This window comes from Triticum urartu, chromosome 1 (genome assembly GCF_003073215.2).
Source record: "Triticum urartu cultivar G1812 chromosome 1, Tu2.1, whole genome shotgun sequence".
In the NCBI taxonomy this organism is placed as follows: domain Eukaryota; kingdom Viridiplantae; phylum Streptophyta; class Magnoliopsida; order Poales; family Poaceae; genus Triticum; species Triticum urartu.
In genome coordinates this window covers 264,791,207-264,863,295 of record NC_053022.1, presented here as the reverse complement: position 1 = coordinate 264,863,295, position 72,089 = coordinate 264,791,207, and the positions used below count along the sequence as shown (strand labels likewise).

The window sequence follows — 72,089 nt, the reverse complement described above, 5'->3', positions numbered from 1 at the left end:
ACAATTCTAGCTTTGTAGATAGTAACACTACTATCAGCGTCCGTCTTCCTCTTGAAGATCCATTTAATCTCAATGGCTCGCCGATCATTGGGCAAGTCAATCAAAGTCCATACTTTGTTCTCATACATGGATCTCATCTCAGATTTCATGGCCTCAAGCCATTTGCGGAATCTGGGCTCACATCGCTTCCTCATAGTTCGTAGGTTCGTCATGGTCAAGTACATGACCTCCAGAACAGGATTACCGTACCACTCGGTGCGGATCTCACTCTGGTTTATCCTACGAGATTCATAGTAACTATCGGAAGTTACATGATCATCATCCATTAGCTTCTCACTAATTGTTGTAAGGTAGTCACAGGACAAGATTTCTGTGATGAACTACTTTTCAATAAGGGAGAAGGTACAATTACCTTATCAAGTTCTACTTTCCTCCCACTCACTTCTTTCAAGAGAAACTCCTTCTCTAGAAAGGATCCATTCTTAGCAACGAATGTCTTGCCTTTGGATCTGTGATAGAAGGTGTACCCAATAGTCTCCTTTGGGTATCCTATGAAGACATATTTCTCCGATTTGGGTTTGAGCTTATCAGGATGAAACTTTTTCATATAAGCATCACAATCCCAAACTTTAAGAAATGACAACTTTGGTTTCTTGCCAAACCACAGTTCAGATTGTGTCGTCTCAACGGACTTTAGATGGTGCCCTTTTAAACGTGAATGCAGCTGTCTTTAATGCATAACCCCAAAACGATAGTGGTAGATCGGTAAGAGACATCATAGATCGCACCATATCTAATAAAGTACGGTTATGATGTTCGGACACACCATTATGCTGTGGTGTTCCAGGTGGCGTGAGTAGTGAAACTATTTCACATTGTTTTAACTGAAGGCCAGACTCGTAACTCAAATATTTTACCTCTGTGATCATATCGTAGAAACTTTTATTTTCTTGTTACGATGATTCTCCACTTCACTCTGAAATTCTTTGAACTTTTCAAATATTTCAGACTTGTGTTTCATTAAGTAGATATACCCATATCTGCTCAAATCATCTGTGAAGGTCAGAAAATAATGATACCCGCCACGAGCCTTAACACTCATCGGATCTCATACATCAGTATATATTATTTCCAATAAGTCAGTTGCTCGCTCCATAGTTCCGGAGAACGACGTTTTAGTCATCTTGCCCATGAGGCATGGTTCGCAAGCATCAACTGATTCATAATCAAGTGATTCCAAAAACCCATTAGCATGGAGTTTCTTCATGCGCTTTAGACCAATATGACCTAAACGGCAGTGCCACAAATAAGTTGCACTATCATTATTAACTTTGCATCTTTTGGTTTCAATATTATGATTATGTGTATCACTACGATCGAGATCCAAGGAACTATTTTCATTGGGTGTGTAACCATATAAGGTTTTATTCATGTAAACAGAACAACAATTTATTCTCTTACTTAAATGAATAACCGTATTACAATAAACATGATCAAATCATATTCATGCTCAGTGCCAACACCAAATAACACTTATTCAGGTTCAACACAAATCCCGAAAGTATAGGGAGTGTGCGATGATGATCATATCAATCTTGGAACCACTTCCAACACACATCGTCACTTCACCCTTAACTAGTGTCTGTTTATTCTGCAACTCCCGTTTCAAGTTACTAATCTTAGCAACTGAACTAGTATCAAATACTGAGGGGTTGCTATAAACACTAGTAAAGTACACATCAATAACATGTATATCAAATATACTTATGTTCACTTTGCCATCCTTCTTATCTGCCAATCACTTGGGGTAGTTCCGCTTCCAGTGACTAGTCCCTTTGCAGTAGAAACACTTAGTCTCAGGTGTAGGACCGGACTTGGGCTTCTTCACTTGAGCAGCAACTTGCTTGCTGTTCTTCTTGAAGTTCCCCTTCTTCCCTCTGCCCTTTTCTTGAAACTAGTGGTCTTGTCTACCATCAACACTTGATGTTTTTCTCGATTTCTACCTTCGTCAATTTCCGCATTACGAAGAGCTTGGGAATCGTTTCCGTTATCCCTTGCATATCATAGTTCATCAAGAAGTTCTACTAACTTGGTGATGGTGACTAGAGAATTCTGTCAATCACTATCTTATCTGGAAGATTAACTCCCACTTGATTCAAGCGATTGTAGTACTCAGACAATCTGAGCACATGCTCACTAGTTGAGCGATTCTCCTCCATCTTTTAGCTATAGAACTTGTTGGAGACTTCATATCTCTCAACTCGGGTATTTGCTTGAAATATTAACTTCAACTCCTGGAACATCTCATATGCTCCATGACGTTCAAAACGTCTTTGAAGTCCCGATTCTAAGCCATTAAGCATGGTGCACTAAACTATCAAGTAGTACTCATCATATTGAGCTAGCCAAACGTTCATAATGTCTGCATCTGCTCCTGCAATAGGTCCGTCACCTAGCGGTGCATCAAGGACATAATTCTTCTGTGCAGCAATGAGGATAAACCTCAGATCACGATCCAATCCGCATCATTGCTACTTGTAAGTGCATCTAGTGCCACCCCTAGTTGGTTTTGGAGTATTGACGACAAACCTAGTTGAGGGACTAATGTGTTTGTGAGAATTGCAGGATAACACAGGTAGAAGTCCCTCATTGATTCGGTTTTACTACCAGAGATGACCCCTAAAAATGTATGAAGACATTGAAGTCAAAGGTGGTATATGAAGATATTCACATTGAAGAAGGCCACGGGGACCCGAAAGGGTCTCCGGCGCAAGGTTATATCGGACTCATCGTCCGATGACTCTGACACGCACTCCTCCCACAGAAACGAGGAGGAGGAGGAGAAAAGTTCTCCCCCCCAGCTGGGGGAGACAAGAAAAGGAAGGCCGACCCATTCGGGGAGGCTGAAGGGTCCAAGAAGGGAAGGACCCTCCCTCCGGACAGTGCCACGACGGCCGCCGACAGCGGCGACGAGTGGCTACCCAGGGACAAGCCCCTGGCGAAGTCGTAAGTGTCCGGACACCATAGTACTTCATGGTATGTTTTTTGTACTACCTTTCTGCTACGTCTTGAGCTTGCGTTGGTTTTCCCCGAAGAGGAAGGGATGATGCAGCAGAGTAGCGTAAGTAGTTCCCTCAGTTTTTGAGAACCAAGGTATCAATCCAGTAGGAGCCCACGCTCGAGTCCCTCGTACCTGCACAAAGCAATAACTACTCGCAACCAACGCGATTAGGGGTTGTCAAGCCCTTCACGGTCACTTACGAGAGTGAGATCTGATAGATAGAATATTTTTGGTATTTTTGATATAAAGATGCAAAGTAAAAAGTAAAAGCAAAGTAAATAGCAAAGCAATATAAAAGTGATGGAGATTGATATGATGAGAATAGACCCGGGGGGCATAGGTTTCACTAGTGGCTTCTCTCAAGAGCATAAGTATTCTAACGTGGGTGAACAAATTACTGTTGAGCAATTGATAGAATTGTGCATAATTATGAGAATATCTAGGCATGATCATGTATATAGGCATCACGTCCGTGACAAGTAGATCGAAACGATTCTGCATCTACTACTATTACTCCACTCATCGACCGCTATCCAGCATGCATCTAGAGTATTAAGTTAAAAACAGAGTAACGCCTTAAGCAAGATGACATGATGTAGAGAGATAAATTCATGCAATATGAAATAAACCCCATCTTGTTATCCTCGATGGCAACGATACAATACGTGCCTTGCTGCCCCTTCTGTCACTGCGTAAGACCGCAAGATCGAACCCAAAGCTAAGCACTTCTCCCATGGCAAGAACCTACCAATCTAGTTGGCCAAACCAAACGGATAATTCGAAGAGACTTGCAAAGATAACCAATCATGCATAAAAGAATTCAGAGAAGATTCAAATATTATTCATAGATAGACTTGATCATAAACCCACAATTCATCGATCTCAACAAACACACCGCAAAAAGAAGATTACATCGAATAGATCTCCACGAGAGAGGGGGAGAACTTTGTATTGAGATTCAAAGAGAGAGAAGAAGCCATCTAGCTACTAACTATGGACCCGAAGGTCTGAGGTAAACTACTCACACTTCATCGGAGGGGCTAGGATGATGTAGAAGCCCTCCGTGATGACGGCCCTCTTCCGGTGGAGCTCCGGAACAGGCCCCAAGATGGGATCTCGTGGATACAGAAAGTTGCGGCGGTGGAATTAGGGTTTTGGCTCCTGTTCTGATCGTTTGGGGGTACGTGTGTATATATAGGAGGAAGGAGTACGTCGGTGGAGCACCGAGGGGCCCACGAGGTAGGGGGGCACGCCCCCACCCTCGTGACCACCTCTTTGATCCCTTGCAGTAGGGTCCAAGTCTCTTGGATCACGTTCGGCGAGAAAATCACGTTTTCAAAGATTTTATTCCGTTTGGACTTCGTTTGATATTCTGTTTATCTGAAACACTGAAATAGGCAAAAAAACAGCAATTCTGGGCTGGGCCTCCGGTTAATAGGTTAGTCCCCAAAATAATATAAAAGTGGAAAATTAAGCCCAATATAGTCCAAAACAGTAGATAATATAGCATGGAGCAATCAAAAATTATAGATACGTTGGAGACATATCACTTTCCTCATGCCGAACATGATCATGCAGTCCGTCCCGAGCTCATCTCGACGTACCCTCGTCGAGCGGCTCTTTGGACTCGTCGGATATGAATAGCGGTTCTCCTCCGACCGCTTCCACCCGTCGCCCTACTGACAACGCCGAGGTGTTGTCTCAAAAGGCACCGAGCCAAGGGGAGGTGGTCCTGGGGGCGCCTCGCGGTGACTTCCCGGACCTTGGGTACCAAGGGAGCGAGGCTCCTACGACCTTCGAGTTCGGGCCCCAGCCGGACACTGCGCCGGAACCTTCGATGGTTCCAGACTCCGGCAGGTGCCCCCCATTAAGGGGGGCCAACCATTCGTGCCGGTGTACTCTGTCCAACCAGAGGCACCGGACAACCTGCTGGAAGCGCTTCGCAGCGCTTCCATCAAAGAAGAGCACCGCACTATCATGAGTGCGGTGGTCGAGAAGGTTTAGTCCGCCAAAAATGGACTGACCGAAGCTTGCGCCAGCCTCCTAACAGGCTTTTAGGTAAGCATTCAAAATATAAGAAAATATTACCGCATAGATAGTAGCCCCTGATGCTCTGTTCGGCGTTCGCGAAGAAAAGCCGAATAGAGTATCAAATGATAACTCAAGAGTCTAAATAGAGTATGTCTATGTGTATGTGCAGGCTTCACTGCTGGCCGCTGCCGCACGTACTGCAGAGGTCTCTGCGCTGAAGCAGGACCTGAAGCGGTCCAAGGATGAGCTCGGCCTTATCAAGAGGCAGCTCGAAGAGAGCAAAGGTAAGATATACCCCTGTCTATATAGTTAAAAAGAAGTTTGGGTGTAAAGTAATAGGATCATCATGAATTTGTCTGGGGCCACGACCGAGGTGGAGACCCTGAGGAAGGCGTTGTCCGAGGCCGAAGACAACATGGCCAAAGAACGCATTGAACGGGAGAAGCAAGAAGCTCGAGTAGGTGAGGTGCAGCAAGAGCTCGAGGCTCTCGCCAAAAAGCACGAGTCCTTGGAGCTTGACTCTTAGACGCGAGAGTCCGAGCTCGCACAGGCGCTTGAGAGCGTCCGGAGCGCCAAGGCCGAAGCCCACAAGGCCCTCCAGGAGATTGACGCGGTGAAGAAAATAGCAGCGGGTAAGGCATTTGTTATGCATAGCAAGCACGTGAAGGAGACTTTCCTTTTTCTTACCCGAGTTCGGAGCTCTCCAGGAGCGTTTGAAGATCTTCCCCACAGTGTACTGGATGTCATGGAGTTTTACCAGGCTGAGGAGGGAAGCTCAATGGAGAAGTTGTTCTAGTCTCAATATACTGGGACCGAACACCCCGTGCCCTTGAGCGACCAGCTGAAGCAGTTGGTCGAGCTTCACAAGGCGGCCGAACAGGCCATGAGGGGCCTTATAGTCTGGATGTGTCCTGGCGAGCCCCTGTCCGGCAGCTACTTCGGTCTGGTGAGGCGGCTCTTGAAGTCATCAGGCGGTCCGTCTGCATCGAGGGTGCACGCAGGGCTTTTGCCCAGGCGAAGGTGCACTGGGCGAAGCTGGACGCCATGAAGCTGGTGAAGGAAGGGCCGCCGGAGGGCAAGGAGCATCGCTGCCCCGAGAATTACTATGAGAGTGTCCTGAAGGGTTCCCGCTTAGTGGCAGATGAGTGTGCCAAGGATGTAATTTTTGAATGAATATGCTCATGTGATCATGTAATATGAAACAATTTCGTTTGCGCCATGCGACGCTTTCTTAATTTAAAATATTACCTTCTGTGTGGCCGTTTATAAAATCTGAGAGTTGGCCAGTCGTCGGCTTCTACCCCATGTAACTAGTACTGGGGTGTTCAGGGTAAATCTGAACACTCTTTACCCTAATTTTGGGTCCTTCAAGGGAGGTGTTCAGCGCAACGAACCAGGCAATCGGACTATAATGCTTTATCACTCTCACTTAGCCATAGAAGTCTATGATTTTAAATTTTTGGCGAAGCCCCTGGTATTCGGAGGGCCAAATTTGGGGCGCTATACACGCCTAAGCCGGACAAGGCCGACTCCTCGCCCGAAGCGGAAAAAGTCTTTAAGGACTTGAGACCTCTCAAACAACGACCGGTCTCTCGCCTTATCATGACAGTCAATTTTTGGCTTTCTCTACTGAGGTGCTCATCCGGAAGAACCGGGACACAATCGCAGTAGTTCTCCCACCGCTACCTTAGCCGACGTAGAGGAACGTAAGGTACCAAAGCATGGGAGCCGGGCAACCCAACAGTTGACCAAAGACATGATTCGGAGCTGATGCATATAATGATATAAGTTCGGGGTGCCGCACTGTCGAATGTGTTCGGACTTCTTGCGCCGTATTATGGGGTAAACGAGAGCCCCCGGCGTACTGACCGTACCCGAACGTGCGGGTGCGGATTGTCGTAAATGGACATATAAGAGAAAGAGAAAAACTTAAATAATGCAATGACAGATTAATGATATGCATTGTTATTTGAATAATACGTCGAAGCGTACTGGTACAAGTAGTGCAATAAGCATAAAGTAGGACAATTCGAAATGTCCTATCCCAGGGCAAGCTACACATAGATAGTGAAAAGCGGGTATATCAAGTATTACTAGAGACCACCTGGCGGTTCCCGTGTTCATCTTAGCCTCTTGCCGCCTTGGTTGTTGCTTCCGGAATGTGTCCGGCAATCATACTGCCGGAAAGGGCTTCCAAAGAGTTAGGCCCTGAAAGAGAAAAGGAATGTCAAAGGTATACAACCCCTGGTGTGGTTAAGCCACAATGCGGGGTGTGTCCTGATTGTGCCCCCGCCTATGTCCATGGTATTTTCAATGCGTAGTTATGTACGCGCGGCACGGATTTCGTCGCTTCACTGGGACTGGGACGGGGGCCGGATTGCTAGGCGAGCTCTGATCGTGTCAGGCGATCCTATTGCAGCTTGTTCCGGACTCGCTTGAAGGTGTCTGGGGGTTGTGACGCCGAATGAGTGGTCTGCCTGAACAGGCTGCTTTGTGCCTCTGCTGCAAGGGCCGCAGTGTGCTCTTCCGTACGGAGCGAGCGTTCTCTGTTTCCATTTACTGTTATGACCCCGCGAGGTCCTGGCATCTTGAGCTTGAGGTAGGCGTAATGCGACACTGCATTGAATTTTGCAAATGTTGTCCGTCCGAGCAGTGCATGATAGCCACTGCGAAACGGGACGATGTCGAAGATTAACTCTTCGCTTCGGAAGTTACCCGGTGATCCAAAGACCACTTCCAGTGTGATTGAGCCTGTGCAATGGGCCTCTACACCTGGGATGACGCCTTTAAAGGTGGTTTTGCTGGGTTTGATCCTCGAGGGATCGATACCCATTTTTCACACTGTATCCTGATAAAGCAGGTTCAGGCTGCTGCCGCCGTCCATAAAGACTCGGGTGAGGTGAAATCCGTCAATGATGGGGTCTAGGACCAGTGTGGCGGATCTTCCATGACGGATGCTAGTGGGGTGGTCCCTGCGATCGAAGGTAATTAGACAAGCAGACCATGGGTTGAACTTTGGGGCGACGGGCTCCATCGCATAGACGTCCCTTAGTGCACGCTTCCGCTCCCTCTTGGGAATGTGGGTTGCGTATATCATGTTCACCGTCTTCACTTGAGGGGGAAACCCCTTCTGTCCTCCTGTGTTCGGCGGCCGGGGCTCCTCCTCGTCATCGCTATGCAGCCCCTTGTCCTTGTTCTCGGCATTTAACTTGCCGGCCTGCTTGAACACCCAGCATTCTCTATTGGTGTGATTGGCTGGCTTGTCGGGGGTGCCGTGGATTTGACACGAGCGATCCAGTATGCGATCCAGACTGGACGGAGCCGGAGTATTTCTTTTAAATGGCTTTTTCCGTTGACCGGATCTAGAGCCTCTGAATCCGGCATTGACTGCCGTATCTTCGGTGTTATCGCCGTTATTGCGGTGCTTTGGTTTATTACGACGCTGCCTACCGTTAACATCTTTGGTATCCGAGGTATCCGGATTCCTCGATGTGTTGTTGCTGCGAGCCAGCCAGCTGTCCTCGCCCGCGCAAAAGCAGGTCATGAGTGTTGTGAGGGCTGCCATAGATTTCAGCTTCTCCTGGCCGAGGTGGCAGGCGAGCCACTCATCACGGATGTTATGCTTGAATGCCGCTAGGGCCTCTACATCCGGATAGTCTACAATTTGTTTTTTCTTAGTCAGGAACCGTGTCCAGAATAGTCTGGCCGATTCCCCTGGCTGCTGGGTTATGTGGCTCAATTCATCGGCATCCGGTGGCCGCACATAAGTGCCCTGGAAGTTATCAAGAAATGTGTCTTCCAGATCCTCCCAACTGCCGACGGAATCTGCTGGCAAGCTATTCAGCCAATGCCGAGCTGGTCCTTTGAGTTTTAGTAGGAGGTACTTGATGGCATGTAGATCATCACCGTGAGCCATGTGGATGTGAAGGAGGAAATCCTCAATCCATACAGCGGGATCTGTTGTGCCATCATATGATTCGATATTTACGGGTTTGAAACCCTCCGGGAATTCATGATTCATAACTTCATCAGTGAAGCATAGGGGGTGTGCGGCACCTCTATGCCGGGCTATATCCCGAGGTAGTTCGTATGAGTCTTGTCTGCTGTATTCGGCCCGGCCGGATTTACTCTTGGTGTATCCGACGCGACGATCATCGTCCCGTGTGGGTGCACGTGCCCGTGTCTCGTATATTGACCTTGCGATTTTTGCCTTACTGTCCAAGATGTCTCGCGGGTCCTCTGTATTGCCCCGGGCCTTAGTATTTTTGACTGAGTGGCGACGGGGTGCGGTCTGAACTTTAGGCTGAAACGCCTCTCTGGCTCGGCCGCGTAGTGGCCGGTCAGCCGCATCGTACACTGGTGAATGAGATTTCAATGTTTCCTCCTCCAGGTGAGGTAGCGACATGCGTTTTGGGTAACTCTTGGACGGGCGCTCGAGTTCATGCTCCTCGGCCACAAGGACTTCGGTCCACCTGTCTGCTAGCAAGTCTTGATCAGCTTGAAGTTGTTGCTGTTTTTTCTTCAGGCTATTTGCCATGGCCATAAGCTGGCGCTTGAAGCGCTCTTGCTCGACGGGGTCCTCAGGCACGATAAACTCCTCTGGTTCTCCATCTGCTGCCTGCTCTGGAGGGCTAGCTTGTTCATCCTCTAGCTCTACACCGTGCTAGAGGGGATTGTTGTTGTCTTCGGTGCTATCCGGAGTGTTATTATCTCCTGTGCCGGTATCACTGCTCTTGCTGTGGCGGGACTTAGAGCGGCGCCGCTGACGTCGGCGCTTGGGTTGCTTCTTGGAGGGGTCATCCTCTGCTGTCTCGTCGCCATTGCCTTCTTTGGGGGTGTCCACCATGTATATATCATATGATGAGGTGGCGGTCCAGCGCCCTGAGGGCAGTGGTTTCTGTTCGTCTCCGGCTTCGTCGTCCATACCATCGAAGTCTTCGGAGTCGAAGTCGAGCATGTCGGTTAAGTCGTCGACAGTGGCTACTAAGTGGGTGGTGGGTGGGCAGTGAATTTCTTCGTCGTCCGCATCCCATTCTAGCCGGACATAGTTCGGCCAAGGTTCTCCTGTCCGGGAGAGAGAACTTAATGAATTTAGCACATCTCCGAAAGGTGAGTGCTGAAAGATATCCGCGGAGGTGAACTCCATGATCGGCGCCCAGTCGGACTTGAAGGGCACGGATGTGAGCGGCTCAGAGTCCGTGGCCGGAGATGAATCCAGTGGTTCGGTGACACGGCTCTCATAAGGGGTGAAGTCAGTATCTGGCTCTATCGCCACTGAGAGTGCGGACTCCATGGCGGGGTCTATCCCTCCGCTCTCAGATTGCGCGATTTGCTCCGGATTAAAGGCCGGAGTAGCTGCGGGTGCGATCTCCCGAACACTATCCGACGGCAGAGTTACGTCTTGCTCATCGCGACTGTGCGGTGCGTCCGGCATGGGCTCGAATCCGTCGAAGATCAAGTCTCCGCGGATGTCGGCCGTGTAGTTCAAGTTTCCAAATCTGACCCGATGGCCAGGGGCGTAGCTCTCGATCTGCTCCAGATGGCCAAGCAAATTGGCCCGCAGTGCGAAGCCACCGAATACGAGGATTTGTCCGGGGAGGAAAGCCTCACCCTGGACCGCATCGCTAGTGATGATCGAAGGAGCCATCAAGCCTTATGGTGACGACACAGTGGAACTCTCAATGAAAGCACCAATGTCGGTGTCAAAACCGGCGGATCTCGGGTAGGGGGTCCCAAACTGTGCGTCTAAGGCGGATGGTAACAGGAGGCAGGGGACACGATGTTTACCCAGGTTCGAGCCCTCTTGATGGAGGTAATACCCTACGTCCTGCTTGATTGTCCTTGATGATATGAGTATTACAAGAGTCGATCTACCACGAGATCAAAGAGGCTAAACCCTAGAAGCTTGCCTATGGTATGTCCTACGGACTAAAACCCTCCGGTTTATATAGACACCGGAGGGGGCTAGGGTTACACAAGGTCGGTTACAAAGGAGGAGATATACATATCTGTATTTCCTAGCTTGCCTTCCACGCCAAGTAAAGTCCCATCCGGACACGAGACGAAGTCTTCAATCTTGTATCTTCATAGTTCAACAGTCCGGTCAAAGGATATAGTCCAGCTGTCTGGAGACCCCCTAATCCAGGACTCCCTCAGGGGCAAAACCTACTTGGAGTAGGGTTGCCCCCCCCTTGGGCGCGCCTCCTCCTCTTGGCCGGTCCCCTCCTCCTCGCCCCCTTTATATACGGAGGAGGGGGCACCCCATCAACACAACAATTGATCTTTTAGCCGTGTGCGGTGCCCCCCTCCACCATAATCCACCTCGGTCATATCATAGCGGTGCTTAGGCGAAGCCCTGCGTCGGTAGAACATCATCATCGTCACCATGCCGTCGTGCTGACAGAACTCTCCCTCAAAGCTCGGCTGGATTGGAGTTCAAGGGACGTTATCGAGTTGAACGTGTGCAGAACTCGGAGGTGCCGTGCATTCGGTGCTTGATCGGTCGGATCATGAAGACGTACGACTACATCAATCGCGTTGTGCTAACGCTTCCGCTTTCGGTCTACGAGGGTACGTGGACACACTCTCCCCTCTCGTTGCTATGCATCACCATGATCTTGCGTGTGCGTAGGAATTTTTTTGAAATTACTACGTTCTAACAATGGCTACCTCATCTAATCAGGATATGCCTAGTTCATCGAATCAGGAACCAGTTACAATTACCGAACCTGCCATTTCGATGGAACACTTTGAAGATCCTATGGAGGAGAACAATAAAGTTCCTACTAGGAGCAAGAGACAGAGGACTGCAAAGTCCTTGGTGATGATTTTCTTGTGTATCTCATAGATGACACTCACAATTCTATTTCAGAGGCCTATGCATCTGAAGATGCTGACTACTGGAAGGAAGCGGTTCGTAGCGATATGGATTCCATCTTGGCAAATGAAACTTGGGAGATAACTGATTCTCCTTATGGGTGCAAACCTATAGGGTGCAAATGGGTATTCAAGAAGAAGCTTAGGCCTGATGGTACTATTGAAAAGTACAAGGCTCGGCTCGTGGCTAAGGGTTATACCCAAAAGGAAGGGGGAGGCTTCTTTGATACTTACTCACCTGTGACTCGACTGACCACTATTCAAGTTCTACTTTCACTAGCTGCCTCACATGGTCTTCTCGTTCATCAAATGGATGTTAAGATTGCTTTCCTAAATGGAGAGTTGGACGAGGAAATTTATATGGAACAACCAGATGGGTTTGTACTAGATGGCCAGGAAGAAAAAGTGTGCAAGTTGCTGAAGTCTTTGTATGGACTCAAGCAAGCACCCAAACAGTGGCATGAGAAGTTTGAAAGAACTTTAATAGTTGCAGGCTTTGTTGTAAACGAAGCTGATAAATGTGTGTACTATCGCCATGGTGAGGGTGAGGGAGTTATCCTTTGCTTCTATGTTGATGACATACTGATTTTCAAAACAAATCTGAATGTTATTAAGGAGGTCAAGGATTTCCTATCTCGTTGCTTTGAGATGAAGGATTTAGGAGTGGCTGATGTCATTCTGAACATCAAGTTGTTGAGAGACGATGATGGTGGGATTACATTGCTTCAATCTCACTATGTGGAAAAGATCTTGAGTCGCTTTGGCTATAGTGACTGCAAGCGCTCTCCAACACCATATGATTCGAGTGTGTTACTTCGAAAGAATCGAAGAATTGCTAGAGATCAATTGAAATATTCTCAGATTATTGGCTCGCTTATGTACTTAGTCAGTGCTACAAGACCCGACATCTCTTTTGCTGTTAGCAAACTGAGTCCGTTTGTCTCAAAACCAGGAGATGTGCATTGGAAAGCTCTAGAGAGAGTTTTGCATTATTTGAAAGGCACTACGAATTATGGAATTCACTACACCGGGCACCCAAAGGTGCTTGAAGGGTATAGTGACTCTCAGATGCCGATGAGATAAAGACCACGAGCAGATATGTATTCACTCATGGAGGTGGAGCTGTTTCTTGGAAGTCTTGCAAGGAGACCATCTTAACAAGGTCAACAATGGAAGCAGAACTCACAGCACTAGATACAGCTACGGTCGAAGCAGATTGGCTTCGTCGGCTCTTGAATGACTTGCCGGTTGTTGAGAAACCTGTACCGGGTATCCTTATGAACTGCGACAATCAAACTGTAATCACAAAAGTGAGCAGCTCAAAGGATAACATGAAGTCATCAAGACACGTTCAGAGAAGGTTAAAGTCTGTCAGGAAAATGAGAAACTCCAGAGTTATTGCATTGGATTATATCCAAACGTCTAAAAATCTGGCAGATCCTTTCACTAAGGGTCTATCACGTAATGTGATAGATAATGCATCGAGGGAGATGGGTATGAGACCCACAATATGAGTTGTTCACAATGGTAACCTAGTCTATGTGATTGGAGATCCCGTGAATTAGATGTGGAAGACAAGATGTTGGTCAACTGAGAGGAGAGTATCCTTACTATTACCAATACCACTCCATGAAGATGCAATACTCTCCTAATCTGCATGGCAGGTTGATGTATATCTTAATGTGTTCTAAGTGGCTCATTGAAGCAGAGATGTCGTCCTGCAGAACATCTTTTGAAGAACGCACATATATGAGTCTGATTGTTAAACGTCGCAATCTATGAGAGGGTTCTCTCTAGTAAACTCATGAAAGGTCTCGGAGTATGACGCACAAGCTCCACCCGCGGGGAAGACCCACGGTAGCCACGTATCGGTCAAGGCTTTATGTGAAGCTAGATTCGCAGAAAACTTGCAGTTCAAGGCCCAGTCCACTGTTCAAATTGCTTACTAGTGTAGCATAGAGTTCTAGGTGGAAGTTCAACTTAACAATCTCCACTGCAGTACCGTTATATAAAATAGTGTTTTGGAACCAAAGACAAATTTTGTGTGCCTCTGGGATCTGGTGGGGATTGCTGGAATTTTGTCTATTTTGGGCCTAGCCCAATAGCAGTTTTAGAAATTCCTAATAAATCCTAGAGGCCCACGCAGCCCATTCGTGCAAGGCAAGAGGTGGAACTAAAGTTTAGTCCCACATTGCTAGTTTAGAGGGAGTTGGGCCTCTTTATAAGGGAGGCTCTTTCTCCACATGTATGAGGATGAGAACAAAAGAGACATCCACGCGCGCTCCTCCTCCGCCGCCCGCCTCGCCACGCCTCGTCACGTCGCGCCGCGCAGCGGGAATGAGCCGAGTCGATGTCTAAATTTTTTGCCACGCACGACGGGTATACGAAAGGTCACGCGGAAGATGAAACGTTTTGTTGTAGTGGAGATTGAATACAAATGGCGCACCTCTTCGCCTGCTGCTTGTTCAGCTCCCGGCGCAGCCTCTTGCCTCCTTCTCTTGCGCCTATAAAAGGAAGGTCGCTCCTCTCAGAGATACGCACCAGAAGGTCCTCTTCCTCTCGCCACAAAGTTCCTGAGCACTGCGCTGCTACTACGATCTTCCCCATCCCGGCTTGTGGCGTGCACCGCAGGTCGAGACAGTAGGCCTCCGAAACTCCACCTCTTTGAGTCCTGCATGGGAGAAGGGTGATAAGGTTTTTGGGGAGCGCTCAGCGCGACTACTGACTTCTTCGTCACGGACGCCCCGGACTCCGACGACTATTTCCCTGACGACGACTTCTTCCCCGACGTCGACAACCTCCTCGACGACATGGCTGGCGAGGACACCGACCCCAAATCCAGCGCTTTTGCTGCTGTTGTCCCGTATGTGTTCTTCCTCTTTCTATTAGAGGCCCTGCTACAGTTCCTTGTTCTAGTGTTTGCCCTAGATATGTTAGACTCTGTTTCATATATGCAATTTGCTATACTGTCTGCTCTAGATGTGTTTGGTTATAGTTCATATATGAAGTTATTGTTTACCTTCTCTTTGTCAAATTGCATGACTTGTTTTATCACTGCTATACTGGTCGTCCTTTATCTAGTATTTCTGTTAACAAAATCATTCGGTAAATTGTTCATATTTCCAACACAAGGAAGAAGAAAATTAAGTGAGGAGGAAAAGGTAAAGCTAAAAAGTGATATATTGGTATATCAATTATCTGTCGTTCAATCGTCCTGTCACTTCTAAGACAGCTGGACTTCCCGTATAAAAAAACTCAGATCCCACCAAAATAAATGTTCTATCTCAATTTGTGTAAAGTGGCCCTCTTCCGCCGGTCGTGGAGGTCACATATTATCTTGGATTACAATGACCCCCAAAGCAAAGTTGTTCTTTTGTCAAGGTGAATAAATTTCATGTTCATCACTTTTTTATCCAACATCATCGTCATGGCCTATTTGTGCCCGCAAAATGGTAAAACAATATTACAACTCTTTTCAGACGCACCGCGTGCAAAATTTCTGTTTATCCTAGGTGAAGTTGTGGTTTTGTGCAATTAACTAATACGGATTTGCATAGATAAGAAAAGGCCACTACATTTATCATGGTACTTGTAAGGTGTCTAAGGCCCAGTTGTAGAAGCTAAAAAGAACTGGATTTTGTCCCTCAGCTTTCATAAAACCCAGAATCCACCCCCCCCCCCCCCTGGTGATTCCCACAAAAGAAAACAGACAATACCCCTCAGGCCGCAGAAAAATATCCACAGAAAAGTGAAGTGACAATTTCCGAAATTATAAGAAATACAGACATTCACAACACAACGATGAATTGGAAAAAAAAAGTTTAACTATACAGTTATTCACATCAAATGTGACAAAATATGGATAGACATGGTTAAGTGTTGCTCATTGTTCCATATGCTACAAAGAATGAATAATTCCACTCTTTTTGTGACATGGATTTGGGAGGGTGAAGAAATTATTCCCAACCCAACCCAACCAACAAAAAATTGGGAGAAAAGACCAACCTATCTAGGAAAGAATGATGATTTACATGGCACAACGGGACTGCAGGGCAGAAGGGAAACCCTAGGTTGAATTTACAACATTGATGCGGAAGAATACAGAGATCTGCTGGCGCAGTTCACAGAATATGTCCAAGGGAACGAACAGACCGCATCTTGGAGTGCTCGACCAGCTTTTCAAGAATTGGGAGAGGGCCCTGTCAACTTTTCAAGAATTGGAAGGCAGACATTGCGACGAGTTCTGATGGTGGGGCCACGTTTTGAAATTCCTTAACATCCATGGAATCTGCTATCTCCTCAAGTGATATCGGCATGCTGCAAGCAAACAAACAAAACCCAAAAGCCCAGTGTTTAGCATATCCTTGAAAGTATGCCCGGCATTGTAAAAAAAACACATGTACCTTATTTCATCATCCAGTAAAAAGGCGCCCTCTGAAGCATTATGGCCCGATTCCTCTGTCATCAAAGTTCTCATCTCGTCAAGAACCTACAATCAAGAAGCAAATCAATAAGCCCCAGCCTACCCAATGTCATATAAATGGATGAGAAGTCGATTAAAAGTTTGAAACCAGGATAACAACACGAAAATGTAGAAACGCTTTTGGAGTGATATTGGATAGATTCAAAACTTTGAAGTGGCACTTCATAGCAATACAAACTTTTGAAACGGCACCTCGATAGGCTTGTATGAATGTTGCTTATATAAAGGCATACTGTGTTTTCAATCTTCTTTCAAAAAATAAGGCTTGCACGTAGATTAAGATTGCCTCCCTCTTTTGACCCCAATACTCATTTATGGTTAACATGCATACTAATTATTCTCTCTCGTGTTTCCTAGACAATAACACCATGGCTACCATGAAAAATGGAGGGAGTCCATCCAAGCTGCATATAAGGTAGAATTTTTTGGGCTGACATATTTGACTAATTTTCACAACTTCACAAAATCACAGACTGGTATAAACCCAGGTTGTTAACTACATTTAGGTGGAGTTGGAAGAACTGCCAGAATTATAGATGTAAATTGTGTTTTAGGTATGTGCTGCTCACAGTGAAGTGCAAATTTAACCTGACGATCACACTCTCCGAGCATAGCAAAAAGCATGTGCAGGTTGTGCTCAGTTTGGTTATCTAAATTTGAGTACAGAGTGGAAATTTTAGCTGTTTGGGCTTTGGGGTGCTTTACAATGTAGGGACTGGATATGAAAAGCTGGATGAACAGAGGAACCAATGTGGAAATATTTTGTAATATGGAGTAAATAACTGCATCACATTCAGTAGACAAAGAAGACCAGCTTTCATGATTATCATTACATGACAGGATTGGACTTTCTCCACTTACTTCTTCAGATACACTCTCTGTGTTATATTTGTCATCCCAGTACTGAGTGCATATTTTGTAGAGCTGCTGGACACTTAGCACCTGCATAATAACATAGAAAATGCAATGTCTAATTATATGTTCCTGCATATGTGACATGCGCATGTCACCCACAACACACACAGGGAGGGAAATAACTCACTGGGCAGAGATCATTGACTATCTCATCATATGAAATCCTGAACTTCTTGAATATGACCTGCATAACAACAAGAATATGTGCATTGACTATATAGCATTCATGTCAAACTCCATGCAAGACATAGAACATAAAATACAAGCATCTACTGGCATATCAGGTTTATCAATGAAAGCCAGGAAAAGAAACTAAATTCGCATCATTTTTTGCATCACCTTATCAAGCAGATACGATAACACAATATTGCCAATTTGCTGGCTAGGGTGACATACCAAAAGGGCCTAGGCAGCCCATATGTAGAATTATGAATTCGGTGTATGAACTTAAAACATTGCTCCGATAGCAATATGGATTTGAAAAATGTGTAATTTTGTTAAGTTTTATAAAATGTTACTTTGGTAACTTAACTTTAGATCAGTTTCCAGAAAACACAATATAAATATTCAACCTATAGCCTACTCCCCTGTCTCTATTTACATGGTACCCTCGTTGTTCCTGCATGTGCTAATGGTATACTTTTGTGAGACATACCCACGTTTTGTTGGTCAAATTGATGGTCAAAGTCGAACCTTGAAATACATGTGCGCCATTTAAGTAGAGATAATGGGAGTAGTACATAAGTATGAAACATTGACACCCGCGAAGACCAATACCGGCGATATCTCTATACGCCGACGACGTCATGCTCTTCTGCCATGCCACAGAGAGCGACGTGACCGCTGTCAAGGAAATTCTTGACCTGTTCGGCAGAGCATCGGGGCTCAAGGTGAACTACAACAAGAGCTCCGCCACCGTCTTGCATGGGGACCAGACCGCCCACGAGATGATTGCCAACCTCGGATGTGCTACCGCCGCGCTCCCGGTCACCTACCTCGGCATACCCCTGACGACGCGTCGCCCTTCCGCGGGACAGTTGCAGCCTCTCGTCGACAGGGTCGCTGGGCGCCTACCCACCTGGAAAGCTTGGCTCATGAACCGGGCCGGCAGGCTGGCGCTTGTCAAGTCCGTCCTATGCGCCATCCCGGTGCACCAGCTGCTTGCGTTCGCACCCCCGAAGAAGACGCTACAGCAGCTTGCGAAGATTCAAAGAGGCTTCCTCTGGGCCGGGCGAGCCGCCGCCAACGGCGGGCACTGCCATGTGAACTGGCGTCAAGTCACTCGCCCCCTAGCTCTGGGCGGCCTTGGGGTTCGTGACCTGGAGCGAGCCGGCCTCGCGCTCAGACTGAGGTGGCTCTGGCTCTCACGCACGGACGCCGACCGCGCCTGGCAAGGCCTGGACCTCCAATTTTCCAGCAGCGAGCGCGCCCTGTTTTTTGCCTCCACCTGCATGTCCATCGGAAACGGCACGACTGCTCTGTTCTGGGAAGATCGATGGCTCAATGGGCGCTCGATTGGCGAGCTCATGCCGCTGCTATACAAATGTATTCCCACGCGCCGGCGCAAGGTCAGAACGGTGGCGGAAGGTCTCAACGGCAACTCCTGGGCCCGTGACATCCAAGGCGCCCTTGGCATTCACGAGATTGGTCAGTACCTACAACTCTGGCATCTGGCGCAGCAGGTCACACTCAGCGATGCCCCTGATCGGCTGATCTGGAAGTGGACGGCGAGCGGCACATACACGGCGCAGTCGTGCTACGAGGCCACCTTCCAGGGATCCTTACACTCATACTCCTGGAAGCTGATCTGGAAGGCGTGGGCTCCCCCTCGGGTCAAGTTTTTCCATTGGCTCGCCGACCTGGATCGCTGTTGGACTGCCGACCGGCTGGCACGCCACGGATTGCAACACCATCCGCGCTGCCTGCTATGCGACCAGGCGCCGGAAACGATGCGACACCTTATGCTCGACTGCCCCTTATCCAGGCAGGCTTGGCATGAGACCCTGGCCTGGCTGCGCATACCAGCGCCGACCCCCCACCAACATGCAACTCTCAAGGAGTGGTGGCAGCACGCCAAGGCTGGCACGCCGCACGCACAACGCAAGGCCCTGCATTCCGTAGCACTTCTTGTGCCTTGGTTGGTCTGGAAGCACAGGAACAGCTGCGTTTTCAACAACATGACACCCTCCCTTGGCACGCTGATGGACCGGATCAAGGAGGAGGCCGGCTGCTGGGCTAGCGCCGGAGCGACGGGTCTTAGAGTAGTCCTGCCCCCTTCATGGGATGTGCACTGAGCACTGTATTTGCCCGCTGCTTGTTCGTCCTAGGACGACTGTAACCGACTCCCTATCTTTTCAATGAAATGAAACGCAAAGGTCTTTTGCGTTTTCTCGAAGAAAAAAAAAGTATGAAACATTGATATATTTCCTTGTCTCCCACTCAAGAAAGCAGTGTTACACCCTAGAAAACTAACTATACTGATCACACTCGTACATTTGTACGGCAACATTTGTACGGCATGGATCAACATCTTGGACTCTAAGACCACCTATGAACTGGATTCAATCCGTAATATGTTTTACACTGACCATAATTATTGAATGTGCACATTATCTCTTGATATTTCTTTAACAATGTCCAGACTTTAGCTCTTGCAACAGCTTCACCATTTGATATGCCGTATGCAACTTGGAGCAATGCAATTTAAAGATAGGCAATGATAATACGTGGGAACTGGTCTAGTAATTAAAAGCACATGTCTAGTAACATACCAAGAAACCAACAGCTTGCCTTATGTGCCTGAGTTCATGCAATGCAGATCCTGCATACTGTTAGCATTTAACAGTTAGGTTGGAGCAGGAAAAAAATATGACCATCTTTATATTTTCGTGAGTGTTAGCAATATCATTACTGGATTATGCCAATAATGCACTTGTACTAGAATTTCAAATATATGAAGCAGTGTCATATGATTACCTCTGGTTTCACTTCTCCACACCACACCTCTAGTTGTGCCAATCCTTGTTTTACATATTCTCCATTGCTAAAAGAGCAGCACTCATGGCGCACAAGAAGACTGCAGAGCGATGCATTATCAGAACAACCAATTTATGCATTGGGAAGAAAATGGCAAAGCTAATGCAAGAATCAGCAGATAATTACCTATTGAAAAGTTGAGCATTGATAAATGAGAAAATCTGGGTAAATATCTTCCGAATAAAAATAGCAGGGACCTAAAATGTGAGAAGATATTAAGAGTACTATTCACTAGTTGCGAGGATTTTATGTATAGTAAGTAGTAAACACTTACACAATTTTCTCGCAAGATATTCAAGAGTTCATTCAAATTGTCAACTATCGCCAGCCAATAGCTACCTTGATTTGAAAATGAACGCCCCCTCAAACTTGATGACCCAAATGAACGTCCTCTTACCATACTGGCTTTTATAATTCTCGGGACCTGCAGTTCCAACATAATCCAAAAATTAACCCTAAAAGTAAAATAGTAGAACATTGCAAACATGTTTTGGCGAATGCATCAAAATAGCAAATTTTCGAATGTAATAAAGGACAGCCTAGTTAACAAATAATGGGGGCTTAGTGAAAGAAAGATGCATATCCAGAATGTGCAATAGATGAGATTAACCGGCGAAGATCACATGAGTACCTGAATAGCATGCAAGAGCAATGCAGATAATTCTTTCTTGACATTGTCACGGATCATTCCATATAAGCCTTCCACAAATGCTGCAAGTTGCTGCTTGAAAAGAAATGCAGGATACTTGGCTTCGATTTGACGCACAAGATCCATATCGACAGTAATGTTCGAAGAACGAAATACCTGACCATAAAACACCAGCATAACAGCAAAATTATCAAGTACTGACCACCATCAAATCACAGGAAGAAGTAAAACACTAGTGCCATGCCATGCTAAGAGTCAGAGCACAAAATGTCTTACTCATTTATATTGAAAATAAGATATAAGTATTAATTGGGAAAAGTGTAGCATCTCCAAGAAGCTACCAATTCCACCCCCAATACCTAAAAACTTCCCAAAAGCCTACTTTTTTTGTTCCCGTGAAGGCCCGTGACGTGGTGCACTAGCCTCCCCCACTTGATTCTGCTCCGCCGCCGCCTACTGATTCCGATCTGATTTGCTCGGCCGCTGTGTTGGCTGTTTGACTGGTTGCCTTCCGATAAAAAAAAAGAAAAAAAAAGAAGAAAAAAAAGGAAGCATCATGTCGTCGGGTACAATTTCCTCTCCACACTGTCCGCTGATTTTGGAAAGCGTACCCTACACTGATCCTGTCTCGCATATGCGCTTTTCCTCGGTGCTTGGTGCTCGTCAGCCTGTGACGTCGTCCGCTACGGCATCTTCCGCCTGTTGTGTTGGTCACTCCTCCGCGACTCTTCTCCCGACCTCTGCACATGGTGACCGTCGCTCTACGTCGACTCCTCTCGCGACTTTCACTGGTAGTGCTGGTGCATATGGTTCCGTCGACTCCGCCTCGCACAGGCGTCTTCCATTGAAGATTGGCGCTTGTCTACATACGGCCTCGTCTCCTCCACCGGCCTGTGTGGATACTACTGGTCATGCTACACCGCCACATCTAGCGGCTTCCACAGGTGGTGGTGGCCGCTTCTCTCCCGGTGCTCCCGGTGCTACTGCGTCGACTACTTCAGCTGTGTACTTCACTGAGGAGGAGATTGCGCGACTTCGCGCCCTGCTGGTTGCCTCAGACTCTCTATTGTCGGGCGCATCTACGTCGACCTCTTCAGTTGCGCCCCTGACCGAGCAGGAGATTGTGCGAGTTCGATGCCTGCTAGCTCCATCCTCCGGTTCTCCATCGACAGGTTCTGCTGGTTCTGCTGCTGACTCTTCTGGCATTGTGAGACCACCTTCTACACAAGCAGGTACATCTCCGTGGATTCTTGATACTGGAGCATCTTTTCATATGACTCATGATTCATCCACTCTGTCCTCTACTCGACCTCTCGATTCTCCTGTTCATGTTCTTACTGCTGATGGTACCTCTCTCCCGGTTATTGGCCGAGGCATTCTTAGCACTTCTTCTTTTCATGTTCCTGATGTTGCTCATGTTCCCCGACTTACCATGCAGCTCATTTCTGGTGGACAAATTGTTGACTCTGGTTGTCGTGTCATTCTCGACTTTGACTCTTGTTCCGTTCTGGACCGCCATACTGGTACTCTCCTTGGTGCCGGTCCTCGACGTCGTGACTCTCAGGGTCTCTGGGAGCTTGACTGGCTTCATCTTCCGTCCGCTGCTGCTGCCGCCAGTCTCTCCTCTGTTGCCTTGTCTACCAGCTCTTTTCAGCAGTGGCATCATCGCCTTGGTCACCTATGTGGCTCTCGTCTCTCATCCTTAGTTCAACGTGGTCTTCTTGGATCCGTCTCCGGCGGTGTGTCTTTAGACTGTCAGGGCTGTCGGCATGGTAAACAGGTCCAGTTACCTTATCCTCACAGCGACACTGTGTCTCAGCGTCCTTTTGACCTTGTTCACTCTGATGTCTGGGGTCCAACTCCCTTTTCCTCGAAGGGAGGTCATCGCTACTATATTATCTTCATAGATGATTTCTCTCGGCACACATGGATATATTTTATGTCTTCTCGTAGTGAGGTCTTATCTATCTATAAGCATTTTGCTACCATGGTCCACACTCAGTTCTCTACGCCTATTCGTGTGTTCCGTGCTGACTCTGCTGGAGAGTATATCTCCAAGATGTTGCGTGGAGTTCTTGCCGAGCAAGGTACTCTTGCTCAGTTCTCTTGTCCTGGTGCTCATGCTCAGAATGGCGTGGCTGAGCGCAAGCATCGTCACCTTCTTGAGACGGCTCGTGCGTTGATGATCGCCGCCTCTCTTCCACCTCATTTTTGGGCCGAGGCTGTTTCCACTTCCACCTATCTCATCAACCTTCAGCCTTCCACTGCTTTGCAGGGTGGCGTTCCTTTCGAGCGTCTCTTTGATCGTTCTCCCGATTACTCGGCGCTTCGTTTGTTTGGTTGTGTTTGCTATGTTCTTCTAGCCCCTCGTGAACGCACCAAACTGTCCGCTCAGTCTGTTGAGTGTGTCTTCTTAGGCTATAGTGATGAGCATAAGGGCTATCGTTGTTGGGATCCTATCGGTCGTCGGATGCGTATTTCTCGGGATGTAACTTTTGATGAGTCTCGTCCTTTCTACCCGCGTCCATCTTCCTCAACCTATTCAGTGGAGGATATCTCTTTCCTCACTTTTCCTGACACACCTCCCTCTGTGCCCAGTATGCCTATTCCTCGTCCTGCTGTTGCAGATCCGACGCCATCCTCTCCTACAGATTCTTCTCCATCTTCATCACCGCCACATTTCCCATCTCCACCTTCATCACCGATACCTTCCCCTTCTCCACCTTCGTCCTCGCTACATTCCCCGTCTCCACCTCCAGTGATTCCACCTCTTCCCTCCTTTCCTTTTCATTATACTCGTCGTCCACGTGTTCTAGATAAATCCACTGACGTGCCATCTACTTCTGGTGCGTCGTCCTCCTCATCCCAGCCGCCTTATGGTCTTCGGGCTCGGCCTCGCCCTCCCCCTGACCGCTATTCTCCTAGTCGATATGCTCTTTCGGCTATACTCGAGCCTACGTCTTATCGCGATGCTCTTGTTCATCCTGAATGGCAGTTTGCGATGGCAAAGGAGCTTGCTGCTCTTGAGCGTACCGGCACGTGGGATCTTGTTTCTCTTCCTCCCGGTGTTCGTCCCATCACTTGTAAGTGGGTCTACAAGGTTAAGACTTGCTCTGATGGTTCTCTTGAGCGTTACAAAGCTCGTCTTGTGGCTCGTGGTTTTCAGCAGGAGCATGGTCGTGATTACGATGAGACATTTGCTCCTGTGGCCCATATGACCACTATCCGCACACTTCTCGCTGTGGCCTCTATTCGTCATTGGTCTGTTTCTCAGCTTGATGTTAAGAATGCCTTTCTTAATGGTGAGCTGCGTGAGGAGGTATACATGCAGCCCCCACCTGGGTATTCTATTCCTGATGGCATGGTCTGTCGTCTTCGTCGCTCTCTCTATGGCCTTAAGCAAGCCCCTCGTGCCTGGTTTGAGCGTTTTGCCTCTGTGGTGACTGCCGCTGGTTTTTCAGCGAGTGATCATGATCCAGTGTTGTTTGTCCACATTTCCACTCGTGGTCGGACTCTTCTTCTTCTCTATGTTGATGACATGATCATCACTGGCGACGACCCTGAGTATATTGCCTTTGTAAAGGCTCGTCTTAGTGAGCAGTTTCTTATGTCTGATCTTGGACCTCTTCGCTACTTTCTTGGGATTGAAGTCTCTTCTACCTCTGATGGCTTTTTTATATCCCAGGAAAAGTATATCCAGGATCTTCTTGCTCGTGCTGCTCTTACTGACGAGCGCATTGTTGAGACTCCTATGGAGCTCAATCTTCACCTCCGTGCTACTGATGGTGATCCTCTCCCTGACCCGACGCGTTATCGTCATCTTGTTGGCAGTCTTGTCTATCTAGCTGTCACTCGTCCAGACATCTCTTATCCGGTTCATATTCTGAGTCAGTTCGTCTCTGCTCCCACATCGGTTCACTATAGTCATCTCCTTCGTGTTCTTCGATATCTTCGGGGCACGATCTCTCACCGTCTATTCTTTCCTCGCTCCAGTTCTTTACAGCTTCAGGCCTATTCGGATGCTACGTGGGCTAGTGATCCCTCAGATCGCCGTTCACTTTCTGCTTACTGTGTTTTTCTTGGTGGTTCTCTCATTGCCTGGAAGACGAAGAAACAGATTGCAGTCTCCCGTTTGAGTGCCGAGGCTGAGTTGCGAGCAATGGCTCTTTTGACGGCAGAGGTGACTTGGTTACGGTGGTTACTTCAGGATTTTGGTGTTTCTGTCACTACACCGACTCTGCTCTTATCTGACAGTACAGGTGCTATTAGCATTGCGCGCGATCCTGTGAAGCATGAGCTCACCAAGCATATTGGTGTTGATGCTTTCTATGTGCGCGCTGGTGTGCAGGATCAGGTTATTGCTCTTCAGTATGTGCCTTCTGAGTTACAGTTGGCGGATTTCCTGACGAAGGCCCAGACTAGAGCACAACATGGCTTTTATCTCTCCAAACTCAGTGTTGTTCATCCACCATGAGTTTGAGGGGGGGTGTTAAGAGTTATAATATAAGTCATGTACCCCTTTGTATTTATCCCGTTGTATAAGGGGTTTCCTGCATATGTTCCACACCTGTACATGTATATATATCGGCCTATGGCCTCATGGGAATACAAGTTGCATATTTCCTAACAGTTTTTAGGGTGATACACTATATTCTCACTTGCCCCCTCCATATAGGGTGTGAGAGCATCTCCAGCCGCGCCCCCAACAGCCCCCCCCCCCCCACACACACACAGGCCCCTTTTTTCGCGCTGGCGCCGAAATTCAGCCCAGCCGCGCCCCCAGAAGCCCAATTTTCGCCGGCTCAGGCCGATTTTGGCGCCGGCGAACCCAGGCCGAACCCGGCGCGCTGGGGAAACGTTTTTGGCGCGAAAAGGAGTGGGCCCGCCGAGTCAGTGACTCGCCGCCTTCGACGTCCTCATCGCCTCGGTTCCAGCAGGAATCAAAGCCAAGGCTGCCGCGCTGCCGCGCCGGTCAGCCTTCCATTGATGCCTCACGGGCGGCACGGTGAAGGCGCCGCGACGCGTGTCCCGCCCGCTCCCGCCACGCGGCACACAGCGGCAGCTCTCCCACCGCCCATCCGCAGCTATAAAAGCCGCCCCCCTCGCCGGTGAACGCACAAAGCTCACCACCGACGCCCTTCTCTCTACATCTCGCCGCCGACGCCTCTCCCTCCCACTCTCTCCCCCGCCGAAGGCAATGGCCGAGCGCTTCCCAGGCGACGGCGCAGCAGCGAACGGCTTCGGCCCCCGCCATCTGCGCGAGGATGAGGCACGCCTTCTCTACGAGGCGGACTACCCGGCGCCCCCGGACATGCGGGTGCCGGGCACCTGGAGGCTCAGCGCCGGCAGGGTCCCGGTGCCACCCACGCCCACCGGAGCAGCCCGGCGCGCCGAAATCGCCCGCATCCGGGATTCGCTGCCGAATCCGCAGCGGAACCAGCCGAGGTTCGCCCCCGACAACAACCCGCTGTGGACGTCGTACTTCGAGCGGCGGCACAAGGAGCAGGTCGCCGCCACCAACGGCGTCGAGCCCCGTGGCCGTCTCAACTCCGAGGGACGGCGCCTATGGTGGGGCGTCCCAGGCTGCACCCTTGAAGCCGTCCTCGAGCACATCGAGGTCGGCAACACGCCGCGCCTGGAGTACCCTGCGCCCCCCTCCTTCTCTCGCCGCCGCGGCAGCTCCTGGACGCCGCGGCAAATGGAGACGGCGACGTCGTCGCCGTCGGGTTCCGGCTCTCTGTCCTCCGGCTCGCCGGCGCTTCGCCCCGTCAAGCCGGAGCCGCAGGAGACGCCACTTGGGCGCCGCACCCGCGGTGGCGCCCTCGTCATCAACAAGGGCGGCCCCTCCCCCCGTTCCCTCCGCCTCGTCCGGCCGAAGACCGAGTCGGGGTTGCTCCCCATCAAGAAGGAGCGCGCGGAGATGGCCGCCGACGACAAAACCGCCCTCAAGTGGGCGAAGCTCGGCGCCGCGGACGCGACGAGGGCGGCGTCGTCATCCTCGATAGCGACGACGGAGGACACGCCCGGGCCGGTCAGGGGTGCAGCAAGGACGGCGGCGGCTCCGGCGGGACGCAGGGTAGCGGCGACAATGACGACGACGGTGACAATGACGACGACGGCGGCGGTGACTACACCCAGTTCTACAGGCTCCTCGGCATGTAGAAGGCGGGCGGTGGCAGCGGCATAGTAGGGCTAGGCGTAGTTGTTTTCTTTTTTTTTGTACAAATTTGAATGAAAATCGCTGAGTTTGTGCCGTGTTTGCGCCGATTTGGGGGCGGCGCCTGGGAACACAATCGCCCCCATGCCGAAATTAAACGCCGGTTCGGCCCCAGACAGCGCTTTTTCGGCGTCCTGGGGGGCCGAACGGCTGGAGATGCTCTGACACCCCACACCCTAATACCAACATTTTTTTGGCAAGCTGAAATTTTCGCCCATCAAGCCACCCCAGACTCACCACCTCCAGGCTGCTGTTGCCACCACCAAGGGCAGCACCCAGCTGACACGGAGCCGGTGAGCAGAAGTCACTGCAGACGACGTCGTCATGCCAACCACTGCCTCCGCCGCTCCCATCCGCCCCCTCGGCACCGTCACTCCCGGTACCGACCCAATGTGGTAGGCAGCTCGGAAGACCACCACACGCAAGATAGCAGCGCCAAAGGCCACAACACTCCCCCCCCCCCGGGCGGGCGCACGCGCAAGCCCCTCCCCTCTATCCGTCACCGCCAGCTGCCGCGGTATCCCACACCGTCCGGCCATAATCTTGATGTTGAGGAGAGCGATAGAAGTTGCCCTCCAAGCTCCCTGACGCCAATGAGTAGACCTCCAGGGAGGAAGCAAGAGAAAAGAGAAGTTGAAGAGAGGAGGACAGGATGCTACCTACATGGATGCTCTCCAAGATTTGATCTCAGGAACGAAAGAAATGGATGCTGGGAGGAAGCAAGAGAAGGAGGCAAGGTGGATGGAGCTAAAAGGTCATCGAGGAACACATGCTATTGAGGATGAGCTGAGGGTCATGATCGAGAAGGTTCTTACCAAGATGGAGATGAGCACGGCTGACCATGATGATCCAAAGATGTCATATGTGAATGTTGATCTTGGCTTCAAAGAGGGGGGGGGGTTATGGGCGGTAGTGGCAGTGGAAGTGTCTGATATTGAATTCATACTCCAGCCAACTCATCCAAAAGTCCGAACTGATGGGAGGGAGGCGGGCAATATATTTCAACACTCCCTCTCACGTCTAGGCTATTTTAGTCCTTAGACGTGGGATCGATGTAGGCCGCAGAATCATTTTATTTATTTTATTTAATACTGCGTTGGAAGGGTCTTGAACTCAAGACCTCTTGGCTCGGATACCATATTGAATTTATACTCCAGCCAACTCATCCAAAAGTCCGAACTGATGGAGGAGGCGGGCAATATATTTCAACATCTGATGCAATTTAGATGAATGATATTTTGTTTTGGATGATCATGTTAATACATTTGGACCCTGTGTTATGTTTGAATTTAAAAAATTATGAATTTGAAACGTTGTCAAATTGTATGTGCTACAAACATAGAAGTTTGAATTATTATGACGTGAAAATGACATCAACATGGTGCAGATGCACAATAAAGGGCAGCCCCAGTGCATGTAGCTCCCGCTTGCGCAGGGTCTGGGGAAGGGTCCGACCACTTTGGGTCTATTGTACGCAGCCTTTCCCTACATTTCTGCAGATGGACAATATAAGGGAAATATAAGAAAAAGGAGATGTAGGGGTGGATTATTGGTAGTCCGCCGAAGCAGGAGGCCAAAAAGTGCTCTCAGATTCAGAGAGCAAATTTCAGAGAATTTGACTGCACGAATGTAAAACATCTCTCATGGAATCACAGATGGAGTACTAACTATTTGTTACACACTCAAGACCTTTCATCCACTATACCCCCCTCCTACTCTTATCTTGATAATTTTCTTCAATTATAATGTTGCTGAAATTATCAAATATGACACGGTGAAGGTAGTATTAACAAATCTACTAATGTCATTTCACATGCTCCTTTTTATGAAAAATAGGGGGCATTCAGATACATGAGTGATCAAATTATTTTAGTAGTTAAAAAAAAGAACAGAATCAGTATTGATAGTTTAGAACACAGGTTACTCTAAATTTCAAGGGCTTCCCGACCCATATGATCAATATGCTGATCCTATAGTACATAAGCAATGAAACATACCATCCTCCCAAGGAACGATGACTGATTCTGTGGTCTTTTATGTGGAGTGGTTCCGGTTGAGCCAACAGCTTTTAGGCTCTTTTGTAGTATAATCAATAAAGTCGATGAGTTCGATAGCCAGTATGCAAGATCCTCATTGCTATCATGATTCTGAAATACAGACAATGCCATGCTTTAAGAACAGATTGGTTAAACTGGTAGAGATGCACGAGAAACAAAAATCTTGCAAAACAATTCATTGTAAAAAATAGGATCAAAAGCAGCAGAGAATACCTGCATCGCAGAACCAAAAATTTGAATAAGCCTATCAAAAACAGATGTTTTTTCTGTTTCAAAGATCTTCCAGTGAACAAGACATTTGTATATGGTAATTGCAGCAACTGGCTTTCCTTCACTAAAGCCAATATTTTCAGTAACACAGTTTATAAGTGCATCCACAGTATCCTGCAGAAAAATAAAAGGGCAAAACCAATCATCATAAGGTATATGTTTTATAACTTCACTACGTTGTTTAAACATTTAAATATAACAAATTGAACATACATGCTGCCTCTCAGAAAAGGATGCCCTTGGATGTGCGAAGTTCCCATAATCCTTGGGCGCTCGAGGAGTGCCATGAGGTGTCTGGGTAGAAATGACCAGTTTAGATTCAAACATAGAAACAAACAGTGAAGCGACTTAACATATTGTATAAGACAATTTCTTCTGACCATCTGTTCCTCATAGTGTGGGCTGCCATTAGTCGAATTCTGCAAAGGTTGAAGGCAATAGAAGTATGTCAGTAATAAAAACATGGAAACATGTATAAATGGAAAATAAATACCAGCAGACCTATGTCTGTGTTCAAACACTTGCATGTAAATAAAAAATGCGCTATAATGAACAAGGTTGGGATGGAAGGAAGCAGGGTTAGACATAGAGACCACGTACAGATTTCGGAGAAGTGTTCTCAGATATTGTTTTCAGGCGAGAATGCAACAGAGCCTGCTGCCGGAGAAGTTGATTTTCAGCTTCCATATTAGTCAACTTTTCTTGAAAACTGCCGGTCACACAATATAAAGAAAATTGTGTAAGCTAATTGGAAAATCAATGCCTTTACAAGATTTATCCAGATCGAGGTAACCTTAGCATTGTGTTGGTCAGTCCATTTATCTTTGACTCGGCATCTGTAGCTTTCTTCAGCAATTCTTCTCTGGCTTTCTTCATTTCTTCAAACTTCTGTTCTGTTTCTTCAATTTTTGTCTCAAGAGAAATCACCAGTGTCTAAAAATATTAAAGGAAATTGTTTCAGTCATTCACTTGAAATAACAATATATAGATATGAATAGGAGAAATTAATTGATAATGTCACTAGGTTTACTGTAAGGGCCAAAAAATGCTCGGGAACACATTTGATCAGCATTACTCGCTTGTCGAGTTAACTTTCCTTCAAGCAAATGGTGCAGGATTAGGATGGGTATTTCATCATGGTCCTTTTTAGTCATTATTAAATAAGTTATGACAGTTTCTTAGGCGTCGAGTTAGTCTAAAATATAGGTGTATGAAGCCATGCAGAGGCAGCAAAAACTATTGGAGAAGAAATGATTATTTGCATAGTGTGCCAAACAAATTAGCTGTTTTTAGAACGGATTCAAAGTCTAATCACTTTTAACAGATCAAAGAATTAAACTAGACAATACATTTGTTCTCAGTTCTAGTTTTCACTACTGAAGCGACTTAGTTAATTTGCATCAATGGTAATCAAGCCTAATACCATGACTTCCAAAAATGATTAAAGTATTGTGTTAGCTCCAACTTATGGTTTTGCATGTGTAATATGTTCATAAAAAATAGTTCGGAGAAAATATCCATTAGGACCTAACAAGTGACACTATTAGCATGGGATAATGTTTTCTACACTGGTCAAGGTAGCAGCACCATTACCAGCTAGAGAACCGTCATGCTTGGGGAGTCGGTATAAATATCCCCATTATACCACATACAACTAGTTAGCTCATGCTTAAAGTTAGGCCGTGAAACATTGCACTCTCTTAATTGTGCTTGAACTCTCATCACATATTGTGATGCATATATTGCCTTCAATCAACTCAGCACATATAATGGCCTGACATCATACATTCCACTCACGGCGAATGGTTTTGCAGGTTACCATGACTCCACCAGAGTGGACAGACTGAGAAACACAATGAAACTACTGCAGTAAAGATAAAAGATGATACTATCAGTATCACGTTCACCTTAAGATTCTCATTTTCAGCAGTAAGCTTGTCAACATGAGTTGTATCAATTTGGATCTCTGGTACTAAGGCAGCTTTCTCCAATGCTGTTTTTGTGTTTTCCTGTTCCCTTCTTAATATATCTTTTGTCTCCTTGGACTGGAATTGCAATTCCTGTAATTGTTGTTGCAACTTCTTATTTTCTTGTGTCTTGGCTTCTTCCATGTCAGTCTGCAGGCCAGCAAAATGCACAAGGCACTTAAATAATGATTTAAAAGGGAAACTAGATTGAATGCTTATTACGACCTAGGTTGTGCCAACAGTAATATCCATTTTACATAGTTACACACTAATTTAACTTAATTGTGTATTAGATTAAGTGTGAATTTCAGTTATTGTGATATATCGTGGTACTGTAACTTTTATAACGGACTACTCGATTGACATAGTGTGATTAGGAGTTCGATACTAGGAACAAATCTACCAGTCGCCAAGATGTGCAGATCAGATGCAAAAAGTTGACTACGATAAAGTATCACTATAAAGAATAGTTGCAATTGACTCTAAAATGGACTGGAAAGGATCTACATTCATTTAGCAATTCACAGTGCAAAAATAGGAGAATGGTCATGATACGCGCATTCATTCAAATGTATTCGCGTGTTCAAGCAATTGATATGAGCAGCATATGGAGTTGAAAAAGAATAAGTAATTGTTAATTTGGAACTGCAAGAATGACCATGATAAAGTATCATTATAAAAAAATGCAGCTCGACTGGAAGGAACTTATGTCCATTTACCAATTCACAAATAAACATATGATGCTAATAAATTGCAAACACCTACTCAAATGCATTCATGTGTTAAAGCAACTGCAGGCTTGTCTAGATGCAAAAGTGAAAAATGGTTCATATGGCCATGTAAACATCATTATGCAGCATGAAACTAAAAAACATTGTTCATGAAGTTATCATGCTCTTGGAACCATATTAACTTTAATCGTCTTGTAAAAGTGCTCGTTGTTCACATTTTACTTCTAGTGTTACTTAATTTCATTAGTTTGGGGGAAAACAACACCTAAAAAACAAAATTCACCAACAAAATGCACAAGTTATGAAATTCTAAGTTCTGGGGAAGAACAGATGCATTGTCTAGAGAATGTACTTACTATGCTTTCAAAACACATTGATTGAGTAGAGTGAAGTGCACTCTTGGTCCCAAAACTTATACCGCATTCACAAGTATACCCACAACTATCAAAACGCAGATTTACCTCCCTAATTCCGTCTAAAGGCTGCGTTTGTCATTGAGGTGGATATTATAATCTGAATCCAGCTTTTCCAACCAACTTTTGCTTATACTTTCATTTGTCTAACAACCATTTTCTTGCTTCTGTGTCTATTTCCAGCACAGTTATAAAATAAGTTTAGCACAAAATAGTTTAGCAACCGCAAACAGAGCCTAAGTGGGTCATTACTCTTCCCAAAGCAAGACGCTGTGCTGATTTCGGCAAATTGCATCTAACTTGGCCGCATAATTGAGAATAACCTCCTCCTTGAGAATAAACCTGGTCATACCCCGGGCCAGGCCGGGACTTGCAAAACCCGACCTGAAAGTGCCAAGCCTGGCCTGGCCCAAGGCCTGGAAAAACACTTATTTCATATTAAGAAAATATTAAATTATCATTTTGGGATAAAATAATTTAGTATATAGCTAATTTCTAGGGGGGGAAATGACTCCTCCCGGCCTTTTTTGGGCTCTCGCGTATGGCTTCTGGCAAAAAATGAGGCCCAAGCCAGCCCGGGCACCGGGCTTTCAGGCCAGGCCCGTCGAGCGAGTCTGCCCATCCACAGCTTGGACTGGGATAAGTTCGAAGGCCAAGCTAAATCACCTTGATAAAACGGCAAGATGAAATGGCTACAATGGCATTGTAGATTGTACATGTCATAGAATTAGAAGCTAGTGGCAGATTTACTATTATGCTTTCGAGAAAACTAATTCTTAACTGTGCAGCCTTGTGTGCTACAGAGTGCGTGCTTGTCGCTGCCATCCGATCTAATCAGGCGGACGTGAGCACACACACGCATCGGTTGGTGGGGACTGGCCAATCTGTCCGTGGGGGTGCAAGAGTCACGATTGATGAGGGCAAAACGACAGGAGATGCGTTCACACCGAGTGAAAAGATCAGGCTGGCTCACATAATCCTGCCTTTTTTCCTTTGGAGGCATCTCCTTTCTCACACACACAGACACTGATAATAGCTTATTGAGAAGAATAACAATCCAGTATGCATGACATAATAGCAAATACTTTATCAAACATAGGCCTGTGCAACATAAATAGTAAGACAGTAAAGTACAGTAATCCAGTAGTTTACCCTCATGCGTTTCTCCAGTTGCAACCGCCAAGTGAGCTCCTCAACTTGCTTCTCTAACTTATTCTTTGCAGCTTGCAGAGCACCACTTTCTTTTGCAGCCTAAAAATAATAAAGAAGAAATCATGTCAATAGAGCATGTATTAAACCCTTATATATGTGCTCATTGATGATCCAGACTTCCAGAGTACCAGAAGAGTGACAGCTGTGGACATATTGGACATTAAGTGAGCTTGCAGGTAACAGGGTTTTAGGAACAACGTTTAAGCTAGCATGGTGATATTTTTCATCTATAGGAGGTAATCTAAGGTAGAATATACAATTGGAGAATGTTCAACATAAATTAATGAAGCTATAAGTTCTAGTAGCACCGGTGAAGTTTCAAATTTTCAAATAGCATTGCTACATTATGAATTGACCAAGTTTTGAACTTCCTGTGACCAACAGCAATTCACAATGACAGTGACAGCACCGCATGTCACTAGAGATAATTGATCTCTTATGGCACATTACTAATGAATCAAATAATACTATAACAGCGGGCAATGAAAGATAAGGATAGTCGGGACATTTTTTCCTACCATTTTAAGTTTTCTAAGTTCTCTTCTGGCCACCCTTCCTCTCCAAGCACATTGGGTTGTGATCGCTGCCTTCTTTAAGCCCATATACCGTGAGCTTGCTAAATCACTACGGCAGCAACTCTGCGGTGGACGAAATCATTGAGATTAAAGTTAAGATAATGTAACATATATGAGGTTAAGAGTGAATGGTAAGAAAAGGGAGATATACATATGCATAGGCTTGAGTATATCACCAAGATAGATACACACTTGAAGAAGAAGAGATATTGGAAATGGGAGAATATTATGGCAATTAAGACAAATGGCAGGAAGGTTTAATTGTTTAACATGAACAAAAGAACCATGATTCATGGGCCTCCTTTACAGTTTTCCATTCAGAAAAAAAAAGATTCATGTATTTTACTAGCTAACAGTTATTTCATCTACTACGTTCAATATCTTACATTAGTAAGATGTGGTTGCATGATATAATGTGTAGAGTACTTCCAATTAGACAAAGTTATAGTTCATCCAATGTGGCATTTAACATATCACCTAAATGTGCATGTTTTGTTGGGAGTACAAGTGCCACGAATACAACTTAAGGTAACAAAAGATTTTGGATACTGAAAAGCCAACACCGTAATATCTAGGCCGTATTAGAATTATGATCTGAAAATTTTACTCATACAAAGAGCACTACATGAGTTTGAGTAGCCAAAGAAACTTGACCATTCTATTCTGAACATCTTATTACCCACGATAACATGAGACCCGAAAACACACCTGAATAATCACTGCCGCTTTTGTTTGCTGACGGAAATGGAATTCGTTGCGAGCAGCCATACCACGTAGACCTGATTGTATAGTAGTTGATGCAGAATAGAGAGCTTTGTAGTTTTTCCTTGCAAAGTGCATACGATAGTAGGTCTGAATTTTTAATGAAGCAGCCTTCCTACGGAGATCTTCATAATAATGCCTTGCAATTTGTCCTTCAGTTATCACAGCTCAAAAGTCATTATCTCCACAGAAAAATCAAATGCTGAAATGTGATACTATTTGCCACATAAATCAAAGAAAAATTACCTCTGCACATTGCCTGAAGCTGAACAGAAGACATTCGCAGCTGAATGAAATTTCTGCGAGCCAGGAACGACCGAACTTTTCGCTGGATTTTACTAGCAGAATAGCTCAAGACCTCAGTCCTCCGAGCATCTAATTCAGCCATCTGGCCAGCACGCAGAAACACTTTTGTTTTCCCTATCTGTAGATTGGACATCAGACCATAGGATAAACCAAAAGGAATTAAAACCAACATCAGCATTGAAGTATAGAAGAAATAATTTGTGCAGATAGGGATGTGATACCGCATTAAACTTATTATTCATCCTACCAATAAATTTGATGGATCTATTGACAGAATATGCATGAAACTCTGCGGTCAGTGATTCAACCTTTCTGGGATGCTTGGTAATAATTTTATCGTAGTACCACAAGATCCTGTGTCTGAATTGGATTTGGCCAAGTCTGGTTTGCATTCAACTAAGAAACTACAATAACACTGCTCCAAAAGAGTAACCTCTGTGATAGAATAATATGATATCTACAACATATATTACTCTATTATTTTAGGCATTTGCAGTAACCCGCGTAAAGGTTAAGTTCGTGAACATATATACAGATAGACCATGCAAGATGCAACTTAAACTGCTTATCTGACTGGCATGTTTACAATATGGAAAATAGGAAATAAATTGCGGCCTTGACATTAGAGGAAAACATATGAGAAGCCAAAGAAAGACTAATCTTGTACAGCTGGAACAGGATATGGATTAAACTGGACACATTACCACCACTCGTTTCAGTACTTAGTAGTCACCTGATAACCTGTGAGGTTTACTTTCTCAAGGACCATGTTTGTGGCAGTAACTTCATCATAACTGCCAATGGAGGATTAGTTTAGAGTGCTTAAACACAAAGAAAAAAAATCCAAAAACACGAATCAAAACACCTTAGAATTACCATAAACCAAGCACTTCTGGTCGTAAAACACTAAAGCGATCAACAAATTCTTCAAAAGTCCGCCTTGTCGGATATCCTAGACAGCTTATTCTTATTGCCTCTAGCACCCCCTGTATACAAAATATAACAGTGTCACTCTCAAAACGCTAGCTCTTAGAAAACTGCAGAAAGCCCAAATTTTGGCATAGTTGCCCCAATGGGGGTCGATAGCAAGTTTTCATAATTGGCCCAAAATTGTGAAGCACAACCTCCCAGAAACCCTAGGCCTGCACTAAGCCACCCTCCCAAGCGAGTGCACTGTTACTTCTCATTCCCAATAAGTAATGCCTCAACTCTCACTGCCCACTCTCCCGCATGTACCACACAATAACACAATGCAGCAGCTGAAAATCCTCAATCCCGACCTTGCTAGGCTGCAAGGGTAGCCACTCCCTCCCCCGGGCTCTGGCCAACATAGTGTGCCAGTTAGTTGCACCTTCCTTCAACTCTTCCAATGCCGGTGCTTATGCTTCCTCTTGGTTCTCCACCTTTCCTCCTATTCAATGATAGAAGTTGTATTTATGTTTGTGGAAAGAACAGCTACACCGAATGTATACTTCTACACCACGTAGAAGATTTCGGGATGGATGGTAGCGGCTACCCAGCTTTTGTTAGTGATGTCGATGGGGATTTGTTTTTAATTCTTTCCGAAACAAGAGCAGTATATGTATATATGCATAGCTGCTGTAGTGCCTTTTGTGGACATGGTGACTGACAGGAAGTTGGCAGTGCTACAATAAAGGGCGGGGGTGACTGACAGAGGAAGTTGGTGCCAATGTAGAGTGGAGACATGTCACAAGCTTTGGTAGATCGAATCTTACTTAATCGGTATCTGCCTAGATAGAATACATCATTTCATAGCATTTGTCTATTTTCATTTCTATATTAATATTGGTGTTTGTTTCAGTGGTGTAATTTGCTTTTGCTATAATTTAAGTTAACTGCAATCTAGTGAAATTTGCAAGTTAGTAACCCTTTGATTCATTTCCAGGTCGGCCAATGGTATGGAATACTTGTATACATAAAAAGATGACTTGATGTTCTCTTGGACCTTGTATAAATATCAGTATGTACACTGCAGTAAGAAAAGAAAAATAATCCAAGTACATACTTCCAGTAAATAACTAAAAAGGGTATTAATTTCTTACCCCACATCGAAGTTGCTGGAGAACATTACTGTTCTCAAAAATTGCTGGCTTGAGAACATTATTAGGCTTTATGCAGCGCATGTAATGTGGTTCTGTTGAGCTGAGAGTTTCTAACAAACCTTGTAATTGTTGCTGTTATGTTACAGATAAAAAAAATTGTCATAACAAATCTAGTACAGGCTGAAATAAAACAAGCAATGACTTCTTTACCTTAAAGCTCGAACCTATTGATGTGAACTTTGTGGATTTATTCGATTTAGTCGATTCTTCAGAAGGAGGAAAAAGACTTGAAACAAATGGAGATGTAGAAGCATGTAACAAATCTTGATGCTCGTTGACAGCATAATCTATGTTCTTATCTAAGAATAGATCCGTTTGGTATGTAACCTGCAAAAGAAAGAAGTTCTTAGTACATAAGCGTGTCAATCTCAACTGTAGAGACTCAGATGTGGTGGCACTACCTTGCCCAACTGACTAATCCATCACCAGTGTAAGTACAGATTCTACGTTGTATGATTGTTTTGGGGGAGTTCTTCTTTTTACAGCATTGATTATATTATAGTTGATGTCCAAGCGAAAAGAGATGAAGACATATATGACTGGAAAAGGTGGTCAGCGTACTATCACAAATACTCCCTCCATTCCAAATTAATTGAAGTTCTAGCTTTGTTAGTAAAAAGAAAATTGAACAAGTCTAAAAAAATTTAACATCTACAACACCAAATTAGTTTCATTAGATTGATAATAAAACAGGGTGTGACTAAAGCTCACTCAACTTAGACTTGGTTAAGTGTAAGACAGCAGACATCAGCATGTTTTTAAAAGTAATTTTTGTATTTTATGTTTTACTTTTTTCAGTTGCAAGTGAAAAAAAAATAGGAAATAAAAAGTCATGCCCGCAGCACGCGGTGAAAAAGAAAAACCCTAGTTGCACGCATGTTGGTGCACTTGCAATTACGCGCAGGGTGCGCCTCGTGCAACTGTACGCGAAGGGGCCGGCAATGATGAAGCTAGGAAGAAAATGGAGGGTGGGCTCAAAGTTAACGGCGGGAAAACTGAACGCCTTTTTGAAGGAAAACAACCATTACCTCCTATGTTGTCCAAATAAGCTCAAAAATTCCCAGAATATACTATTAGAAACATGTAGTATTTGCTGGAATTTTTCTGGATGGAAATATTAAATTTTAAACCAAAATTTGAATCTGTCTAGTAAAATAGCCATTATATGCTAATCCTTTTATCCAAATAGGCTCAAAATTTCCAACATTACTACCTGGAACATATAGTATCTATATCTATACCAATATAAAAAGACCCAAATGGGCAGATCCAAACCATATTGACCGTCAAGTCATGTTATCTAGCGGTTCAAATCGCTCCAATGTTGAGCACCAAACACGTTTAACACTCTAATTACCCACCACTGCCATTGGCTATAAGCACGTTTTGACTCAACGCTATCCCTTGAAATCTGCCATGTAATTAATATCCTACCATTCCCGCGAAAAAGTAATTGATATCTTAACAAATACCAACGTGCAACAGATATATCTTACCTAATATAACGCGCAACTAATATCCTACCTAATATAAACGTGCATTGCACGTACATTATTACTAGTTTACTAAAAAAATCTGAATGTTTTGAAAAAAAATATCAAATTTCCAATCAACATTTAAATCTGTCTAGCAAACTAGCCAATATCTGCTTAATCCTTTTGTCCAAATATTTTGATTTTTCCTTTGCAAAGCTTGCAGTAGTTGACTTACAATTAACTGGGACAGCTTCAGGTTTGACAGGAGGACTGCTTGAGCTACTCATATAGAAATTGTGCATATTCATATTCTTTCTCTTCATTTTTGTAAATCTACAAATAAGTTGCATTGAACGTCAATTAACAGTTCATGAACTAGTTAGAGATTTGGCCGTCGGTGCGTGGGCGCGGGCGCCGCAGTCCTAGGCTCACTAGCTGAGTGCACGGGCGCAGGCGCAAGCGTGTGGGCGTGCAACACTCCCCACCGGACAGGGCAACCAGTGGCGCTGCCTCACCGGTCATCGGCTGCAGCTTGCCCCGCGTCCGCTCGTTAGGGTTGGAGCTTCCTGTTCAATCACCGCGTTCACTCCTACTGGCGGTTGTGCGTGTGTGAAGCCGTGGATGGCATGGCATACTGCACGGGCTGAGAGCTGGTCTGATGGGCTGAGCAAGAATGGTATTAGTAGAAAAGTTTGATTTATTGGAGGGCAGGCTTCAGCATGTTGAAGCCTGCTTAGTAGATTAGCCTGTAGGGGGCGGTGTGCAACTTATAGGAAATTTTCAAAAAAAAAAAATCAACCAAAAATTTGGTTGCATCTGTGAAATAAAATAGAAAGCAAAAATAAAAAAGAACCACTAGGCGCGTGGAGTGTGGCGCATGCAATTCAGTTGTACGCGGGCGTGCAACTGTAGTTGCGTGTGGGCAGCGGACGTGCAACTTTAGTTGCATGGGGATGACGGGCGTGCAAGTGTAGTTGTGCGCGGCCAGACGGGCGTGCAACCGTAGTTCTGGACAGAAACAAAAAGTAGAAAAAATGATAAAGAAGGCGTAAAACGTGTACCAAGGAATGGGAAAAACCAGAAACAACAGTTGCACACAGAGCCGACGAACATGCAACTGTAGTTCCACTAATGGAAAACAAAAAAAAAATGGAAACCCATAAAAGAAAGTAAGAAAGGCGTAAAACGTGCAACAAGGAACAAACAGAAACCCCAAAAAAGAAAAAATCACACAAATCTCCGTGTAAATTAGACGGTTATTTGGCATTCACCATGTTTTATAATCCAACATTGTAACTCAATAGACCAGAGGGCAGCACACAAAACTTTCTTTAGCAGACATCAAGCTTTGGGAGTTCAACTTGATAAATTCTTGTTTAATCAATGTTTAAAAATACAAATCCCATTATAGGGCAGAAGTATGTTTATTTGTTGTTGGCTCTTGATTATGTAGAGCTCCAACAGATTTTGAGCTATATTTCATTCAAACTGGTATAGTCTGAGATTCCCTGTTTTGCTGTCACTACTCACTACGACGAATGCATCAGCAGTACAAAATCCAACATGTGTTCTACACAACTGTCTATTCACTAAGACAGACTTGAGAAATTTGACACTTACATTTCCCGCATAGTGATGAATAGTAAAATCAGACCGTGAAAATTTTGGCCTGCTGAAATGTGGATTGTCCTTGAATTTTTGATATAGCTTTTCAGCGAATGTTTCATGGTTCGAATTTCGCAACATGCTGAAGTATAAGATAAGGGATGTTAGAAAGAATCAGATAATAATCAAACAGAAAAGGAACCTACACCAGTACTTGTACATACCAAGTCTCATCCAGTAGAGCAATTATCCCCCCTGGTTTCTGCATTGCAGGAAATCAGAAATCAGACATGATATTTCATAGCATGGCTCAACCTCATTGGAACCGATCAGTGGATTCTATGTAATCACAAGATATGCATATAACTGAGATATTCTAGTCTGTTTACCAATTCTGACCAAAAGCCAATTTCACATCCAGTTCTGGGTTTTACTTCTATATAGAAAAAAGGGTCAAAATGAGAGGTTATTGTGTGCCAAGTGCAAACTATCAATATAGGAAAGTGTATATAGATAATAAGAAGATATGTTGCAACAAACACCAAATGTTGTAGCAATTGGGCCTTAGATTATTTATTATTGGGCCAAAAGGCCGGGATATGCACATGTACAAGAGTATGGCAAAAATGCAAGTAACACCATATGCAAGAGAGAAACTACACAACTACAGTAGTACAACTAGTATACTTAACAGTTCACCTTCTCAATGAGATCAAGAATCTCTTGGTTGTCCACAAACTGGATGTAACTCCAATCAATCTCTTCTTTTGTATATTCTTCTTGCTCCATCTTGAAAACATGCTGCTCACAGAAAATTGTAGAATTAGTGTAAAACTTAATGACCATAATATAACATAAGTAGAACATTTTATCAGTTAGACCTCAACTCCCTAACCTGATTAAAGTGTTGCTGGAGCTTCTCATTAGTTAAGTTGATACAGAACTGCTCGAAACTGTGGCATAGCAAAAAATCAACATACAGAAGGTATCATCCCCCATATCATGAGTAGATAGTTTCATGTCAACTGGTAGTAATTACTAATTAGAGAATTATTCTGCAGATAGCATCGAGTTGAAGATATTATAGTGATTTATCTCTACACTATTGTATTTTCATGCCTAAAAGCAAAAGCATGCTTCCCTATTTTTCTTCCATGTTCACGTGCTTTCACAAGTTTCCTCTGAGGCACATGCCATGTCTACTATTTGTACCGAGACACACACCATTTTCTACTTTTTACAGCAATCAAATGGGAGCTCTTTCTTGCCCAATAAACGCCATCAATAAATCTAACCAGTGCTGGTTCAGTTTTGTAATACAGATACCCGGTCAAAGCATAATCGCAAAATCACACTCAATCTTTCGTAGCAGCAGCATGTTTCTGTGCAACTGAGCAATTGACTATATAGCAGCTTGTAGCAACAACATGCAAAGATGTGAATGCTACCATCCAATAATGAGATCTTTCTAAAAATGCCAATACTATATTAGCAACCCTTTTGTCGTGTTGCTACAACCAGTTGCAACAGAACATCCATGTAACTGCAAAAAAAAGAACGCATATAACTTCCAGCCTACATGATGTATTCATTAATGTCAGCTACACAATGTTTAGTCCATCAAGGTTTTCCTATTAGGGGTAATGTTTTACAGTAAAAAACGTCTTGAAATCTTAACTATGATTCTGATTCTGCATATATAAGTCACTGCATACATTTAACATAATAGCTATATCTCATTTGGTGGAATAAGCCAAGTTTCTCTGTTTTGCAGAAGTGCAGCCTAAGCAGTGAAGTTAATGAGATATTTATACAATGACGTTCCTGCTGACTGAAAGGAACTCAACGAATAAAACGAATATTTCTTTGCAGCAAATACTCTAATTTATTGTTTTCTTAAGATTAAGACTGCATTTAGCATAGTGGTGGATGTGATAATCTTATTAGACTAACCAGTTTTTACATATTTTATGTTGGCTAACCAAATTATGTTCATTCTTGCTGCCATTTTCCAACAACAGATTATAAACAAGTTCAGCACGACACAGTTCAGCAACTGCAAACTGAGCCTAACACAGGGCCAAATGCAAAAGCATTCCAGACAAGTACCTGTTTGTCTTGAAACTTTCAAATCCATAAATATCCAGCACACCAATCAAAAGCTTCGAAGTAGGATCCTGTCCTATTGTAGTATTGATCTTATTCACAAGCCTAAAGAACAGAAGTGAAAGTTATTGTTCTGGCAATGGCAGTGACATAATAGGTGGCAACATGACAAGTACCTTCTAGACTAATGTTTTGAAACTTACCAATCAAACAAACGGGAGTAAACCATTCTGGCCAATGCATCTCTACTAAGAGCTGCTGCTCGTGAATCCAAGTTTCTTACAATACTCTCACCACGTGTTACCATAACACGCTTACATAAAGATTCCTCCAAAGACTTTTCATCACACCTGCAGAGTGTTGCCAAATGCATGTCATGTCAAAGATGACCGAAAAATACTGTGGACAGAACCCTGGACCAGGAGTATTACATGAAAAGCTCCGCAGCTGTCCGGAGATGGAACTGGGATTTGTCATCTTTGGGTACAGAAGAATCTGCTTCGCTCCCTTCTGAAAATTCCACATTGCCCAGATGAAGAATAGCAGCTACAACTCTGAATATGGCATCCTGCGATGCAACAGAAATCCTAAGCAAAGATGACCTTTCTGATGAACTAAGCTAGTTTCAAACAAAACCTTGGGCTACCTGCTCATCAGAACTAATGCCTACAATATCCATTGCTCTCCTGGTTGCTATATATTCTGAAGAATCATCCATTCCATCAAGCTTAATGCAGTTAGACTGATTGAGATAGTGAAACAATGAGGCATCTCCCAATTTATATCTCTCACGGTCCTGAAACACAAGTATTTGAGTACAGATCAGAAGTTGTAGTTAATGTGGTTTGCCAAAAAAGATAAAAATGGCAACTAAGAGCACAAATCATAATGGCTACCCTAACTGAAACAGGTAAGCAAATAAGAGGCAATACCAACACAGTGTATTATATATTTTATTTATGCTTGCTGTTAAATGCCTGAAGAACTTAATAGCAAAGAACTATTTCCTACAGAGAAAGTAATTTAATAATGTGGCATCTCAACTGACTAAGTGTATAACGCAGTATCTCTGATGGCACAGATTATGTACAGATGGTATGTTTGTACCCAGTTTGCAGTTTTCTCTTACACAGATTATCCAGAAACATATTGGTATCATATCATAAAAGCACCCCATATGATGGCATGCAGAAAGTTAGACAATATAGTACAAACAACAACAACAACAACAACAAAGCCTTTAGTCCCAAACAAGTTGGGGTAGGCTAGAGGTGAAACCCATAAGATCTCGCAACCAACTCATGGCTCTGGCAGTTAGAAAATATAGTGATTCCACAAATTTCACTTACAGTATCCTACACATTAATTTGATTGTGTCGGCCATGTTACCTCTGGTGGTGCAGCACATAGCATGTAAAAGCAGTGATAATTTCTTTCTGGGTCAGATATTTGACAGACACGAGATCTTTCCAAAAGGTAAGTCCTTATAGCAGCTCCTGAGATCTTCCCATTCTGATCAAACTGAAGCTCAACAAATTTGCCGAAACGACTGCATTATGAGGCACAAGAAATGTGTAGAGCCATATTGTAAGAAGAAAAACGTAAACTTCTGCTAAATACACAAACACTATCAAGGAAAACAAGGTAAAGTAACAGAATCATAGTTCCATTGAAGTTAATTACCTCGAATTATTATTCCTGACTGTTTTTGCATTTCCAAATGCCTCGAGAACAGGATTGGACTGTGGTAATCGAACAGGTAAATTAGAAAACATAAGTCAGTGATATAACATTATCTTTAATTAATGAAATACGAATTTGATGCAGTCCTGAAGAATGAAGGGATGGATTACAAAATAGTCAAAAATGATAGCCCATAATCCACGTATCCACTATTTCATGGTTGTTTAAGAGAAATAGAGCAATAATGAGGGCCTCACCTCCAGTACTTGTTGTTGCACTGACCTCCCATCAGATTCAACTTTGCCACCCATAAAAGCAAGATATTGCATAAGCATTTTAGTGCTTTCTGTCTTACCAGCTCCACTTTCGCCACTCACCAAAATGGCTTGACTGGTACCATAATTCATCATAAGCCTGCACCATGGGTATATTAAGATATATATACAAATTCCAACACACAAAAAAAAACTCAAAAGCTCATTGTTTTCTGAAAACACACCTATATGCACGGTCTGCCATGGCAAAAGGATGGGGACTCAGCTCACCAAATTCGGCTCCTTTGTACATTTCCATCATATGATCATTATAAAGGTGAGGAAGTCTTTGAAACGGATTTACAGCTATCAATATGTTCCCAGTATAAGTCTGGAAGAACAGTTTAATCAATTAAATGTCACCATATTAACAACTAACCAATTAGAGCAGGTCAAACATAAATAGTGTTGATAAATTCCAAGTTCCATAATTGTACAAACTACAAACACTAAATGGTAAACACAACTACACAAGTGAAATGTTGTAGACTACAAAACATAAGAACTGACAATTGTACAGGTGTAAATTCATCAGATAATTCAACTAGCAGCCTAGAGAAAATGTGTGCATTATCAAATATCAATAGCATAAGAAGAAATCATATACTGCACCACTCAACGCACATATATTTCATTCATTCCATATCTTGACTTCAAGTTCCGGAGAACTCCTGGTTCATGCAGATAAGCTAGCCTTGTCATATCCTCAACACCACATCGTTTTACTTCTACATCCTTAGGATAGACACTTGACACATTGGCAGTAACCTGTAATAAGATAAAAACTTGAGAGTAAGTGCACAAATGTTTGATTTTAGTTAGGAATTTCTTTCAGTGCATTAACTTACAATTAAAAGCTACAGGCATAGGATTCTGGCACTAGCAAATTCACAGTTGGAAGCTAAATAATGATTAACTGAGATTTAACAAATATTTCAGGAGAAAAACGTAATAGCCCTGGTAGCATGAGTAGAAATGATCCACGTTTGGTTTATACACATTCTTAAATTTTAATTTTCAAGAAAGAATGCAAGTTATCGAGAAACTGAGAGTACCTTCTTCCCAGAAGTGCAGTTTATTATTAATTCATCCCCATGGACCTCCTCCACCAGACCATCAATCCAAGCCACATCAGCATCCTCGACCCAAACCTGAGAACCCACTGTAAAGCGGCCCATGGATGCCTACAATTGAATATTCATAAACGCGTGAGGAGGGCATGGCATTGTGAACGAATGACATTGTTAACTGACTGAATCAAAAACTGAAAATAATAATGATAACAAGCCAAAATATCAACGAATGATCACAACCCTGGAGCAACATTACTGACAAACAGAGAGTCGAGCAGTTATGGAATACCAAATGCTACAGGCCCATTGTGTCAGTGTTACAACTAGTAATTACAAATACACAACCTAAGTTTGTTCATCAAAGAATAAAACGTAAACTGGAAATGAAAATAAATTTTCAGAAAGCATCATTATACATTATCCCATTATTTAGGTGGACATGATTCAAGATGAGGAACAGAAAAGTGAGTACAAATCCTAATTTTCTCAAGTGATGCTAGTCAGTAATATCATATAACCCCTATGTCAGTGCCATTAGGCTCAATTCCCTATGTAGAGTCCTAAAGAGAACATTTCTGCTAAATGACATTGTACTCATAAGACTTAACTAGTCAACTGCCCAAAGTGGAGTAGGAACCAGCTTCGGATATTTGTCGCTTGTTGAGGTTGACGAAATGCCAGTTCTTTGTGGCTGCTGCGCATTGTTTCATCTTTTTGGCACTCGTAGTTTGGGTTAAGGTGGAGTAGTTGGGAGGCCAATTGAGATGCATGTAAGAGCATCCTTGAGCTGGCAGTCGAGGCCTGGGAAAATGTTAGCTAGGACCAGTGTGTGTGGGATGTGTGCCAGGTACAATGTGGTGATGTTCGAGCTGACTTGGGCAAGGGAAGAAGTGATGCGTCAAATCTTCAATACATTTGACAAACTGAGGATACGGAGATGTTACCAACAGGGCCGAAGCTTAGCCATCAGTAATCAGTTACCGACTGGATCAAACTAAAGTAAGAACTACTGCAATATGTATCTGATTCAAGCATTTTAGTTCTACACTGAACCCATTCGCTCTGTTTTTAAGCTATTACAGCCAAAAAAATACCCAGAAAATTCATACCAAACCAGCAGCTAGTGTCATGGTCAGACCATCATACGATGAAACATATGTATCAGAAAATGCACTATTGGTGCCTTTCTTCCCCTTGAAGCATACAAGCACGGTTATCGGATTGTCCAGACCACCGTGGAACCCCGATCCCGGACCCTGCTGGACTGATCCAGATCGGGGCTCGAATTCGCTGATCGCCGCTCGCACAGAACAGAAGCAACGTACCATGTTTGCCGCCGAAATCCTCGTCAATACCGCCGCTCGATCATGCGGTCACGGTCGCCGTCGCCGCTGGATCACCGCCCTGCCGCCATTGACGTCGTTGTTGACGGAGGGCGGCGCAGCGGGGAGATGTGCGGGTGGACGGTGGGGGCGGGAAGGGTCAGCAGGGAGGGAGGCGAGCTCTGGGGGAAGCAGGAGGCTGCGCGCTGGGAGGAGCAGGTGGCGCGCGAGGTGGACGGAGCACGGTGGAGGCGGCGTGTTTGGGTGTAGAGACGAGACGACGACTGAGGCCGTGACAGGCTCGTTTTTTTTTTCTTTGGTACGAGTAGCGTGGAAAGGGGGGTACTGTCGAATGAAGAATGCAACCAATCAGAGGGGAGATCCTCCCCTAATTAACCTTTTGGCCCATGTCTCGACCTCTTCTTCGCTTCGCCTCAGCAGTCGAGGGGGGCACGTGCGGCGACCGAGCAGTCTACTAGCAGCCCGGCCGAGTTCGATGGTTCGCACGTGTGCTTGTTCGGCGATAAGGGCCTGCAATCCACGGAACGGCTAAATTTCGTGTTTTGACTTTTTTTCTAAACTTATTAAAGATAGATCTGATTTTAGTTTGAATTTTTTTCAAGATTTGATCCTTTTGCTACCGACAGGGATCATGGCGGTAGGGTATAACAGCCTACCGCCAAGGACCCTAGCGGTAGGGTTGCACGCCTTATCGTCAAAAACCTTCTAAGTATTGAACATAGTGTGTGCTCGTGCCTACCGTCAAGCACTTTGGCGGTAGGTTGTGCAGGCTACCGTCAGCCCGTTTGGCGGTAGTGATGTTTTCAACCGCCAAAGTCGCTGACGGTAGGCTGTTAGACCCTGCCGCCATGGACTCTGGCGGTAGCAAAAGGGTCAGATCTCGAAAAAATTTCAATCTAGAGAAGATCACGAATAGGTTTTAGAAAAGGGTCAAAACACGAAATTTTGCCCCATGGAACAACTGAATCAGTCCACGAACACCAATGATGAGGACGTCATCTAACGTTAGTCGCATTCGAATCAACCGAACGTCATGCGAACACAACGAGTTTCATTAACATTCAAATACAATGATTGATATTTCGATCATTTAACTAAAAAAACTAGACCCTATACCAGACGACCACCTTGTACGCGCAGCTGCCCTGCCGCACCATCATTGTTGTCCGTGTTGTCGTCCCCGTCCCTCCAGCATCGTTACGTCACCGGAGGGCCGCGGCATCCTTGTCCGACGGCTGCCTTCCACTCACGGAGGAGCCTCTCCGTCTCCTGATGCGTCGTGCGAAGGGTCGTCGTGGCCAGTGCCGACATGGCCTTCGGAGCCTTGGAGGCGGCCTTGTCGCGACCGGTGTTCGCAGAGCGGTCGCTAAGCTACCAATCCTCGCCGATCTTGGCGAGCTCGCCGTCAAGACGACAACGGCGCCTGGCGGCCTTCTCCACGGTGGTCACGGAGCGGTCGAGCGCCCATGCGGCGACAAGGTCTGGATCGTTTTGGATCCATTTCCGATGCCATGTCGCTCTTGGCGAACGCGGAGTGACGACCAGCATTTCACTTGTCATACCTCGCCTGCCGCTGCGCTGCGTGCTCCGCCTCGAACACCACGGCCCTAGAGGCGAAGGCGCTGGCGTAACCGCCTCCTCCGAGGTAATGGAGGATTCGGCCCCCTTTGTGATCGTAGGTGACAACTCCTCCTTGATGTCGCGGCATTGGAGGCGTGGTGGTGCGACGTACCGTGGCGGGGATGTCAGCTCGTCCTTGACGCGACGTTCAGTCTGGACACCGCGGTTGCGCGAGGGCGGGGGCGGCGTTCGATTTGGACACTGCGGTTGCGCGGGGGCAAGACAAGCTCATCCTTCATCAGACGGAGCGGCTAGTTGCATGGCGGGGATGACGGACTGATATGTCTCCAACGTGGATGTTTTATGTGCATTTATAAGCAATTATATATCATTTTTAGGACTAACCTATTAACTCAGTGCCCGGTGCCAGCTGCTGTTTTTTGCATGTTTTTAGTTTTTCAGAATATCAGTATCAAACGAAGTCCAAATGCCACGAAACTTTTTAGAGATTTTTTCTGGACATAAGATACCATGGAAGCTTCGGGAGAGGACCAGAAGATGGAGCAGTGGCCCACGAGGCAATAGTGCGCGCCCAGTGGGTGGGCACGCCCTGGTGGCTGGTGGGGCCCACATGGCCCGTTTGACCTAACTTCGCCTCTATAAATTCTCTAAAACCAGGAAACCAACAGGGAGCCAGCCAAAATACTTTTCTGCCACAGCAAGTTCCAGTTCTCGCGAGATCCCGTCTGGAGGCCTTTTCCGGCACTCTGCTGGAGGGGGAATCAATCACAGAGGGACTCTACATCAACCTTACAGTCCTTCCCATGATGTATGAGTTGTTTACCACAAACCTACAGATCCATAGTTAGTAGCTAGATGGCGCTCTCTCCCCTTTTGATGTTCAATACAACGTTCTCCTCGATGTTCTTGGAGTTCTATTCAATGCAATCATTTTTTGCGGTGTGTTTGTTAGGATCCGAAGAATTGTGAGGTTATGATCAGATTACCCATGAATATCATTTGAGTTTTCTATGAACTATTTTATGCATTATTATTATAGCTTCATATTTCTCTCGGATCTATTGATTTGGTTTGGCCAACTAGATTGATTTTTCTGATGGGAGAGGTGCTTTGTAATGGGTTTTATCTTGCGATGCTCAAACCCAGTGACAGAAAGAGACATGACACGTATTTGTATCGTTGCCATTAAGGATAAAAAACTAGGGTTTATTCATGTGTGAGTTTATTTTGTCTACATCATGTCATCTTGATTAAGACATTACTCCATTCTTTATAAACTTAATACTCTAGATGTATGCTGGATAGCGGTCGATGTGTGGAGTAATAGTAGTAGATACGGGCAGGAATCGGTCTACTTGTCTCAGACGTGATACATATATAAATGATCATTGTCTTGGATATCGTTGTTATTATTTGCTTTTCTATCAATTGCCCAATATTAATTTGTTTACCCATTGTATGCTATTTTCAAGAGAGAAGCCTCTAGTGAAACTATGACCCACAGGTCTACTTTTATCATATATTAAAAATTCTAAAAGTACCTTGCTGTAATTTTAATTTATTTATTTTATTTTGTATTTTTTTCAATCTATCTATCAATCACTACACCATTTAATCTTGCAAGTAACCGCCAAGGGATTGACAACCCCTTGTTCGCGTTGGGTTGCAAAGATTTGTTAATTTGTGTGCAGGTACTGCTAACAAGGTGTTGCATAATTCTCGTACTAGATTGATAACCTTGGTTCTTGACTGAGGGAAATACTTATCTCTACTGTACTGCATCATCCTCTCCTCTTCGGGGAAATCCCAACGCAATTCACAAGTAGCAGGAAGAATTTTTGGCGCTGTTGTCGGGGAGACATCCAAAACATCTATCAAGTACCTACGCATAAATTTTCATCTCCTTGCATTTACATTATTTGCTATTTGCCTCTCATTTTCATCTCCCCCACTTCTAAAAAAATTTACAAAAAATATTTTCCGTTTGCCTTTTTCTGTTTGCTTGTTTGTTTGCTTGCTTGCCCACTTTATCGTTATGGCTAGTTCTCTTGTTACATGTACCCCTGAAAATGAAGTTCTCGATTTTAAACAATAGGGGGGATTTAAAAGATGCTTGATATAGGATTTGCTATGCTCAGAATAGATCAACTCGTAAGCGGTCCACTATCGTTCTTCTTCACAATTTTTATGTGGGTATTACTACTTGGTATAGATTTGTGCTTGATACTATTACGGAGGGAATTTTTTGAGTAGTCACCCTATGGATGCTTTCAATGGTATGGGAAATTTAGTGGGATCACCACCTATCACTATTAATGAAACAACTTTAACTTTGAAACATGTTATGCAAAGATTGGACGCTATTCAAAATAAAATGCCTACCGTGGAGCATATTGAAAATTTGGATAAAAAGATTTATGATCATGTCACTTAATGACTCTTAAGATGCTAAAATAAAAAGAACCAATAATTAATGAAAATGTGGAGCAAAGTCCCGCTAGGATTGATAAGTTGGAAGAAATTATTAATAATTTAGGTTCCGCTTTTTCTTCCATTAAAACTATTGAAAAAACTCCTTCTAGCAAGAATTGCTAGTTATTTATGTTCCTAAAAACAATGGTGCTACACCTAGCAATAACAATGAAGACCTTAAAATGATTAGTGTTCACCTCAATTTCGTTGATTTGATAAAGGAACAGATATATGAAAATAAATCTCTTCATTTTGTTCCTAGGAGTGTGATCATTAAAAACTTGTATGCTAGAACTCCTAGGAAATATGGATGTGTGATTGAGGAGTTAGAAACTAAATATGAAAACACTTCAAACTACACATTATGCCTCGCTAGCACTACTACAGGATGGTCCAAACGCGATAGTCCAATCAAAGACTCTTCGACGAAATTGTCTGCGATGCATTAATCACAAACGGTGGTGTAAGAAAACCGTCAAAATGTGACGGACTATTTGCGATGGCGCACACATCAAACACGATTTAGATCAGAGCTGCGTGTGCGATGCGTGGTATACGGTGAATCCATACGAACTGTTTGCGATGATCCAGAACAACAGAAACGGTCAGCCAGATGAGGATGTATGCGATATACGGATACAGTTCACTGGGATGAACTGCCTGTGATTAGGCAACACAACAGAAACTGTCAGCCAGATCAAGGTGTGTGCGATGGAGGGCATACAGTTCATTCAGATGAACTATTTGCGATGAGCCAAGACAACAGAAACAGTTCAACCGAACAAGATGTGTGTGGTACACGGCAATAGGTCCGTGATGAGAAATGTGTGCGAAGACCAATAATAACATAGAGAATTGCTGCTAATAAGCCGTGTGATTTGCTCTGTCTGTAGAAGAACAACATATATATAACTAAAATAAACATCCAATTACATAAGTGACTATACAGATCATTCGCACACACCTCAATAAAACAATTGCATGCATTCTAAACTAGGAGAAACGATCATCTAGTCATCTACTTCTTGTGACGCTCCCACCACTGCTCTGTGGCTCGATCCCTCATCTGGGGAAGGACAAAGACACTTCCTCAAGTCAACGATCCGCATGTACATCTCATAGCTTGTGTACGCGTACTTGACGTGTTCTTCATCCAGTCTCTGATCCCAGGCACTGTGCTAGGCGATCTTGTCCTTCTTACTCTCATCCTCCATCTTCATGTGGTACGGGTTGATGATGGCCGAGGCGAGGTCAATCAGGGAGTTATGTTTGTTCTTGGTGTTGCCCCAGACCTTGTGGTGGTCACGGATGTTGACAAGATTTTGGCAGGTCAAACCTGAAACATTGAGCGCTTTTAGATCGTTGGTGGTGTCCACCGTAGCGAGACTGTAGTCGGTGTTGTTGATAAACGTGACGAAACGCTCGCAAGGCCTTGTGCCCAGGTGGTAGTGGTAGATGAGGACATCATGTCGCACGCACAACGGGGCGACGACAACCTTCTGATCTTGCCTCGCACGACCGCCGGTGAACTCGAGGTCAAAGCCAACCACTTGGTACTTGTCCTTAGTAAGCAACTGCTCCATAGTTTGGATGGGACTCTCCACCGAGACCGGCTCGTTCGTGTAGACCACCGCAAGGTCCTTCCCCTCATGTGGGTGTCCACTACGTGATGTGTGGTGTACTTGTTGGGAATGCAGTATTTCAAAAACAAATCCTATGATCACGCAAGATCTATCTAGGAGATGCATAGCAACGAGAGGGGAGAGTGTGTCTACGTACCCTTGTAGACCGAAAGCGGACGCGTTTATCAACGCGGTTGGTGTAGTCGTACACCTTCATGATCCGTCCCGATCAAGTACCGAATGTACGACACCTCCGTGTTCAGCACACATTCAGCTCGATGACGTCCTCGCCTTCTTGATCCAGCAAGAGGGGCGAAGTAGGAGATGAGTTCCTGCAGCACGACGGTGTGGTGACGGTGTTGGTGAATAACAATCTCCGCAGGGCCTCGCCTAAGCACTGCGAAAACTATGACAGAGTATAAACTAGAGGGGACGGGGTTGCCGACACACGGCTTAGTGTTTCTTGATGTGTCTTGGGTGCTAGCCTTGCCCCTCTATTTATATGTTAAGCCTTGGGTCGAAACTTGGAGTAAAAGCCTCCACAAAGTCGGTTTCACCCGAAAGGCAAGAGTCCTTCTCGGACTCCAGGGCCAGACGCCACCCTGGCGTCTTGCCCCTGGACTCCACAAAACTTCCTTTTGCGCTTTCCAAAAACCTTGTGGGCTTTCCCTTTTGGCCCAAATAAAGCGTTCTAGTACCCAAACATTTCGGGAAACATCCGGAACCCCTTCCGGTGAATTCTGGAACCCTTCCGGAGACCAAACACTATTATCCCATATATCAATCTTTATTTCCGGACCATTCTGGAGTTCCTCGTCATGTCTGTGATCTCATCCGGGACTCCGAACGACATTTTGTCACCAACATACATAACTCATATAATACTATATCATCAACGAACGTTAAGCATGCGGACCCTACGGGTTCGACAACTATGTAGACATGACCGAGAAACCTCTCTGGTCAATAACCAATAGCGTAATCTGGATGCCCATATTGGCTCCTACATATTCTACGAAGATCTTTATCGGTCAAACTGTTATGACAACATACGTCATTCCCTTTGTCATCAGTATGTTACTTGCCCGAGATTCATCGTCGGTATCTTCATACCTAGATCAATCTCGTTACTAGCAAGTCTCTTTACTCATTTTGTAATACATCATCCCGTAACTAACTCATTAGTCACATTGCTTGCAAGGCTTATTATGATGTGCATTACCGAGAGGGCCTAGAGATACCTCTCCGATACTCGGAGTGACAAATCCTAATCTTGATCTATGCCAAGCCAACAAACACCTTCGGAGACACCTGTAGAGCACCTTTATAAGCACCCAGTTACGTTGTGACATTTGATAGCACATAAGGTGTTCCTCTGGTATTCGGGAGTTGCATAATCTCATAGTCAAAGGAATATGTATAAGTCATGAAGAAAGCAATAGCAATAAAACTTAACGATGATTATGCTAAGCTAACGGATGGGTCTTGTCCATCACATCATTCTTTAATGATGTGATCTCGTTGATCAAATGACAACATATGTCTATGGTAAGGAAACTTAACCATCTCTGATTAACGAGCTAGTCTAGTAGAGGCATACTAGGGACATACTGTTTGTCTATGTATTCACACATGTACTAAGTTTTCGGTTAATACAATTATAGCATGAATAATAAACATTTATCATGATATAAGAAAATATAAATAACAACTTTATTATTACCTCTAGGGCATAATTCCTTCAGTACTACCCCCCATTGTCATCGCCAGCCTTTGGGAGCACCATTGGAGCCACGGGGAGCGCCATCGGAACCGCTGGATGTCCTCTCTGTATGTGTCGTCATGGGTGTGCTTATTGTGTCATCTGGCGTGAGAGATGAAGGTAAATGGCCACGGGAATAAATGGGGGCTGGGCGGCATGAATTCTTGTCACGTCCGTATGACAGTTTTTACAGCGGGTAACTGCATCGTGGCCCCGTGCCCGGCACAAACCGCATGCATAATGGCAGCACAAACGCACGTGATCGTGCGCCGGCCCCAAACACTGGCAGCGCACGTGGAGGGACATGGGCAGAGCGTGCGGAGGGACGCGAGAGCACAGCGTGCGCGGCGGGGCGGGAGCAGAGCGCGCCACGGCCGCCTCAACCACAAGCAACCACACGCATAGAGCAGTTGAACATGTAGGGAATGGTCGTCTACAAGCCGACCGGCAGTTGCGCGATGGCGGCATGATGTGAAACCGCGTCACGTTCCACATCACATGGTGGTCGAACAATCGTTCGCGACACTGCATAGAGAGCGACCATGTGCTACTACCTTCGTCTTGGTCTAATAGTCCCCTTTATATTCCGTGCCATATTTTGACCTTAAATTTAACTAACAAAATGTTAATGCATGTTATAAAAATAATATAATTGGAAACTATGTTCAAATACAAATTCAACAATATAATCTTTAGCGACATGCATTCGTATTTTATCAGTTAAATCTCTAGTTAAAATTCGGCACAAAAATGCAAAGAGGACTTATAAACCAGGACGGGTGTAGTAGGTAATTAAATCGCAAATGTTTTTTTTATTAACCGTATGTGTATGTGTCATTTCGTCCTCCTCTCGCACGTCTTGTCACCCCGCTACCGCAGACGGCTTCGAGCGCAAGCTTGAGCAGCGCAGGGGCGTTCTTTTGGCCAAACGGTGGCTCGAAGTGGCGCCAATGAATTGTCAGTGAGCCTGTTCCCGCGCAACCTCGCCGGTTCCCACGCATAACGGCGCAAGCTTCTTGCCCGACTCGGCGAAATCCTCCAAAATCCCAATGCTTACCGACCTACTATATAAACCCTCATGGTCGGCGAGTCCCGCGTCACATTTTCCCCTCCCTCCCTGTAGCTTATCTCATCTGCTTCTCCCACAATCGCCAATGGCACCGGTCCGTCGTCGTAGCTCAGCCACTCTGCCGTCATTAGAGGACAACTCCAGCTAGGAGGCTACACCGCGGCGGCGGCGCAGTCCCCGGCGTAGTGCAGTGCGGGTGGCGTCCCTGTTGGGTGTGCGTGTAACACCCACCATAAGCTCCATCGCCGCTGCCCGGCGGTAGTTGTTGCCGACCGCCGTTGCCGCCACCCCACTGTCTGTTGCCGTGGTCGCCACACCATGTTGATGCCGTTCCATGATAGCATGTCAAGTTTCATAAATTTTAGACAGGTTTTTGATTTACTAGAATTTAAAAACCATGTATCTCAATGTTAGCAACCGAGCGACGGTGGCAAGGTGTTTGGCATTCATTCTCATTTCTTGCATGGGACCTAAGCATGCAATCAAGGACACACATTTGATTTTTTTAACCCATTTATATGCACTGGAGCATGTGCCTGTAGTTCAAATTTGAAGTATCCACATAAATGCATAGAGAACTCGGTTAATGTATAAAAATGTCCAAGCGAACCCTGAAAAATCCCAAAATTTAACACAACAATCCTGTTGTTCTATGTTGACACTAGAAAAATTTGAAAGCAAGAAGTGGCAACAGATATCATTTCGTCCACAAAGGTGGCACATTCCCTAACAGAACCATGAGGCTTATTGTGAGAAGCTTATACCCAAACCTGTCCCAAATGGGACAATATTTTTACCATAGCATGTTGATGCCGTTTCATGATAGCATGTCAAGTTTCATGAATATCAGACGAGTTTTCAATTTACTAGAATTTTAAAACCATGTATCTCAATGTTAGCGGTCGAGCGACGGCGGCAAGGTGTTTGACATTCATTCTCATTTCTTGCATGTGACCTAAGCATGCAACCAAGGACACACATTTGATTTTTCAACCCATTTTATGCACTGGAGCATGTCCCTATAGATCAAATTTGAATTATGCACATAAATGCCTATAAAACTCAGTTCACATATAAAATTGTCCAAACAAACTCCGAAAAATTCCAAAATTTAACACGACACTCCTGTTATTCTATGTTGACACCAGAAAATTTTTGAAAGCAATAAGAGGCAACTAATATCGTTTCATCCACAAAGGTGACACATGCCCTACCGGAACCATGAGGCTTCTTGTGAGAAGCTTATACCAAAACCTGCCCCAAATGGGACGATTTTTTTACTCCATCATGTTGATGGCATTCTATTATAGCATGCCAAGGTTCATGAATTCCAGACGAGTTTTGGATTTACTAGAATTACAAAAGCAAGCATCTCAACATTTGCCGGTGAGCCACGATGTCGAGGCATTTGAAATTCATCCTCATTTCTTGCATGGGACATAAGCATCAACCCATGGCCACATATATGATTTTACAACCCATTTTGGTGCACCAGAGCATGTGCATGCAGTTTAATTTTGAATTATGCACCTGAAATGCCTAGAAAACCAAGTTCATGTATAAAAATGTCCAAACGAACCCTGAATAATTCCAATTTTTTTGACAGCACACCTATAGTTGCATGTTCACCGCAGATAAAAGTTCTAGCAATTCAAACACATTCCTTTGCCGCCGTGACCCCATTATGTATTTCAAATCAAGACGAAAAATCAAGTAGATCGCACACAGTTTATTATCACCAACCGTGTGAGATGCACGACAAAATATCTTGGAGCACCGTTGGAGTATAATACGTATATGGCTTACGCGAGAAGGTGCGTCGACTATAGTCCACAGCCGGCGCGTCAAGCACACTAGATCGCTCTGCAAATATCATTTCATTGTTTAATCGTCGCTGGTGAAACATGGGGACATGGACCCGCGTCGTGAGGGCAACTTCGGCAGCCCACTCCGGCAAGAGCGCGGCCGTAGCCGCATGCACGTGCTAACAAGTTGCGTGAGCGCGGCCGCATTCTGCGACCGGGCGACCAAGGTAGACCAAACGATCGATGTTGCTTCTTAGGTGGCGGCAGCAACATTTGCCTCGGGGATAGCAACTGGCAAGAGTGGCACAGTAGTTGTCTGATGTCCCTTGAACTACGTCGGCATTTTCTCAAATAGGAAGGGATGATGCAGCACAGCTACAATAGGTATTTCCCTCAGGTATGAAACCAAGGTATCAATCCAATAGGAGAACCAAGCAACACTATGTAAACAGTACCTGCACACAAAGAATAAATACTTGCAACCCGACGCTTACGAGGGGTTGTCAATCCCTCTTACGAGTAACGGCGTAGAAAGTTGTCAAGTTGACGGGATAAAATTGTGATAGATTGGATAGATAGATCTCGAATAAACGTGAAATAAAATATGCAAATAAAAATGCAACAGAGTATTTTTGGGTTTTTGGAATAACAGATCTGAAAATAAAAGCAAATAAAAAATAGATCTCAAAGGCAAATAATAGGTCGGAACGCAAATATGATAAAGAATAGACCCGGGGGTCGTAGGTTTCACTAGTGGCTTCTCTCAAGAAATAGCACACGATGGGTAAACAAATTACTGTTGGGCAATTGATAGAATCTCGAATAATTATGATGATATCCAGGCAATGATAAATATATAGGCATCACTTCCAAGATTAGTAGACCGACTTCTGCCTGCATCTACTACTATTACTCCACACATCGACCGCTATCCAGCATGCATCTAGTGTATTAAGTTCATGGAGAAACAGAGTAATGCAATAAGAACGATGAAATGATGTAGACGAGATATATTCATGTAGGAATAGCCCCCATCTTGTTATCCTTAATATCAGCGATACATGTGTGTCTTGTTGCCCCTTCTGTCACTGGGAAAGAACACCACACGATCGAACCCAACACAAAGCACCTCTTCTCATTGGAAGAAAAATCGATCTAGTTGGCCTAACTAAACCAAAGATTTGAAGAATAAATACGAGGCTATAAATAATCATGCATATAAGAGATCAAAAGAAGACTCAAATAGCTTTCATGGATATATAGATCTGATCATAAACTCAAAGTTCATCGGATCCCAATAAACACACCGCAAAAAAGAGTTACATCAAATAGATCTCCAAGAGACTATTGTATTGAGAATCAAAAGAGAGACGGGAAGCCATCTATCTACTACCTACTGACCCGTAGGTCTATGATGAACTACTCACGCATCATGGGAGAGGCACCAATGAGGATGATGAACCCCTCCGTGATGGTGTCTAGATTGGATCTCTTGGTTCTAGAACTTGCGGTGGCTAGAATTGTGTTTCGTCGACTCCCCTAGGGTTTCTGGAATATTTGGGTATTTATAGGGCTAAGAGGCGGTGCGGGAGGCCACTGAGGTGGGCACAACCCACCAGGGCGCACCTGGGCCCCCAGGCATGCCCAGGTGGGTTGTGCCCCCCTCGAGGCACCCCTCTGGTACTTCTTTGGCCCAAGTTGTGTCTTCTGGTCCATAAAAATTCTCCAAAAAGTTTTGCCGCGTTTGGACTCCATTTGGTATTGATTTTCTGCGATGTAAAAAACAAGCAAAAAACAACAACTGGCACTGGGCACTATGTCAATAGGTTAGTCCCCAAAAATGATATAAAGTTGCTATAAAATGATTGTAAAACATCCAAGAATGATAATATAACAGCATGGAACAATAAAAAAATTATAGATACGTTGGAGACGTATCAACATCTCCAAGCTTAATTCATGCTCGTCCTCTAGTAGGTAAATGATAAAAACAGAATTTTTGATGTGGAATGTTGCCTAACATGTTCATCACATAATCTTTTCTTTTGTAGCTTGGGCATTTGGACTTTTATATGGTTTAAAGCAATAGTCTAGTTTTGACATGAAGATTTCAATACTCAAGCATATCAACAAGCAACCATGTCTTTCAAAATATCAACACTAAAGAAAGTTATCCCTAGCCCATCATGCTTAATCATTAATCCATTCATGAAACACACTCGCATATTAGCTACATCCAATACTCAAGTATGATCATAGTGCCCCTTAGTTGGTGCTTTATAAGAGAAGATGGAGACTCAAGTAAAAATAAAAATGCATAAAGTAAATAGAAAGGCCCTTCGCAGAGGGAAGTAGGGATTTGTAGAGGTGCCAGAGCTCAAAGCTTAAATTGAGAGATAATTTTTTTTGAGAGGCATACTTTTCCCGTCAACAAAAACGATCGAGTAATTCCCAACACTTTCCCTGCTAGATATATCATAGGCGGTTCCCAAACAGAAAATAAAGTTTATTCCCTTTTCCACCATTCTTTCACATTCCACGACTAGCCGTATCCACAGGTACCGTCCATACCAACACTTTCCAAGGAATTTACTATTTGACAACATGAAGTAAATTTCGTTTTCATTTCTGGACTGGGCATCCCTATTACCACTGCACTCTCGTGCAATGACAAGTGAATAAACACTCATCTTGAGTAACACATCTAGCATGGAAAATACTGGCCACCCCTGTCGCTTCATGAGCAGTACGAGCACACAAAAAGGAATTTTATTTTGAAAATTAGAGATGGCACATACAAATTTTCTTAGCACGGCACAGAAATACCGCATATAGGTAGGTACGGTGGACTCATATGGCAAAACTGGGTTTAAAGATTTTAGATGCACAAGTAGTATTTCTACTTAGTACAAGTGAAGGCTGGCAAATAGATTGAGAAGCATCCAACCAAGAAACGAAAAATCACATAAGCGAGCATTAAGCATAACTAACACTGAATAATGCACCACGAGTAGGATGTAATTTCATTGCATAACCATTGACTTTCGTTCTTGCATGGCGAATCACAAACCTTAACACCAATAATCTTACTAAAGCATAATTACTCACCAACATGACTCGCATATCACTATCATCATATCTCAAAACTATTACAAAGAATCAAGTTTAATTTGTCCAATGATCTTCATGAAAGTTTTTATTATATTACTCTTGAATATCTATCACTTTGGGACTAATTTCATATGTTGCTTTTGATAAGCTCAAATAAATTTAAGTGAAGAACATGAGCATAAAAATTTTCTTCTCTCAAAATAATATAAGTGAAGCATGAGAGAATTTCTTCAAAAATTTACTAACTCTCAAATAAATTTAAATGAAGCATGAGAGTTTTTCTTTGAAAATATTAAAGCACACCATGCTCAAAAATATATAAGTGAAGCACTAGAGCAATTCCATAGCTCAAAAAATTGAAGTGAAGAACAAAGAGCAATTCTAGCAAATCATAACATAATTTTGGCTCTCTCAAATAGGTGTGTCCAACAAGGATAGATGACACAAACTAAAAAGCAAAGCAAGCAAAGACTCATATAATACAAGACGCTCCAAGCAAAACTCATGATATGTGATGAATAAAAATATAGCTCCAAGTAAAATACCAATGGTCGTTAGAAGAAAGAGAGGATAGGGTGGCTATATCATTCAACTTAGTAAGATGTGCCACAATAGTTTCGGTTTCATAACCATGGAAAGGATAAGATCCAACCAAAGTAATTAACTCTGGGTCGACACAGAATTCATAATCCTTATCATCAACAAAGATAGGTGAAGTAGCAAACTTAGGATCACGTTTCATTCTAGCATTCAAAGTTTTTATTTCATTTTGCATAATAATTTCTTAAGATCATCACTATCATGCAAGCAATAAAGTCTCTAGTTGTCTCCTCATCCATAAAATAACCTTCCGGTATCTTAGGCAATTCATATCTAGGAGGACTAGGTCTAATAGGTGTCTCAAGATTTTCAGATTCAAGGATTTCATCAGTTTCAGCATCCTCAATAACTTTAGCTCTAGCAATTTGTTCATCAAGAAAATCACCTAGTGGCACATTATCATTAAGCAAGGTACTAGCATCATCATAAGCATTATCCATAGCAGAAGTAGCATCATCAATAACTTGCGACATATCAGAATTAATAGCATGTGGTGGTGTTGCGAGTTTACTCAAAATAGAAGGTGAATCAAGTGTAGAGCTAGATGGCAGTTCCTTACCTCGCCTTATCTTAGATGGAGATATCTTAGTCTTGGTATCCTCCAGATTCTTCATAGTGATAAATTGATAATAATCCCAAGTGACTCAACAAATATAGTTGTGCTCCTTAGCATCGACGCCAGAAAAAGGTCTTGATAACCCACAAGTATAGGGGATCACAATAGTTTTCGAGGGTAGAGTATTCAACCCAAATTTATTGATTTGACACAAGTGGAGCCAAAGAATATTTGCAAGTATTAGCAGCTGAGTTGTCAATTCAACCACACCTGGAGATTAATTATCTGCGGCAAAGTGATCAGGAGCAAAGTAATATGATAGTTTCGATAGTAGTAGTAACAACAATAGTAACGGTAATAGTGATAGCAATGATTTTGTAGCAAGTGTAACAGTAGTAACTTAGCAAGAAACAATATAAGAGAAATTCTTAGGCGTTGGGTCAGTGGATTCATTGGATGATATTCATCATATAACAGCCATAACCTAGGGCGATACAAAAGTAGCTCCAGTTCATAAATATAATGTAGGCATGTATTCCGTAAATAGTCATACGTTCTTAATTATGGAAAAAACTTGCATGACATCTTTTGTCCTACCCTCCCGTGGTAGCGTGGTCCATATGGAAACTAAGGGATATTAAGGCCTCCTTTTAATAGAAAACCGGAACAAAGCATTAACACATAGTGAATACATGAACTACTCAAACTACGGTCATCACCGGAAAGTATCCTGAATACTGTCACTCCGGGGTTTACAGATCATAACACGTAGTAGGTGAATATAACTTGCAAGATCGGATCTAGAACATAGATATAATGGTGATAACATAAATGGTTCAGATCTGAAATCATGGCACCCGGGCCCAAAGTGACAAGAATTAAGCATGGCAAAGTCATATCAACATCAATCCTAGAACATAATGGATACTAGGGATCAAGCCCTAACAAAACTAACTCGATTACATGATGAATCTCATCCAACTCCTCACCGACCAACAAGCCTACGAAGGAATTACTCACTCCCGGTGGGGAGCATCATGAAATTGGCGATGGAGGAGGGTTGGTGATGATTAATATCGAAGATCCCCCTCTCCGGAGCCCAGAACGGACTCTAGATCTGGCCTCCTGATGAAGAACAGGAGGTGGCGGTGGCTCCGTATCGCGAAACAAGATAATTCTTCCTCCTTGATTTTTTTCTAGAAAATAGGTATTTATGGAGTTGGATTCAGGGTCTGCGGGGCCACCAGGTGGGCACAACCCACCTGGGTGCGTGATACATCTCCAACGTATCTACTTTTTCTAACGCTTTCCCTCTTGTTTTGGACTCTAATTTGCATAATTTGAATGAAACTAACCCCGGACTGACGCTATTTTTAGCAGAACTACCATGGTGTTGTTTTTATGCAGAAATAAAAGTTCTCAGAATGGAACGAAACTTTACGAGGATTTTTTATATCAATAAAGAGAATTTATGGAGCCAAGTTCAACCGGAGGGGGCACCTGGGTGGGCACAACCCACCAGGGCGCCCCCCTCCTAGCATGCCCAGGTGGGTTTTCCCCACCTAGTGGCCCCGCGACCCTAAGACCGACGCTATAAAATCTATTTTTCTAGAAAAAAATCAGGGAGAAAGAATTATCGTGATCCACGAGACGGAGCTGCGGTCACCTCATGTTCTTCATCAGGAGGCCAGATCTGGAGTCCGTTTGGGGCTCCGGAGAGGGGGATCTTTGTTCTTCGTCATCACCAAGCCTTCTCTATCGCCAATTTCATGATGCTCCCCACCGGGAGTGAGTAATTCCTTCGTAGGCTCGCTGGTCGGTGAGGAGTTGGATGAGATTCATCATGTAATCTAGTTAGTTTTGTTAGGGCTTGATCCCTAGTATCCACTATGTTCTGAGATTGATGTTGCTATGACTTTGCCATGCTTAATGCTTGTCACTTTGGGCCCGGGTGCCATGATTTCAGATCTGAACCGTTTATGTTATCACCATTATATCCATGTTCTAGATCCGATCTTGCAAGTTATGTTCACCTACTACGTGTTATGATCCGGCAACCCCGGAGTGACAATAGACGGGACCACACCCGGTGATGACCGTAGTTTGAGGAGTTCATGTATTCACCGTGTGCTAATGCTTTGTTTCGGTTCTCTATTAAAAGGAGGCCTTAATATCCCTTAGTTTTCAATTGGACCCTGCTGCCATGGGAGGGTAGGACAAAAGATGCCATGCAAGTTCTTTCCACAAGCACGTATGACTATTTACGGAATACATGCCTACATTATATTTATAAACTGGAGCTAGTGCCGTATCTCCCTAGGTTATGACTATCACATGATGAATATCATCCAACGAATTACCAATCCAATGCCTACAAATTTATATTATATTGTTCTTGCTAAGTCACTACTGCTATCGTTATTGTTGCACTTGTTACAAAACTATTGCTATCACTGTTACCGTTACTATTACTGCTATCACTATTACCAAAACTATCATATTACTTTGCTATTGATCACATTGCTGCAGATAATTAATCTCCAGGTGTGGTTGAATTAACAACTCAATGGCTAATACCTTCAAATATTATTTGTCTCCCCTTGTGTCGAATCTATAAATTTGGATTGAATACTCTACCCTCGAAAACTATTGCGATCCCCTATACTTGTGGGTTATCAAGACCTTTTTTGGCTCCGTTGCCGGGGAGCATAGCTATATTTGTTGAGTCACTTGGGATTATTATCATTTTATCACTATGAAGAACATGAAGGATGCTAAGACCAAGATTTATCCCTCTAAGACGAGGGGAGGTAAGGAACTGCCATCCAGTTCTGCTTTAGATTCACCTTCTGTTATACGTAAACTTGCAACACCGCCACATGCTATTAATCCTGATATGTCGCAAGTTATTGATGATGCTACTTCTGCTATGAATGATACTTATGATGATGCTAGTGCCTTGCTTGATGATAATGATGTGCCACTTGGTGATTTTCTTGATGAACAAATTGCTAGAGTAAGACAACATGATGTTGTTGAGTCTGATGATGAACTTGAAACTGAAAATCTTGAAACACCTACTAGAACTAGCCCTCCTAGATATGTATTGCCTAAGGTGCCGGAAGGCTATGTTATGAGTCAAGAGACAACTAGAGACATTCTTGCTTGTAAGGATAGAGATGATCTAGAGACATTATTATGCAAGTATAAAGAAAAATCTTTGAATGCTAGAATGCAATATGATCCTAAGTTTGCTACTTCACCTAAATTTATTGATGATAATGATTATGAATTCTCTATCGACCCAGAGTTAATTACTTTGGTTCAATCTGATCCTTCCCATGGTTATGAAACTGAAACTGTTGTGGCACATCTTACTAAGTTGAATGATATAGCCACCCTTTTTACTCATGATGAGAAGATTAGTTATTACTTTATTCTCAAATTATTTCCGTTCTCATTAAAGGGTGATGCTAAATCTTGGTACAATACTCTTGCTCCTGGTTGTGTGCATAGTCCTTAGGATATGATTTATTACTTCTCTGAAAAATATTTCCCTGCTCATAAGAAACAAGTTGCCTTGCAGGAAATATTTAACTTTGTGCAAATTAAAGAAGAGAGTCTCCCACAAGATCGGGGGAGGCTTTGCCAATTACTTAATGCTTTGCCTGACCATCCTCTTAAGAAAAATGAAATACTTGATATCTTCTATAATGGACTAACCAATGCTTCTAGGGATTTCCTAGATAGTTGTGTTGGTTGTGTTTTCGGAGAACAAACTGTTTGGCAAGCTAAGGAATTATTGAATAACATATTGAGAAATTATGATGATTGGACTCTTCCTGAACCACCGCTTAAATCCACTCCGAAGAAGAGGGATATATTATATCTCAGTCCTGAAGATATGCAAGAGGCAAAGAAATCTATGAAGGAAAAAGGTATTAAAGCTGAGGATGTTAAAATTTACCTCCTATTTAAGAAATACATGGGCTTGATACACCACCACTGCCTAAGGTGGTAGAGGTAAATTATCTAATGAAGTTCAATGATAATGACAATCCTCACAATATGAACCCTAGCCAATGCCTTTATGAGTTTGAAAACTACATTAGAAAACAATATCACTTCAATGCAAATGTTATGAAACAATTGAAATACAATTCTGATATGATTGCTCGCTTGAGTGACTTGTTATTTAGAATCTCAAATGATGTTAGAGGTGTTGGAAAACATGCTTCTATGGTTCCAACCCAGTTAGAACAAGTTGCTAAATCTCAAAGAGAGTTGCTAGATGAAATGAACAATAACATACATGACTTGGTTGTTGGAGTAGCAACTAGAGGAGGTAAAATGACTTAGGAACCACTTTATCCTGAAGGACACCCAAAAAGAATTGAACAGGATTCACAAAGTAACAACACCACTGCACCTAGTCCTTCTAAAAAGAAGAAGAAAAAGAAAAATGATAGGACTTCACATGCTTCTAGTGAACCTGAAGTAGAAAAAACCTCTTGATAATGAAAATGAAATTTATATCTCTAATGTTGAAACTTAATCTGGTAATGAACACTCACCTTCTGATAATGAAAAATATAATGATGAGGTTCATGAAAATACTCAACCAAATAATGAAGAACCAGACAATGATGTTGAGATAGAACCACCAGTTGATCTTGATAACCCACAACCTAAAAATAAAAGGTATGATAAAAGAGACTTTGTTGCTAGAAAACACGGTAAAGAAAGAGAACCGTGGGTTCAAAAACCTATGCCCTTTCCACCTAAGTCAACTAAAAGGAAAGATGATGAAGAATTTGAACGCTTTGCTGAAATGCTGAGGCCAGCCTTTTTGCGCACTCACTTGACTGATATCCTTAAAATGCCTCCTTATGCAAAGTGTATGACAGACATCATCACTAATAAGAGAAAAATACCGGAAGCTGAAATCTCCACTATGCTTGCTAATTATACTTTTAAAGATGGAGTACCTAAAAAACTTGGAGATCCGGGAATACCAACTATACCTTGCTCCATCAAAAAGAACTATGTGAAAACTGCTTTATGTGATTTAGGAGCTGGTGTTAGTGTTATGCCTTTCTCTTTATATAAAAGACTTGATTTGAATAAGCTCACACCTACTGAAATATCTTTGCAAATGGCTGATAAATCAACTACCATACCTATCGATATTTGTGAGGACGTGCCCATTGTTGTTGCTAATGTTACTATTTTGACTGACTTTGTTATACTTGAGATGCCCGAGGATGACAACATGTCGATTATCCTTGATAGACCCTTCTTGAATACTGCAGGGGCTGTTATTGATTGCAATAAAAGCAAGTTCACTTTTCATATCAATGATAATGAGCATACAGTGCACTTTCCAAATAAACAATTCCAAGTTAATGGTATTAATGTTATCGAAAAATCTCCGACAATCACTATTGGAAGTTTTCAAATACCTCTACCTGCTGCCAAAAAGACTTATGGAATGCATATTGTTGGGGACATTCATATCCCCATTGAGGTAACTTAGTGATTTACGAAAGTTCTTCGGTTTCATATTAATCGAAAGTGGTTGTTAATAAGACCTGATCAACCTTATTAATGGATCATTTTGAGAGGTATGAAGTTTATGAATTTAGTAAGCACTACCTTCTGTCCCTAACTTTTGTTTTCTATTTTTATTAGTTAAATAAAATAAAATGCCATGTCTTGCCTGTTTTTTGAATTTCTCGTGCAATAAAAAAATGACCCAAAAATAAAAGTTCTCAGAATGCCCTGAAAATTTAATATGAGTTTTTCCTGAATATTTAAGAATTTCTGGTGCAAATAATATCAGAGGGAGGTGCACCAGGTGGACAAAACCCACCTGGGCACGCCAGGACTCCAAGGCGTGCCCTGGTGGGTTGTGATCCCCACATTCCCCCCCACTTATCTCTTCACACCACATCATCACCTACCTCCAGACAAAAATTCTCCATTGCTCTCTCTCTCTCTCTCGTGTTCTTACTCTCAAACCCACGGATTTCGATCTCTTTGCTCGAACTGTTTTGGGAGATTGTTGCGTGGTATGTGACTCCACCGTTTGTCCAATTAGTTTTTGCTTTAGTAGTTTATATTTTGAATAATTAGCTACTCTTGGTGCTGCTGTAGATGATCTTGCATGTTGAATTCTTAGATTTCTAAGTAGTTTGAATGCTTGCTATGGCCTCTATGTATCCCTATGAGTAGTTGCTATCAATCTTGTAAAGTTTTGTTGAGAAAATTTTGTGGACTAAGCTTTCAGAATTTTGTTCATAGGAAAAGGATGAATATATTTAGGAAGTTTGATTCTAAGAAGAACTCCAAGGGACTTATTGGGGAGTCGTCTGACAGTGATCTCCATCCCTGAAGGTTGGCGGAAGTACGGCCGTGCGAATGGCCGCATACCCCATTCATGAAAGAGGATGGAATCCTTCAGGAGTTTACACAATATGATGCTAATACCGGCCTCACTGACTTCATCATAGCTAAATGTGAACAATATCATATCCTCACAAACATCTCTGTTCAAAATTTTAATTTCCTTCGTAGGAATAACCCTCCTGAGGTGCAGTTTAATTTATACGTTGATTTCCATCAGATACCGCTTACTGAATTTTGTGAAATATGCTTGCTTCCTGCTAATGGTGGTTTGGTAGAGCCTAGGCCGATAGAGTTTGAGGCCTTTTATTGTACCTTGACAGTGGGAGATGAGAGAGAGGTGTCGGCTGTCACTGCCGCTGGCTTGCATTTTCCTCCTGTTCATTACTTTGCTCTTTTCTTTGCAAAGTGCTTGCTTGCTAGAGAGAAGGTGGGTGCACTCAGTTCACCAGACCTTGCTGTTTTACATCGTGCACTAGAGGGCGACAACACTTATAGCTTGGGATCTATCGTGGCACATCGCCTCCACATTAATAAGTCCAAGGGTAAAATACATGTTGGTATATTTGCTACTTGTTTGGCGGCTCGCTTTAATGTTGAGATACGCCTTCATGATTACCCTCTGACCAAGGTTTACCTAGATCGCGCAATCATGGATCACCACCAGTTTACTGATATCGATTCTCCTAACATCCCTATTCCATATAACCTGGTTTTTAGTGTGAGAACTCGTGATATTATTCCATTGTCTGCTCCTGCTTTGTTTGATCCTGTTGCCAGGGGCAAATATAGGATTATGCCTGCGGATATCAACGCCTATCGAAACGATCAGGCTACAGCAAAGGAGGAGCCTCAGCAGTGGGATGCGTGGATGGCCGTTCCTCAGCACCCCGACTACCATCTAGGCTTCTGATCGACTGCCAAGTTAGGCCAAAAGCCTAAGCCTGGGGGAGTATGTGTTTTCCACCGACATTACATTCATGCTCATGCATTTCATTCCAGCTGTCGGTGTCTCCACTTTTTCATTGTATCATCCATGCTTAATTTTTTATTGCTTTCTTCTTGTGTGTTTTAAAAGAACCTTAAAAAACAAAAACAATTAGTTGTAGTTAGTTTGCTTTCTATGCATGCTTAGTTGTAGTACTAAAAAGAAAACCCAAAAAGATTTCCTTGTTATTCTTTTGATTGCCGGGAGCTTTCCCGTGTAAATAGTTTTTCTCGTTTTTTTGCTTTTCCCTTTTATTTGCTTGTTCAAGAAACCAAAAACTCCAAAAATATTTCAGTGTGTTTCTTTGAATTTCTTTTCTTTTTATTTGAGTCTTACCGAGGAGAAGACCACGATGAAAATGTCGAGTGGCTCTCATTTGCATAATTGTTGATCTAACAAAGAGCCCATTTTACCTTGTTTCTCCTATTGAATAAAATGCTTGCAGATTCCATCTTAGTCCACGACACTCTTGCACTATTATTATTTTCACATCGCTCGGTCGTGCAAGTGAAAGACAATAATGACGATATTCGATGAACTGGCCGTGGCAGAGAGAAACGGGTAAGAACTCGACTTGTTCTGTTTTTGTAAATATGTTTAACCTAGTATCCATGATTCAGCTCATTATGATTAAACATGTTTGCAATGACAATTAGAGATTATAGTTTCTCATGCCACACATAAGTAGCTAGGAGTGGATAATGATTTATCTTGGGTATCAACATTGCGTTAAAATGATTGTGTTGTAGTATGATGACATGGTATCCTGATGTCTACTACACAACTTTCTTCTTGTAGACGTTGTTGGCCTCCTAGTGCAGAGGTTTGTAGGACAATAGCAAATTTCCCTCAAGTGGATGACCTAAGGTTTATCAATCCGTGGGAGGCGTAGGATGAAGATGGTCTCTCTCAAGCAACCCTGCAACCAAATAGCAAAGAGTCTCTTGTGTCCCCAACACACCCAATACAATGGTAAATTGTATAGGTGCACTAGTTCGGCGAAGAGATGGTGATACAAGTGCAATATGGATAGTGGATAATAGTATTTGTAATCTGAAAATAAAAAAATAGCAAGGTAACTAATGATAAAAGTGAGCGTAAACGGTATTGCAATGCTAGGAAACAAGGCCTAGGGTTCATACTTTCACTAGTGCAAGTTCTCTCAACAATAATAACATAATTGGATCACATAACTCTCCCTCAAAATGCAACAAAGAGTCACTCCAAAGTCACTAATAGCGGAGAACAAACGAATAGATTATGGTAGGGTACGAAACCACCTCAAAGTTATTCTTTCCAATCAATCCGTTGGGCTATTCCTATAAGTGTCACAAACAGCCCTAGAGTTCGTACTAGAATAACACCTTAAGACACAAATCAACCAAAACCCTAATGTCACCTAGATACTCCAATGTCACCTCAAGTATCCGTGGGTATGATTATACGATATGCATCACACAATCTCAGATTCATCTATTCAAACCAACACAAAGAACTTCAAAGAGTGCCCCAAAGATTCTACCGGAGAGTCAAGACGAAAACGTGTGCCAACCCCTATGCATAGGGTCATGGGCGGAACCCACAAGTTGATCACCAAAACATACATCAAGTGAATCAATAGAATAACCCATTGTCACCACGGTTATCCCACGCAAGACATACATCAAGTGTTCTCAAATCCTTAAAGACTCAATCCGATAAGATAACTTCAAAGGGATAACTCAATCCATTACAAGAGAGTAGAGGGGGAGTGTCGGTGTCAAAACCGGCGGATCTCGGGTAGGGGGTCCCGAACTGTGCGTCAAGGCCGGATGGTAACAGGAGACAAGGGACACGATGTTTTTACCCAGGTTCGGGCTCTCTCGATGGAGGTAAAACCCTACTCCTGCTTGATTAATATTGATGATATGGGTAGTACAAGAGTAGATCTACCACGAGATCAAGGAGGCTAAACCCTAGAAGCTAGCCTATGGTATGAATGTTGTATGATGGAGTTGTCCTACGGACTAGAACCCTCCGGTTTATATAGACACCGGATAGGGTTAGGGTTACACAGAGTTGGTTACAATGGTAGGAGATCTTGAATATCCGCATCGCCAAGCTTGCCTTCCACGCCAAGGAAAGTCCCATTCGGACACGGGACGAAGTCTTCAATCTTGTATCTTCATAGTCCAGGAGTCCGGCTGAAGGTATAGTCCGGCTATCCGAACACCCCCTAATCCAGGACTCCCTCAGTAGCCCCCGAACCAGGCTTCAATGACGATGAGTCCGGCGCGCATATTGTCTTCGGCATTGCAAGGCGGGTTCTTCTTCGAATTCTGTGTACCTGTAGGAATAATGTCCGATTTTTTATAATGTAGCACTCCTCGGCTTCCACGCCCAATAAGGGCTGTCTTCCACGTGTCAAACGAATGCGAAAAGCCGGGGTGTCTTTACATCCACACCCCTTGCCGTATAAACGAGCCGCCTATTTAACGGGAGGGGGATTCAGATCCAAACCACATCTTCTCCTCTCCGCGAGCTATCATCAGAGCGCCTCCAGCAAAGGTCCATTCCAATATGGCCAGCCGTCACAGCTCCTCTCCTCGCCCTTCCGGTCCTAAACCCGGAGACTGGGAGAGTTGCTCCATCCCACATAGCGATTTAGTGTCGCTTCAGGCCAAGGGATTTCTCCCTCAGGCCTATATGGTCCCGGTCCGAGCCGGACTCGCCACCTATAATGGCGGAAAACAAGCGGAGAGCACCCCTAATCCCTCTAAAGGAGAGCGGGTGTGCCTCGTCCCCTATCTAATAAGGGGACTGGGATTTCCAATTCATCCATTTCTCCATGGGCTT

General features: G+C 43.9%; 1 protein-coding gene across 1 annotated transcript; it reads right to left on the bottom strand.

The window, feature by feature from the left end:
* Positions 1-15,774: 15,774 nt before the first annotated feature.
* LOC125507008 (myosin-6-like) lies at positions 15,775-47,620 on the bottom strand. Its single transcript, XM_048671713.1, has 39 exons — positions 47,266-47,620; positions 45,923-46,051; positions 45,492-45,635; positions 45,053-45,198; positions 44,811-44,967; positions 44,554-44,612; positions 44,260-44,419; positions 43,517-43,666; positions 43,302-43,438; positions 43,074-43,220; positions 42,874-42,975; positions 41,660-41,717; positions 41,464-41,565; positions 40,989-41,026; positions 40,780-40,906; positions 37,835-38,011; positions 37,625-37,756; positions 36,438-36,547; positions 36,295-36,355; positions 35,502-35,679; positions 35,202-35,407; positions 34,437-34,556; positions 33,859-33,957; positions 31,503-31,712; positions 30,389-30,528; positions 30,196-30,304; positions 29,976-30,014; positions 29,809-29,889; positions 29,539-29,709; positions 29,266-29,415; positions 21,034-21,207; positions 20,677-20,826; positions 20,529-20,599; positions 20,343-20,442; positions 20,138-20,194; positions 17,494-17,550; positions 17,313-17,393; positions 16,372-16,457; positions 15,775-16,285 (listed from the first exon to the last, which is right to left on the bottom strand). The coding sequence occupies exons 1-39, from the start codon at positions 47,266-47,268 to the stop codon at positions 16,171-16,173; spliced, it is 4,533 nt and encodes a 1,510-aa protein (XP_048527670.1). The 5' UTR covers positions 47,269-47,620; the 3' UTR covers positions 15,775-16,170.
* Between the last annotated feature and the right edge of the window lie 24,469 nt (positions 47,621-72,089).

Bases quoted from the DNA above. Each gene is read 5' to 3' on its own strand.
- LOC125507008 (XM_048671713.1), bottom strand. The intron at 35,408-35,501 runs GTAATTTTTCTT...TGATAACTGAAG, and splicing joins GCTTCAGGCAATGTGCAGAG to GACAAATTGCAAGGCATTAT. The intron at 34,557-35,201 runs GTGTGTTTTCGG...CGTCCACCGCAG, and splicing joins AAGCGGCAGTGATTATTCAG to AGTTGCTGCCGTAGTGATTT.